This window comes from Heterodontus francisci, chromosome 5 (assembly GCF_036365525.1).
Source record: "Heterodontus francisci isolate sHetFra1 chromosome 5, sHetFra1.hap1, whole genome shotgun sequence".
Classification (NCBI taxonomy): domain Eukaryota; kingdom Metazoa; phylum Chordata; class Chondrichthyes; order Heterodontiformes; family Heterodontidae; genus Heterodontus; species Heterodontus francisci.
In genome coordinates this window covers 169,377,871-169,449,959 of record NC_090375.1, presented here as the reverse complement: position 1 = coordinate 169,449,959, position 72,089 = coordinate 169,377,871, and positions in this window count along the sequence as shown.

Genomic DNA, 72,089 nt, shown 5'->3' with positions numbered 1-72,089 from the left:
GATAGTGATGCTATTAAAAGTGAGCCATTTATGCAATTTAAATTGGATGCAAAAGCACAATAGATTGACATTACACAATAAACCTAAATTGAAGGAGGCTAAGATCTAAGTGACAGGATACTCAGGAGTAGATGCGGAAGTGAATGGAAGGTGTGTTGTCAGTGCCACATGTTGTGTCACCAGATACATGTTATCATTTGCAATAGTACCATAAGGGGGACAATTTTATTTTTTACTGCCCAGATGTAAAACCACTCTAGTGGATTAGCCACCTGTTACAGAAAATGCTGATTAACATTTCCATTGCAATGGTGTCCATGCAATTCTAGGTTTGCATAATTCTGAAAAGCTTTATCGGGTTAAAAAAAAAACTCATTAAAGGTTCAAAATTAAACGTGGTATGGAGTAGTAATCTCGAAATATAAGGATCTGTCTGAATAATTGGGTTATTTGCCTGTGGAACATTAGATTGCGATTGATAAACCAATTACTCAAGTAATTCGTCCATGCAGAAGAGTCTTGTTTGCCCTGTGGGAAAAATTAAAAATGCAGTTTGACCTGTAAGTAAGACTTAGAGGTCATAAAGAGGATGGATGAGTCAGCAGATGGATCAACTCACTTAGCTATTTTTTGATTGAAGGAACAGGAACATTGCAAACTTTCTTTGAACATAGATATTAAAAAGCAACCTTATAATACGCCAACATATTAGAAAATTATAGAAAACATTTCTAATGCAAAACTATTGATGAAATTAAATGCATTTTCAAATTTATCTAAATGAAACTGGATGGAGTCTTTCCTGCTGAGTGTGCATGCAAAAAATTCAGATGTGCGTGGTTACCATGATATTTTTGATCTGTTGATGGGGCAGGACTCTTTCCTCATAGCATAATGTTAGTGCATATTTTCTAATATAGAGCATTTTTCTTTCTCTTTCTCCTTCTTTGCTTCTCCTATGGAAGTATATCTCAATACTAAGTGCATGACATGTGAAAAAAATAATAGTTTTGACACATCAATAGATGACATGGCAATGTGGGGTTTGAAAAATGAACCTGACATCAATCTTTGGAAATTATTTGAAGTGACGAAAAGAGACAATTTGAAATGTAATATAGATAAATGTTAATCTCGAGTCACTGAGCTGGCATTTGTTGATGATATCATCACTAATAAAAGCATTAAGCTTGACAACGTGAAAGCCTCAGCTATCAAGCTGATAGCATGTTCACATTGTAATAAAGACATGTAGGCATGATCTATTATCCAGATAAAATCTCTCAGGAATAGTATCACCACTTAGAAAACTATTCAAAAAGATTACTGAATGGAGTTGGAACCATAAACATAAAAAAAAGAGAAAACTTAAAGGGGATGTTTATGCAGAGCCAGTTTTGAAATTCTATGATTCTGGAAAATCAATAAAAAAATTCAACTGAGAGAGGATTAGGGATCATGCTGTAAAAAAAAAAAATTGATCGGTGGCAATCCATCACTTGGCACCCTTCAAAAGTAAAGATAATGCAATCAGTTTGTACAAGGACATAGATTAGTGTTAAAATGGACCACAAATTTATAATTAGCACAATTATGCATTTTAGTTCTTTGTAAATACAAAAATACTTGCATTTAGGCTACAGAGATATGACCTGATATATATTATATAATGAAGCAAATGCATATGCATTGCTAATGTACTCTCAAGAACAATGAATTGGAATGGGAAAGGCCATGAAGACACAAATGATGATTAAGCCTGATGGTTATTCTAATCAAATCATTGGGCTGAATTTTACACACCACCCTGACGTGTGGGGGTGGGGGGGCAGGAAATGCCTCCAGGAGAGGGCTGCCACGCACCCCGACGCTGTGAGGGCCTGGCCCGATATTGCAGGCGGTGGCAAGGCCTTGAGGCGACCCCTCCGCCGCTTGTCGACGGGACCTCCATTAACATTTGTAAATAAATTTTAAATCACTGCATTAATTACCTTTTATGTTCTCGCCTATTATCGAACCAGCAACTAAAATTAATCAGAACTGAAACAAAAAGGGATGAGATCTCTTGGATTGTCAAAGAAATAGCAATGGAGACATAATGAAGGGTAAAATTAAACTAAGACCAACATTCTGCAGGAAGTGTTTTGAGAATGGATCCCAGGGTTAAGGCCATTTTCATATTGTGGGTGAGTGCCTGTGCCATTTATGGTGCTAATGGGGTACCTTCCTTTTGGGTGGTAGGGATTTTAGTGCACTTTTAAAATTGAAATTTGCCAAGACCTTTAGAAATGCTGAATGCCAGGCATGTAACAGCTGTCTATGGCAACTGCAATGCTAGTGTGTAAATGGAGGAAAATATCTTGCATGTTATGTTGCCCTCATTTGTAAAACATCAGAATGTGCCCAACGCTAAATCAGCTGGTATTTTTGTCAAGTGGAAAGGATTGGTAACTATATGTTATTGCGCCCCACTTCAGATTCTATCCCAACTGGCCAGGTAACATGAGCTTTGCATCTCTGGCCACCCAGAATTTCAGGCCCAGTGCTTCCCCAGACATTCAAAGTATTGGAATTGCAAAGAGCAATTAATAATTGCAAATGGGATAGTGTGTGAAGGGAGTAAGATTGTACCACTGAATCATATGAGTGAATGCTGCAAAAGATTCATGAGAGCTATTTTGACTCAACACAAATTTCAATATTTCCAGAGTTTGCCGTATTTGAAGAATCTTGTATTTGTGTCCCTTTGTTCCCTCAGCAGGGATCTGAAGGTGCAGGAGTGTGGCCACCAGCACGAACATCGCACCGGGACAGAGGGTGGGATCGTAATGGTAATTAATTCATTTATTTGCATTAATTTAAATATTTAAATTGGGCTCCCATTGCTGAGCGGCGGGGGCCTGTCACAAGGCCTTGCTGCCACCAGCAATATCGGGTAGTGCCTTCCCCGTGTCGAGGTCCATGGCGGGCCTCTCCAGGAGGCATTTTCCAGCCCCCCACCTGCCACGACCACCGAGGTTGGTGGGGGGGGCGGGGTGGTAAAATTCAGCCTATCATTGTCAGCTGGTAGTTCAGGGATCAATAGAGAAGAATATTTAAGATTAAAGCCAAGAATTTCCTTGGAGCTGCTCCTGCTCTGCCCTATAACTTCACCTGATGTGCTACCAAATAAAGCAAAAAACCTATACAATATGGAAAAGGATTCTCATTAGGGTATTTTGGAAGCCTCTTAGTTCTTTCAGTACCACCTCCACAGTTTGCATCGTGACTATATAGCTACCTTCACTGTAATTACTTACATGCACAATCCTCAAACTCCTTCCTCCACTTTAATAGCCTCATAGTCCCACATAACTTTACATCTTCCATGCCACTTGGTACATATTCCTCAACTCCAAGTTTTGCCTCACTGGGGTAGAAAATGGAACTCAATGCATTTATTTTATGGCTGGAAAACTAACGCAACAAGGCCTAATCTTGGATACCAACATCCTTTGTCCCAAGGACATCTGAAAGAAATTCGACCCAACTTCAGGTCGGACAATCTTTCAGGTATCTGTGGCAGCTGTTGAAAACAAATCCTTTACATATTTAAAAATGAAGGGGCTAATGCCTGTTTTTAAACTGCTCAGAAATTGGTGTCATATGGAGTTGATCAGTTGCTGAGCTTCACCTTGCATCAATTTGGTCTAGAATCCAGCTGCCAACAAAATGGTGAGTTTTAATGTTTTCTTATTCATATGTGGACTGGAGGAGCACTCTTTATGGCCACAGCCACTCTTGGTTATGAATGGTCCTCATGCCTCATGCTTTGACAATTCCCCCATCCCTACGTTGTCAGTGGAGCAGATTCCCCAAAGTTTGGAACATAGGAGCAGGAGTAGGCCATTCATCCCATCGAGCCTGCCCCGCCATTCAATATGATCATGGCTGATCATCCTCTTCAGTACCTTTTTTCCCACACTATACTCATATCCCCTTATGTCGTTTTGTATTTAGAAATCTGTCAATCTCTGCTTTAAACATACTCAATGATTGAGCTCCCACAGTCCTCGGGTAGAGAATTCCAAAGATTCACAACCCTCTGAGTAAAGAAATTTCTCTTCATCTCAGTCCTAAGTGGCTTCCCCCTTATGTTGAAATTGTGTCCCCTGGTTCTAGACTCCCCAACTGGGAAAAAATCTTAGCTGCATCTACCCTGTCTATCCCTTTATGTATTTTGTAGGTTTCAATGAGATCACCTCTCATTCTTCGAAACTCTAGTTCATACAGAAGGGTGAGCTGTCATCACCTGTTGCACCTCCATGGGAATCTCAACCCAATTATTTAGATAAGCCACGAGGCCAATTTCTGCCCCATTTACTCTATCCTTTGAACAAGCCCTGGAACAAGTGAAAGCTTCATATACCTTGGGCGGATTATCACAGACGATGGGAGAGGTGATTGTGAGATCCAAAGGATAGATAGATAGTCAAGACCAGCTTTGTCAGAATGTAGAATATGTTAACATCAAAGAAACTGAACCTGAATCTTAGGAAAAGGATGCTGAGGTGCTACATTTTGTCATCTATGTTATTTGTCTCAGAGACATAGACAATAAAGAAGAGACTGTTGATAAGCTGAATGCATCCGAGATGTGGACATATCGAAAGATGTTCTGCATATCTTACACTGACAGAGTAATGAAGAGCTGCAAATGGCTGGAGAAAAGAGATTAATGTACAAAATCAAAGAGAAAGATACAATATTTTGGTCACGTCATTAGAGCAGAAGGTAGACAGACAATTATTGGAAGGAAAGATTGATGGAAAACATAGGAGAAGGAAGCAGAGGAGAAAATGGGTGATGCATATAATGGAGTGGATGCAGTTGATCTATGTGGAATGTGTAAGGACAGCACAGGACAGACAGAGGTGGAGATCCATGGCAGTCAACCTTCTGGGAAGTAGATGACATCACGAATGAGCGAACCCTATCCTTTTGAAGGATAGATTGGCACACAATCCAAATCACAGGAAAGGCACAAAAGGGGACTTCCCCAACTTTAAGTAGCTTGACTCCTTGGAGGAGAATGACATGGATCTCATGTGGAGGCACTCGGCTCTAGCTATGGGAAATGGTAAGGTTGGCAACATTTTGCCTGCTCCAGGTTATTGACTTTGCACCTACACTGTCACCTTGGCATCCATCCAAAGCATAACATAGCCTACAACCTTCCACCCACTTCTCCATCTCCTTATTTCCATAGGTTTACTGCTTACCCATTCTCAGCTTCCATCCTTCCTTCCTGCATTTTCAGCATAGCAATAGCCAGCACAGGAGGAAGATGATTAAGATGTTGGTGACAAATGTGATGGTGACACAAGGATGATGAGGACCAAGCCATCCAGGAGTTACAGCAGTGTGACATTTCTGTCACTCAGGACTGTAGTACATGGCAGTACAGGGGTGGTGGAACAAATGTTCTCCTTCTGTGCTGTATGATTCGATGCTTCAGATGCAAGGTATCCAGTTGTTGCCCAACAGCACTACAATGACTAGAACATGAGAGGTGCCCAAGAGCAAGTCCCATTATCCTTCTATATAGCAAAAGGTGCCAAACATTTCTTGTGACCCAGGTCTTCAAATGGCACTGAGGGGAACACTGGAATAGTTAATAAACAGACCATGTAGGCACCCTGAGGAAGCACAACAATAGGAATGAGTAGGAAGATTATGTCCAATTTGCAATGATAGAATTAAAATAATAGAAATAAGGGAGAGTTGAAATATAAAGGTTGACCGTATCATGGCAACATCAGGTGCTTCCATGCAGATCTTAACATTGAGAAAGTGGAGATCCTTCCTGTTGATGGAGCTGAGGAGTTCTGTGGTCATTCTCAAAGAATATAAGGAACATAGATATCATCTTGGACCTTGGGGAAGACAGAAATCCCCCAAAACTGTGGTCATAACTCTCTGCTGCCTTGCTGTATTTCAAAGATTATGAATTGGACTGCTCTCGTATAAAGAATGTCAATGACGTGATGTATGTCTGTACTGCTTCCCCTGGCCAATAATAAAGATTCCCTGCGGCTATCTGAATTCTCCCTGTGCATAGACGTTGAGGGCAGTTGCCACCTCCACAGCCACTGAGAGACCAGTGAGATTCGATGAGTATGGCTTGAGATTTTAATGTAGCAACTCAGAGATGCCCAGTTGTCTATTTGGTGAGGCACCCTCTACTTATGCATAGAAAGAAAGATTCCCATAGGATCTGCCTTTATACTTCTTTATGTGGATGATGGGGTTAATACCTTGTGGGCTGAATCTTCCATAATTAGTGCTGGGTTCTACTTTGCTCAGCTCTGTGCTCCTTCTCCTTCTCTTCCATGATAATGGCATAATCTTACTCCTGAGCAGTTTTAACTGTGGTATGAGGATAGTGCTCTAAAAATCTGTCAGTGGGCTTATTCTATGAGAAGCTGTCAGAAGCAAAGAAAGGTGTTATTAATTAAAAATCAAAAAATAACTTTAAAAATGATTCCCCATGTATAGAAATTATCCAGACTCTTCAGGCTCTCAAAATTCTCATTTTCACCTTGATCGGATGATCCAGGCAGCTGTTGCAGCTCAGATATCTCAGATTAATTTATCCAGAGTGAATTAGCAGGGCAAGCCTAGGGAACTTGCAGCCGTTACACCATTGACTCAACCTGACATATGCAAATAAGGCCCATGGGACTCAGTGAGTAGATTGCAAGAAAGTTTAATAACTGCGAGAAATCTCAAGGGAAATGTTTTAATGGTGGAAATCATGCAGAAACGAGATCCACACAATTTGCTGATGTGTTCGTTGCTATAGTCAATGTTAAAACTCAAATCTTCAACCATACATAAATAAAGCAAATATTAGCAGTCAATAATAACTCACTATAATATTGAATTTATACTAACACGGACATCTACACGGAGCTGTTCTTTAATATTCTGGGACTCCTTGTGCTGAGATTTCAAACAGTGAGTGGATTCCAAGTACTTTCAGCATTATAAAAATAGCCATGTGTTTATAAGTGTAGATATTTGGAAGTTAGAATCAAAAATTAATTTCTGGTTTTGGATCTTCCTTTCTCGCTGGCAAACATTCATACAGGCCATTAAATAGAAACTTGTATCTCTGCAGGAAAGCAGAGGGGCAGAATGTCTACAGAAGCAAAATGCTACGGATGCTGGAAACCTGAAACGGAAAATGCTAGAATTACTCAGCAGGTCAGGAAGTATCTGGAGAGAGAAACAAAGGTCACATTTCAGGTCGATGACCCGTCATCCGAAGTGGAAAAAGTTTGAGATGTAGCAGGATTTAAGCAAATACAGAGACATGGAGAGGGAGGAGGGGAGGATGGAAGGCAGGAGAGATTAAATGACAAAGGAATGATGGTGCAAAAGGAGATGGCCATGGAACAAGTAAAGAAACAAAAGATAGGACTAGCAGAGCTCTTGTCTGGAAAAAGTGGGCAGTGGTTATGTTTTGAAAATGGGAACACAATTTTGAGTCTGAAGGATGTAACGTGCCTAATTGAAAGATGAGGTACTATTCCTCAAGCTGATATTGAGTTTCATTGGAACAGTGTAGAAGGCCGAGGATAAGGAGAGAGAGTTCAGAGTTGGAGTGGGATGGAGAATTAAAATGACAGGCAAGTACTCCACACTCAATTCCATTGCAAAAAAAATTCTCAAATATGACACTTCAAAAACTTGTAATTATTACAAATCCCCCTTTAAAATTACAATTAGTAAGGGATTTAATGTCTGCTAGCCAATTCTCTCAGCATCTCTTTGTATCAGGCCTGTAGGCAAGTTGTCAATCACATTATGGTGATCTATTTTGTTCTATTACTTTTGAAATTGGCTGCCCCTCACTCTGAGAATGAGCCAACAGTTAGTTTTGAAGAAAACAACAGGACATCTTTGCATTTTTCTATATTTGAGGGGAGAGTTACTCTGATCCCTATTCGTAGCAAAGTCAGAAGTGCGCCCCTTATACTTGTCCTTGTGATTTTACTACATTGAGAAAATGGAGCACAATTGTAATACTTAACCATGTAGAAGGCAATGATGATAAAATGAAGTGTATTGGAGCAATTTTCTGAGGCTCTGCTTCTGACATAAAGCCTCAGTGAGCGCAGCGTGGGTTGGAGATAGGGCAGAATCACTACACAGGCAATTCATGCTCAGACCTAGTGAAACTTTTTGTTCTGGGACCAGAACCTCTCAATAATCTACCAACCACCACCACCCACCCCCTTCCATGTAATGGGTCTGTGTTCTGCATTTTATGGTGTTTAGTAGTAGGGATTTTTCACTGTTGGGCCTAAGATTCTGTTCCTTGCATTTCCATATTCAAAGTGGCAGCCTTGGCTCACTGGTAGCACTCTCATTTTGAGTGAGAATGTTGTGGGTTCAAGGCTCACTCCAGGTCTCAAGCATATCTTGGATGCCACTCCAGTGCTGTGCTATCCTTCGGATGAGATGTTAAGCAGAAATCCTTTCTGTCTTATCTGGTGGATGTAAAAGATCCTATAGTACTGTTGAAAAAAGAACAGCAGAGGTGTCCGAGCTAACAGTTATTAAAAAAGACTTGCGTTTATATAGTGCCTTTCATGACCTTGGGACATTCCAAATGGCTTTGCAGCCAAGGAAGTACCTTTTGAAGTGTAGTCACTTTTGTAATGTAGGAAACACTTAACAATCATTAATAAAACACATCATCTGCTCATTTATCTGATTGCAGTTTGTGGGATCTTTGAGTACAAATTAACAGCTGTGTTACCCTGCCTAATCGTGACTAACTTCAAAGCAACTTCATCATGTGGGAAGCACTTTGGGATGTCTGAAGTTGTAACAGATGCTATACAAATGTAAATACTTCCTTTAAATAAGTGTAAAGCCTAGCTTCTACTTCCATGACTACATTGTATGTTTATTGTGCAAAACCAAACTCACAGAATCAATTCATAATTTGCCAGCACTGAAATGTTATTTTATTACATAACTTTGAACAGAATGGGGTCATTTTTTTCTTTGTGTGTTGGTGTTAAATGTGCGATAATAATTCAGCCACCCAAAGTCAATAGAAATGGGAAATCGGGAGAGATGTATAATGGGAGGCTAAATTGATATCGCACATTTTACAAAATCACCCAATGACAAAATTGCCCCCAGTGGATCTGGACCTGAGCTTTTTGTTCAATTACTGTAATTTTGTGAGCACTGTTGGGTTAAGGGAGGTTCAGCATAGATAATACCAAACTAATAAAAACTCTCTCAAAAAGCATGCAAAGCCATCTGTAAAGTGTTATAATTAGTGCCAAATGATGTACAATGTTATATTGGTGCAGGTGAGTACAGTGGCATATTTGATTATTGCTCATTCTGAAATTACTATCTAGTCAAATGACATAATTAGTAGCAACATTAATCATCATGCATTTGCATTCTACAAACTCAAGACCAACTTTAGTCCCAGTTCCACAAATGATGTACAAAGGAACTGAACCACATTGGAATTGGATGTAGTAATCCATCAAGGTCATTCATAATAAGTAATGTAGTATGTAATTAATGCTTATTATCTTAATTTAGCTAATATGGGCATAAAATAGTTCCGTGATTCTTCATGAAACCAGAGTAAGTATTACAAAGTGAATCATTTTTATCCAATCCAGTTCTGTTGTTATTACAATCATAAAAGTAATGCTTAGTTGTATGATAATGAAGGTGCAAAAATTAGTTGCATTGTTTCACAATGAGACACTTAAAAACTAAATTAAAAGAATTTCCCTGGTGACATTGAGCTATGGCATTTTTTTCGTGGAAGACACATAACTTCATATCTCATTCATTCCTAAAGAAATATTATGGTCTTGCATCTAAGTGAAATATTGGACATGGTTTCTGGTAGTCTTCAGAATTACAATTTGTTAATTTCAGGATCACACATTGTTAAATCATACACATAAAGCTGAATTTTATGGGCCCCTCAGTCGGGTTTGGAGGCGAGGGGGGGGGGGGGGTCCCACAGAATTGAGACAGGAGATGGGAGGAATAGGGCCCATCACCTCCCCGTCACAGCACAATTTTGTTAGGGGTGGGATAGGCCAAACACTGCCTTGCAACGCAGAGGCCTCTTAAGGGAGGTCACAATGCGGGCTTGGGAGGGGGGACCCCTCCTTTGTGGGTAGTCTGTGGTTCATGGAGGGCCCCTACTGGGAAAACTCAACCTATGTTAACACCTCGTCCCCTTGCACTAAACCTCCCCCCTGCCCCCCCCCCCCCCCCCCCCATTGCCAAGGCATGCCGGTCTGGGCCTGGCCAACCCCATCTCATTCATCTTGGGTCTGGGCTCCAGTGCTGGGCCTGGGTCCAAGGCCTAGTGCAGTATCTGGTACAGCTCCTGGTGGTACGGCCAATACTATTGAATTACTACTTGTCTGATTGGTGGCAGCGCTTGGAGGTGCACTCCTAGTCCTTAAAGGGACAGGGATCCTGGCGCTGGGCACTTAGTGTGCCTGAGCGCCGTTAGATCGTGCTGGAGGGCGGGGCAGGGGGTGCTCTGAAAGGCTGAGGTGGGGTTCCTTTTACAGCCGGGATCCCTGCCAGCATGACAAAATCCAGCCCATAAATTCTGATATTTGAATTTATGAAATGCACCCTATCTAGAAGTTCTGATTGAATAAAACAGAAAACATCGCAACAAGAACAACTTGCATTTCTATGGCACCTACAATATAGTAGAATGTCCCAAGCTGCTTCACCACAGCATTATCAAACAAAATTTGATACTGAGCTATATGAGGGAGTATTCAGATCAGAATCAAAAAGCTTGGTTTAAGAGCTAGGTTTTAAGGAGTGTCTTAAAAGAGGATTGCGAGAGGGGTGGAAAGGTATAGGGAGGAAATTGTAGAGGTTTTGTCCGAGACATCTGAAAGTCTGGCCACCAATAGGGGAGCAATTCAAACTGGGGATGCATAAGTGACCTGAATTGAAGGAACAATGCGGCAATTTTCAGCGAATACTTTAGACGTTAAAGAGGTAAAAAGGTGGCCAAGGTGAGGTCTTAAGTTGAAATGCCTTATTTATTATTTGTTTAAGGGATGTGGGCATCCCTGGCAAGGCCTGCATTTGTTGCCCATCCTAATTGCCCTGAGAAGGTTGTGGGAAGTTGCCTTTATTGCCTGCAATCCATGTGGTGAAGGTACTGCCAAAGTGCTGTTGGGAAGGGGGTTCCAGGATTCTAATCCAATGACGATGAAGGAACAGTGATATATTTCCAAGATAGGTTGGTGTGTGACTTGGAGGAGAACTTGGGGGCAGAACCTGGCAGCTGCTGACTGTACTGACACTGGCTGCAAGTACGAGTACCACAAATGGAACCCCAGGGAATAAAGAAGGCTCCTATGTTCATGGATGCGCTGGAGGCATTAATGGTGGAGGCTGACAGGAGGAGAAATGTCATATTGCTGCAGAGGGCATGACATAAGGTCTTTAAAGATCACCCTCTGAAGGGAATGACAGGAAGTGGCCAAGGAAATCAAAGCCTGGAGTCTGGCTTCAAGAACCTGGCAGTGCTGGAAGAAGTTCAAATACCTTGCGTGGGTGGTCCAGTCAGTGAATGCATCTTCACATGACATCCCTACCCACGGCGCCAACAGCCTCTCAAGCCGCTCAATGCATCACAACCCTATCGCTCACCCATCAGTAGTCCTGAGCAGTCAGGACTCAGGCCTAATATTCAGATACTCCATTTCACCCTCACACATCTTCCAATGATGCCAGCCTCATCCCCACCTCTCATTGCTTCCACATACCTCCAGCACATCACCCAAACATAGTTCAACACAATCACTGACATTCTGCCCTCTCACTTGCAGGACAGGTTGGAGCATAACTGCAGGGTGCAGAGCAGAACTGGTGGGGGACAAGGAGGCCTGTATCTACTGAGCCCTACAGAGGAGTTGGTTCTGCATATCATGGAGCTGGTTGTGAGAGATCCCATGGCATCCGGCATTGCTGAAAACATTAAGGTTGGTGTAATGCTTCTACCTTATACCCCTTTTCAATTCTCACCTCACCCTCATCCGAGTGCCTGGCATGATGTGCAAGCTGCAGAAGGTTTGACTATGGACCTCTTGCTGCCCACCCCAGCCCCCTTCCCTCACACCCAACCTTCCCCTTCTGATTTTCTGTTTTATGACACCCAAGAACTGCTACCTGCCCAGTCACAACAGCTGCAAGAGGAAGGACAAGAGCAAAACCACAGCACTGATGAAGAAGCGCTGTTCCTTCATCTGACTCTTGAGCTACCAACTCAGATACTGGCACAGTGTGTACCATAGAGGCTAGTATCCAACTGGGATCTGCACACGGTGAGTCACTGGACATCAGTGGGCTGCAGCCAGGCCAGGGAGAAAGGATAATTGATATGCTGCTAGCTTATTGGAGGGTAAGGTCACAGATGAGTTCTGCTACAGGGGACTCAGATGAGGACTTTGATGGGGTGGCCGACAGGAGAACACTGAAGAATATGCACGCCGAGATGCTTGGTGTGGATGCAGGTCTGCCAGACAGCCTTTTGTCACTGTCAAGGAGCATGGAGGCCGCCAGCTCCAACATGGCAGCTGAATACGTGGTCAGCTATGAGTGGATAGCGCAGGCGTTCAGTAAACCTGTGTGGTCCAAGTTTCAAAAGCTTGCATCAAATCAACTGGAATAGCTGTTTGATGTCATGATCTAGCTAAGTGGGATGCTTCTGGTGCGTGCACGACATGCCCGCAATAGTACCCTTCCTAGCATGTAGTGGAGACAGGGTGACTTCGTACTGAATGGACGCACTGAATTGACATTGTATAAAGGAGGAGCCACATATGGCACATATGACAATTAGTTTGAAGTTGGGCCCTAATTTTAAAGGCGGGTGTGGACATGGTGTGCATGAACCACAAAGCACCTGGAGGGTCCAGGGACATGCAGGCCTGCCTGATCTTAATGGCTGGCCTTCATTTATATAAATATACCCAGAGTCCCCTCTGACATCCAGCCAGATTTATTACTGAGCCGATGGGCCAGAGAGGGGAGTTGGCGGCAGGGGGCCATAGTTATGGGACACATGGGAACGGTCCTCAGCAATTAGTGGGGGGAGGTATCTGGAGGTGATTGAACAGGTATTGTAAAGGCAATTGGGAATCAGGGGGCAGTGTTGCAGAGGTAATCGAAGACTGGGGGGTAGGTGTTTTCACTGTGATTAGTGGGAATGCGGGATGGTGGGGAGGCCAGGGCTGGGAAATCTAAGCACTCTTTGACTCTTTGCAAGGCCTGAGGGAGCACTTCTGCTGATCTTGGCCCACAAGGAGTCACATATCTTGGCCTCTTCTGGCTGTTGGGTTACATGTAGTGCTGGACTGTTCCTAACACGACATTAAAATCACATTGCAGCACCGATGATGTCATCAGGCCATGACTTTTGAATGTTAATTAGGCCCCTCCGACTTAGCGGGAGCCTTGTCCGACTTGAAAGTTGTTGAAGTTGAAATGGGGCCTAGCAGGAATGGAGCAATTTCAGTCGGCTTGTGCTAATATTTACCCCTCCCATGTACCTTTCTCAGTGGGAAAGGGAGGGTAAAAGTGAAGCCTGTGTGCCAGTTATTAAAAATACCTGTCAGGAAATGAGAAAGAAACAGAAAAACGTAGAAAAGGGAAAGAAAAACCATGAATATTAGTGTAATATAACATACAAGACACAGATGAGCATGAAGAATTGTATTACTGCATGAGCAGAACTTACATTCTCTTGAAATGTTATCAAGAATGTGGCAAATAAGGCATTCGAGGTGAAACTAGCAGGATTACCAATTAGATTATACATACCACAGTGGACTGGAACATACCACAGTGGACTGGAACTACCAGCACAGAATAATAGCACTGTGGCATTGAAAATCGACTGCGTTCCGGCAAGAGTACAGCTGATTTTCCGTAAAACATTCCCAGCCTTTGGCAGGGGTTTCTGCAGCACCTTGCAAGGGCTGGAACCTCTGCCCTCCCAAAACAATGTCAACGACATCAGGGGCAGCCAGACCAGGTGTGAGCTGATTTCTGCTGGCAGTGCAAAATGAAGAAGGTTCTGGACTCAATTCCTTCTCTCTCTGCAGCATGTTTCTTGTTTTGCGAAAATAAGAAGAACGAGAAATTCAATAATATTCCTGCTGTCCACTTTTTTCTGCCTGTTAGACTCATATAACAGGTTGAAATTTATAATGGAGAAACCACTTCTGACCTTTGACCATTGTAGCCTGTCCTGCAACAAAAATGCATTTAACTTGAAGTAAATGGACAATAAAGAATGAAGTGACTGTACTGCGAAAGCAGTTTGTAAATTGACAGTCATCAGAATTGGGCCAAGTTTCAAATTCAGGAACCGACAGGACTTTTAACTGAATTCTTAAAACAAACTGGGAGCTGAAATGAAATTATTCATACAAAGACACAGGCACAATTAATTGATAACTTTTAACTTTATATCATTTTGTAATGCAGAAATGTGCAGATTACCATTTGAAGTAAGGGAAATGTACTAAGACTGTCAGTTTGTCATGAGTATCTGGATTCATAAAGGCCTAAGATAGTGGGCTATTTGTAAAACTTTTTGAGTGCCCAATTAACCATGAGGTTGTAAGTACTACCCTCTAAGTATGTGTTTTTGTAGTATTGCATTTACTGTACGCTTAATAAACCTATTCAATCTGAGTTCAATATTCAAGAGCCTTATTGAAAAACTACACTAGTTTCCATGCAGGGAATGTAGCCGGACAGGATTCATTCTGATGTGTATGGGTCTCACTGAATAGTTGCACTCTGTGGGCTGAATTTAATCATCTTGCTGCCAGGACCAGCAATGGGAATGGAAATGAGCACCATAGCTGATTATCACCTGGATGGCTGCCCCACTGCGATCATGTGGTGGGCGGCCATTTTACATAATAGAGGCACAGGGCTTCCCAATCATGCAGCTGGGGTGGAAGACAAGATGCCAAATATGCATCAGATGACACCAGCGCTAGTCCCAGCACCATATTTAAAGGCCTGCAAGCCCTGCATTCAGTCATGCCAGCAAGTGTGGCATTTGCTGCCCCAGAACCCCCTCTGTTGCCTGATAGTCAACCTGTACCCAAACTTGCAGCGTCCATGGCAGAAGGAAAACACCGAGTGGACCCACAGTTTAGCAATACCTTCCTTGAGATTCTCCTCCAGGCTGCAAGTGTAAGGTGGGATGTCCTCTTCCCCAGTGCTGGCAAGAAGAGTTCCTCCCACCTGATCAAGCAAGCCTGGATGGAGATCACTGAGGCAGTTAGCAGCCCTGGGGTCACCCCCTTCCCCCCCCACGCCGCCCCCAAACATGAGTACAGTGCCGCAAGATGTTCAATGACCTCCTTCATTCCGCCAAGGTGATTGCTTCATGCATTTTTCCTTTTTAGGGATTGCATGTGGTTACGTGGGAGGACACAGGACATGGGGAGGGAGGCAAGACAAAAGCCCGGCCAAAGGGGGTTAAGCATCACCTCATTCTGACAGATACATGGCAGCATTTCGGCCACAGGGCCCATTCTTTCACAGCTCACCCCCACTAACTACACTGAGAGTGGATGGTAACATGAGCTATATAGGATACCCCGGTTGGGGACAAGGGGTTGCGACTAGTAAAACTGTCATGTTGATTTCTCTTGAAGTATGACTATCCCCCTCTTTCTACTTGCAGGACAGGAGGGCCCACAACAGGAGGGAGCATCACAGACTGGCAGAGGGATGCCAGACATCAGGCTTCTCTCCATGGCTGAGGAGGAGGCACTGGAGCTGGCAGAAACACAGGGCAGCTGCATCATAGTGGATGGTGAGACTGGAGTCTCTGTAGGAGAGTGAGGATTTACTTCAAATAACATACAGTTTGCTTCTGGAGACTCACATCGTACATGCTTGGCACGACAAGATCTGCTACTCCTAACCCACACATGTTTGTGTTCTCTCATGCAGATCACCATCCATAGGAGACACCAGTGGAAGGGGGCCAAAATTCCACCTCCGAGAAGGAGGAGCTCTCAGAGGATGCAGTGTCCCGTGACTCTCCTGCATCCTCCACCAGCGCAGATACTTTCACTTTGGTGGGTTTCTGCTCAGCTGTAGAATCAGGGTGACCAGCTGGTGAGAGCACCGCATATGCACCCGAGCAGCTGGCTGAGGCTGAGACAACCGGGGGAGGACTTCAGTGGCCAGGCCTATGCTGAGCCCCAGGCTGATGACGGGCCTCTGGTGTCAACAGTACAGGGCATGCTCGAGTTGCAGAGAGAGGTAAGGCAATTTCTGGTGGAGCTGCTAAAGGCCGTGCACGGCCATGGGCGGACAATGGAGGAGTCCATCCATGCCATGAGTGCTGCGATGTCTCAGGCATGTGAGTGCATGGCTTCCTCCATCGAGACATTGGCGACCCACAGGGAGAGCCAGATCCCACAGATAGAGCCAGATCCCACAGATGCAAGCAGATCTCCCATGCTACTTGCGTGGTTTGTAGCTGGGTGCCATTCAGGGTACAGAAATGGAAAGGAGGCGACAGACTACAAGCATTTTGGTGAATCTTTATTGGTTTTTCTGAGTGGGTATCAGCTAGGCTGAAAGCAGATGATTATAAATATGTCTCTTGCCTCATTGTCGCTCAATCTGCCTGGATTCCGGTGCAAGAGCTCCAACACACAGGCACGCTTCATCCTTTCCCTCGTCTATGTCCTCTTCGGTGCAGGAGTGACGTTCAGGCATCTCATCTTCATATAAGGCCTCCCCCTCCAGAGTGCTAGATCGTGCAGAGCACAGCAGGCTATCACAATACGCGAGCCCCTCGTTGGGACATATTGCAGGTCTTCACTGGATCGATCGAGGCAGCAGAATCGCATCTTCAGCAGCCCAAAGACCTGCTTGATGGTTGCTCTGGTAGAGCCATGGCAAGTGTTGTACTTCTCCTCTGCTACAGTGTGAGGATTTCTCATAGGTGTCAGTAACCATGTCTTCAATGGGTAGCCCTTGTCCACGAGAATCCATCCCTGAAGACGAGCCGGGGTCTGAAAAGCTGTGGCACCTGGGACTGTTGAAGTCTGTAGACATTGTGGCTGTTTCCCGGGAAGTAGGCACACACCTGCAGGAAATGTTTTTGGTGGTCACAGACCACTGAAAGTTGATTGAATGGAAGCCCTTCCTGTTGATGAATGCGGCTGGCTATTCCGTGGGAGTCTTGATCCCACATGTGTGCAATCAATCACACCTTGCTGCTGGGAAAATCCAGCGACTGCCCTGAATCCAATGGCCCTGTCAGCCTGACTGTTAGGGTTGGTCCAGTTTCGCACATAATCACCAGCCTTCTTAAACAGGTTATTGGTCACCTTCTTGATGCAGCAGTGTGCTGCTGCCTCGGAGACTCCACACATCTACCTTAGATCCTTGGAACAATCCAGTATCGTAAAAGTTAAGTGTCACTGTGATCTTCAGGGCCACTGGCAAAGGGTGACCCCCAGGTCCCATAGGCTACAACTCGTCTTGCAGCAGGGAGCATAAGTTGCTGACAGCTTCGCTGGAGATCCGTCGTCTTTGCTGACAATGCCGACTCGGATATTTGGAGGTAGCTTATCCGAGTCTGGTACACTCTTTGGCGCAGGTGTGTGCTTCTTGGCATGGCCGGCTGCTGTTGGTCTCATCATGGGACTTCATGGACAGGCGCAACTGCCTCCTGGCCCTCCATCTGTTGGAGAAGCTGCATTATGCCATGGGAGTCCAAAAAGACAGGCTGTCTGAGACCCATGCCAGTGGGCCTTCAGATCATTGTTGATGCAGAGTGGACCCTGTCCTGCCAACTGAGCTTTTGACACTACTTCCAGTAGACTCCCTGATGGCCCTCAGTGACCACCCTTGCTGATAGTTGACTCGCTCATGCAGTAGTATCGGCAACCAAACATCTCATACAACAGTTTGGTCACGCAGTACAGCCACCCAAACCCAGGAACCACCACTACCCATCCCCCGCAACCTTCCTTGCAGAGCAATCAAGACCCAGAACCCCTTGTCAGGGATCCTGACATCCGGAACCCAATGTCAGAGACCCCTGTTGTGGGATGACCTTAGAGCCTTAAGGAGTTGTAAGTGAAGATCACTGGAGGAATTTATGTCATATCACAAATGACCAGTTAGTTGTGAGTGGAGCATTCCAGAGCAAGACGTGCTTCTTACTTTGGATAATACTTGTAGTGATGTGAGTCTTACAATAGATCACACACCATTGGATCAAGTAATATTATATGATGTCAACATGTAGATTTTTTTTTTCTGAAGACCACCAAAAACTACATCGGGCAAAGTTGGATTTTTTCTGAAGAACACACCAACAAAGAGTAAACAAAGAACAGCAGGCTGCCTACCTGGAGTGGCTGAAGTGACTGGGCAGCAGTCAGCAGGAGATCCCAAAACACTGAAGTGAGCTAGACTACAGAGAGGTGTTGAAACTTTGAGCACAGAAGGCAATTTGCCAGGAGACTGGAGCTATCACCTATCTGGCAGTGGGTCAAAAAATTTGAAAAGCAACACCAGCTGTGTCTGTATGTCTCTGTGTCAGAGTGTTAGAACAAACTGTCTTCAACTAAAAACAGGTTCAAAACTGAATTGTAACAAATGTATTGCATGAGACTCAGTCCCAGTGGCTGTATTTATGGTAACAAGAATGCACCCTTTGAATCGGAGTCTCCAAATGGCTGTTTCTAAGGCAACGAAAATGCACCTTCCTATAACTCCTGAGGATTGCTGGTTCTGAAAGCAATATTGATCCCTTGCAAGCCTTAAAGGCAAACCGCATATTCACTCAACCCCTCTGGAATATATGTCATCCAAGAACCCACCCTGGTCAATTAGCCTGTTGTGATATCTCTGACCTGTCTGTCATGATCACTCACATTAGCACTATCCAGCCCTTGTTCGACTGCATTCTGTTCCTCAGGACTTCCATCACAAAAGCACATTTGCTGTATAAGGTGCCTTGTTTACTTCTGTTAGTTGCTCAGAGCCCAAAATGTTGTAAGTAATTCTGATTAGTCATGATGAATGAACCTTAATGGTTTGATTGCCATGTTTGATAAGTACAGTCTTGCCATCATGAATTGTTACCTTCCAGGGCCTTTCAATTCCCTATAACCCCCTCTTTTATAGTATACCAAATCTCCTTAATGGCATCCTGTCTCAGATGGCCTTATACAATGCCTCAGTGCTCTCCGAATTTTCTCCGAGATCTCAGCTTTGATAAAAGCCTGTGTCCTTGCATGTAAAGTATTCAAATGTGCCAAAAAAATTGAACTAATTGTAATCCATTCTAGCGCAGGAGGACTATCACACAGAACAGTAGGCAATTTGGGATTTCACCCATAGACTAATTGACAGGGACTATACCACCTGGAGTGAATTCTTCGCATGAACTGTTCATGCCAGGGTGGTTGTCAACTTGCAGTCTGGTTGATCAACTAAAATTTTATGCAGCATTTCATCAATGACTGCATGATTCCTTTCACAGAGTCCATGGCTGGAATTTTATGTTCGGCGGGAAGGCCCGCCCATCAGTTAAAAAGTTGGGGACGAGCCCACCTCTGCCGGGCCTGGGGAGCCACACTGGGATTTTTCACTCCCCAGGCCCTTAACTGGTCTTAGGCAAGAATTCTAGCTCCTTGAGGCAGAAAGTCCCGCCTAATGGAGTTCTCGGCCAATCAGTGGGCCAGCAGCTCTTAGTCCCAGCAGCGTCACTGGGAGCGGTGACCACTGCTGGGACTACACCCAGCCATCAGCGGCAAGAGGAAGGATGGCCCTTGAACTCAGGTACGTTTTTTGGGTCTCGCTGTGGACAATCAGCCGGGTCCCGACGAGGCAAGGAGTGGGGGTGGGGGGGGGGGGGGTCGGTGGTGGGCGGGGGGTGGGGGGGAGATGTTGTGCATTGGGGGCAGTTGGGGCTTCAGAATTGGCCGTCTGTGGGGCACAGGGTCTCCGATCAGGAGGGCCCCGCCCAATCCACAGTATGGCTGCCTGGTCTTGGGTCCTTTGCTGTAAAGGCCTGCTACCCGACCCAAACCCGACGGGAGCCGATGACATGTGTTGGGTTCCGGTCAGGTAGGGTTGCATGTCCAGGTCTGGCATTCGGGCTCAGGTCGGGCCAGGTTGGACACGCGCTATCACAAGTAAGTGGCTCCACTGTTAATTTAATTTTTTGACCAGAAAGGTGGTTTTGTTACAGTTATTTTAAGCCTGTGCAGATCAGCAAGAAAGTGAAAAACAAAAGGTAAGTTAACTGATGGTCAGGTTGGATTGGGTTGGGTACAAGAAAAAATGGAAGGACCCGGGCCGGGTCGGGCTCAGGTCGGGTTTTTTTTTGGCAGACCCAATCAGGCCTTTACTTTGCTGTCCAGTTGCTCAGGGTAAAATACCCGCGTGAGGATGCCCTTAAGTGGCAGTTATTTGGCCCCCCCCACTTCCGACTCAATTTTACGCACTCCCTGTCACCAGCCTGCTCGTTAGGGGGCAATAAAATTCCACCCATTGCTGAAAGGACATTAAGCTGAGGTATTTTTAACCACAATGGTCATATTTTTACATGTGTCTTTGAACTCATTATTGGCCAACTCCCTTCCATTATCAGTCAGAAACATCACTGGTGTCCCAAGTTCCTCCCCATTTCTCCATGATTTTGTCCATAATAACTCCTCTGTCCTTTTTTTTATTCGTTTGGGAAATGTGGGCCTTGCTGGTTAGACCAGCATTTATTGCCCATCCCTAATTGCCCTTGGTGAGCTGCCTTCTTGAACAGCTGCAGTCCTTGGGATGTAGGTACACCTACAGTGCTGTTAGGAAGGGAGTTCCAGGATTCTGACCCAGCGACAGTGATATAGTTCCAAGTCAGGATGGTGTGTCGCTTGGAGGGGAACTTGCAGGTGGTGGTATTCCCATGCATCTGTTGCCCTTGTCCTTCTACGTGGTAGAGGTCATGGGTTTGGAAGGTGCTGTTGAAGGAACTGTGGTGAGTTGCTGCAGTGCATCTTGTAGATGGTACACACTGCTGCCACTGTGCGTCGGTGGTGAAGGGAGTGAATGTTGAAGGTGGTGGACGGTGTACTAATCAAGCGGCTGCTTTGTCTTGAATGGTGTCGAACTTCTTGAGTGCTTTTGGAGCTGTACTCATCCAGGCAAGTGGAGAGTATTCCATCACACTCCTGACTTGTACCTTGTAGATAGTGGACAGGCATTGGGGAGACAGGAGGTGAGTTATTCGCCGCAGAATTCCCAGCCTCTGACCTGCTCTTGTAGCCACAGCATTTATGTGGTTGTTCCAGTTCAGTTTCTGGTCAATGGTAACCCCCAGGATGTTGATAGTGGGGGATTCAGCAATGGTAATGCCATTGAACATCAAGGGGAGATGGTTAGATTCTCGCTTGTTTGAGATGGTCATTGCTTGGCACTTGCTATGCATTATTGTAGAAAGACTAAATCTGGTCAGCAGGTCTATAAAACGTAGAATGAAAAATATTTCTGTCTTTGTCCCACACCTTTAGATCCATGGCAACTACTTCATTAAAGTCATAAGCCAGTGGAAGGCTTACAATAGGACGTGACAGCTTTTTACATATTTCAACAATTCTCACTAATCTCTTCGGTTAGTCTTGTATATTCTTCAATCAACCACACCTGCATCTTTTAGCAGAATTCTTAACCTGTGACAAGTTGGGTGAGTAAATTGTCAATGCAACATTAAAGCAATTTATTTTTTCTCACTGTGCTTCTTATCACCTAATACTATTTATACTTGTCGAACACTCTGACATGAAACATCAGGTTTTGTTAAGGGAATACAATAACATCTTGACTGGGTAAACTGCAGATTAACAGACTTTCCAAAAATAATTGCCTTATCATGCTCCATATCAAGTTTCATTTGTGCCTTTTATATTGGAGGTTTACACAAAAGCACAGGCATCTCACTAGAGGTTACATCAGTATTTATAAAATGACTTACTCTAGCTGGAATTACAACTCTCTTCAGTCACCTCAATGTGTTGTCATCACCAAGCCTAAAGCAAGTCATACTTTTACATTCCTTAACCTTGTGTCAATCCTCACTAGTTAGTGAATCAAGATAACTTTTTAACTAATCTGTCCCATATACTGCTGATATTTGGAGGAGACATGTGACCTCACACCAATTCTGCCCAGAGATGTCAGGGGTCTTGGTTACCATAAAAACAAGGAACCCAGATCAAAGTCCTTTTTGAAAGCAGGGTGCAAGGTTGTAACACCTAAAGACCAATGGGTTTCATTCTCCCAGACTTAGAGATCATAAACAGGGAGCCAGGGACTCGAACATGCAAATTTGAGTTGCAATTGTTAATAACTGGAAACAAAGGATGGCCCAGGTGATTTTGCTATGGTTAGACTAATGGGACTGGATTTTAAAGCCCCTCCGCAGTTGGGAATGTTGGTGGGGGGCAATGAAGATTGGTGCAGTGGAGGCCCGCCACCGATCCCGACAGCGACAGGCCCCATGTCGATCTCAGCATTGGCAGCGAGGCCTTGTGACAGCCGCCCCACCGCTCGGCAATGGGATCCCCATTTAAATATGTAAACTAATTTGCATACTTGAATTAATGAAGTTCCTGTCACCTCCTTAAACTGATCTTCATTTGGGCGGCCGACAATGCCGCGCCTTCGAATCCCTGTTCGGGGAAACGTGGTGCAACCCCTGTGGGGAGTGGGGAGGAGGATTTGTTCTCTGTGTGGGAGGGGGGGCACTGGGGTTAAAAAGCTGTGGATTACACGGGGGTGTTGTTGGGAAGGGGCGAAGAGCAAAGGTGTCAAACTTTGCGGGGTGTGGGGGGGGAAGGTCAAATTCTTAATAAACAAATTTTGGAGGGGAATAGAGCAGAAGTATTTTGAAATGCCATTGGGCAGGTGAGGTGGGAGAATGAATTTAATGGTAATTTAATTCTTTATTTTGTTCATTGAACTGACCTGGCCCTTTAATTTTAAAATCTCCATTAAGTGTTAAAGCCCTTTAAAAATGGTACCAGCACCTACGTGTTGGCACCAGACGCTGTGGCCTGTGACGGCTCACCCACCCCCTCCACGTGATTGTGAGGGGTGGGCACTGCGACCATGCAAATAAGCCACTGCATTGGAAATCACGGTGGCTCCGTGACGTGGCGCCCGCGTGGGCAGGGTGCATTTTTTTTACATCCACTGCTTACTTTGGCGGCAGACTCTTAAAATGTAGCCCATGGTGTCTGAGAATTGTAAAAGCCAAATGACTATTGGCTTTTGATCTGAATAAATTAATTTGGCGTTCCTAGGTCTGGTGGCTGAAAGGAAGAAAGGCAACGCAACCAGCAGAGCAGTACAACTAAAAGAGAGAGAGAGAGAGAGAGAGAGAGAGAAAGCTGCTCTCAGATCACCCTTATCACAAAAGGCTGCTAAGATTTGAACTGGTTCAAAATTTGAGGTTTGCAGAGGAGAAAAGACCAACAAGGTCACCAGAGATTGCCTTTTTAACGCAAGTCCAGTCGAATGTGCTCGGGAAAAATGAGCAAAGCGGACATTTGCTTTGAGAAGGACACTGGGAGATCCAACAATTGGGAGGAGTTTGGGACTTTCAACTGCAAGAATACCTTTTAGATGAGAACACTGTGTAATGCATAAATGTGGTGTGGGGTTTCGAGTGTGTTAATAAGTTAATGGGAAATACCTTTCTCTGTAATTTAGTGTATTAGCTACCTACTAAATGCTGTTTAATTAATGTTGATTTTGAGTTTAGTTGTTATAGTGGAAGTCTTAAAGCATGAAATCTTGTTTAGTTCTTTAATCAGTTTGGGGAGTTCATATCTACTGTTTTAAAGTTAATGGTCGTAACACTGTACCTACTGTTTCTGTCCCTTGTTAGTGCAAGGGAAGGACAGACCTTTTGAGGGAAGCCTGAAGAAATTAGTGTTAGGAATTGGATATGTGATTAGGTCTTGGAAATGACCAGGCCCACTAAACGTGGCAGCTCTGAGGCCTGAACACACAAAGCACACTTTGGCCTTGCGGTGGCTGTTGAGCCTCTGAGCAAAGGATGGGAGGAATATTGACATCCTTATCTCTATTGGACTGCAGCTATTTTCATATAGATGTCAGTTGGATGGCAGGACTGGGCTTGGCTGTGATGCCTTTCACCTTTGTTAATACTCACTGGCTGGGCTCAGATCTGAAGAATGTCCATTTAAATCTGGAAGATAGCCAGAGCTACGATGAATCAGTACTTGTAGGAGGAGAGGAGGGAACTGAATCCACATTCAGCAAAGACTGGGCTAGCCTGTGCAAACATATTTGTCTGAGCTCTATTTTATACTGCTTCAAAAAGGAATTAAAGATTTACATCTCTAGCTAGCAAATGTCAACATTTTAGAATCTAGTAGACAAGAGAGTGCAGTGCTTAAAATATACATACAAACATACGAATTAGGAGCAGAAGAACATTATTTTAAAATGTTATAAACTCTAGAAAGATGTAATTGGCAACTTAAAGAATATCAATACTCTATATTTTAAATAAAAGCAAGAAATCTTGGAAATACTCAGCAGGTCTGGCAGCATCTCTTTCGTGCTGCCAGACCTACTGAGTATTTCCCGCATTTCTTGTTTTTATTTCAGATTTCCAGCGTCTGCAGTATTTTGTTTTATCTCTATATTTTAAGTGTTTTTGAGCATGCAAGAGATGTAATTTGCTCAGAGGTAACATTATGAATACCACCAAATGAGTATAATTTAATCGGAGAACATGTTTTTAGTCTTTTTATAACACTAAATTTAACGAAGCATAAATAAAGGTGGCAGAAATAAGGGGCAGAATTTTTGAATCATGAATCACCTCGGAGGTGGGAGGTCGGAGGGCTGGAAAATTAGTGTTAGAGAGTGGTGTGCTGGTTTGCCAGCATGATCCCATCCCTGGCCCAATTTGGTGGAGGTGAGTTTGGGGCAGGGTGGGGGTGGGGTGCAGTTGGGGTGATGGCTTCCTGCCCGCAAATGGATAGCCTATTAAAGCAATTAAAGGGCCTATTAAGGCCAATGCTCTGAGGCCAACTGCAACTTCTGAGGCGGTTCAGGAGCTCTGAAGTTCTGACGCAGACCGAGGGGGGCAAGCGCAATCGCATCATTTAAACTGCCCCCCTCAACCTCAGCAGCAAACATACCAAGATGGCTACAGCTGCGGTCACAGGCTGCCCTATTGAAGGGGAGCCCCTTCACAATGGCAGTCCCATGGCTGTGGCCACTTATTGTTTTGACAATTTAAAAAAAGTTTTCGGAGGGTGTCTCCATCTTGAGGTGCCCTATTTTTCACCTACCTGTATTGGCAGCTCCCACCTCTGATGGTGGGTCTGCCGATGTGTCAGTGCAGGAGGGCCTTCTATTGGCCCTCCAGCCTTGGGAGCCCGCCCACCATTCTTAATTGTATAGGACTCCAGGAGGTGGCCACTTAACTGGTTGCTTCCTCAAGAATGGCCCTCTGAGTCCCAACACCGGCATGTGTGGGTTCCCGATCCGTTTTCCTCCCGATGGTGGGATTGGGATCCACAAATTAAAATTCAGCCCAAGAAGTCATTTTGACTACAGGGCTGAATTGCCTGAGTGATCGTCACCTCTTTACATGCGTGTGTGTGTATATATAACTTTGTCACCTGCCTTGGTTGCAGTGTACTTGTGCCCAGTGTCTCAACACCTGCAGATCCCATCTTTGTGCTATCATCTACTTTACATGCAGTGTTAGTATCTGAGCTGGTGGCTGTGAGTGTGAAATTGGGTGACAGTGTGCCTTCATCATTGCTATCTTCCTGCAATTCTTCGGTATCTGAAATGAAAAAGGGACAAGGGTTAGCTTGAGTGCAAGATGTCATAGAAAAAACCCATGTGACCAGCAGGTTTCCCTATATCAACTCTACATGCAAGGAAATGTCAGCATTCAATTAATGCTTGAATAATATCAAGACATAGAAATCTCATTATGCATGGCTATTCACGAGGAAGCTGTCACAATACCATTAGTAAATGAGAGTTTATAGTAGTTGCATTTTATTGTGAAGGGAAAAGAAAACGCTTGGGCTGAGGATGGGAGAATGACTTTTAGGAGATCATCACTGACATCTGCATGCATGGCTGGTGATCCTACTAAGAAACCGTCTAACAGCAGGGAAGAGCTTTGCACTAGACCTCAGGGCAGTTTTTGGCTGTTCCATATCCACCTCTCCACGTAAAAGAGAACCTGTCAATCATCTTTGACATGGTACATGAGTGCCCAAAAAAGGACATCAGTCAAGTACTATACTTGAAATAGTACCACCCAGAGCATTTAGGGAGGTTATGCTGGAACTATATAAAACATTAATTGTGCCACAACTTGGGTACTTTGTGCAGTTCTGGTCAGCCCATTACAGAAAGAATGTAATTGCACTAGAGAGGGTACAGAGGAGATTTACGAGGACGTTGCCAGGACTGAAAAATTGCAGTTGTGAGGAAAGATTGGATAGGCTGGGGTTGTTCTCCTTGGAACAGAGGAGGGTGAGGGGATATTTGATTCTGAGATGTACAAAAGTGTGATGGGCCTGAATAGAGTGGATGTGAAGGGTCTATTTACCTTAGCAGAGAGGTCAGTGACTAGGGCGCATAGAATTAAAGTGATTGGTAAAAGGATTAGAGGGAAGATGAGGAAAAATGTTGTCATCCAGAGGGTGGTGGGGGTCTGGAATTCACTGTCTATTAGAGTTGTAGAGGCAGAAAACCTCATCTCATTTAAAAGGTACCTGAATGTGCACCTGATGTGCCGTAGCCTGCAGGGCTACGGACCAAATGCTGGAAAGTGGGATCAGGCTGGATGGCTCTCTTTTTCTCTTTTTCTTTCAGCCGGCACAGACACGATGGGCCAAGTGGCCTCTTTCTGTGCCATAAACTTTCTATGATTGTAAGTGGAGTTCCCATGTTAGGTTTATGTCAGCCTTAATGGACCGTACAAGAAATATATGCAACAGAAAGGACCACATTTAACATCACTTTCTCCCTCATACCTGCAAAATGTTTCTTAATTTACAGCTAGGTACAAAGGATCTGCTAACTACATCAACTCAGCTGGGAACCTTCCTCAATTTGGATTGCTTTTACTGGAAGGTGGTATTCAGCCCCTAATAGAACACCCTTCTTTCATAGCTCTCCTGCAGTAGGATCTCCAGCTCTACAATATCAAAGGCAACTGTGTTGATCATATGTCTCTGCTGTGAAATTGTGATCAATTAGTCCATTTGTCTGTCTGTGCTGAAAGTTGTCCTTTAATGGCGAGCTGCAGCACTTGAAGAGTTGTTCCGTCACTGGATGGTCTGTATACTAGTTGCAGATCCTCCTTTCTAGATCCAATTTTCCTCTATCTGTATCCAATCCAAGTTTGAGAGAAGTAGTCCCATTTGAAAATTTGGCCAGGACATCCCTTCGTATGATAGATACAGATGCATATTGAGTCAGCTAAATCTCATTTTTTCCATTGTCAGAAAATCAATCCTTATATATAATAGTTGAATGCAATTGAGCATTTATTTAATGTTTTAATGCTGTAGTATTTAGTATACATGATATAAGCATTGTATTTAATTTGTGGGCACGCAATGTCTTCTAGGTATTAGATATGATTTAATGGATCCTCCAGCTAAATTCAGTTTACTTCTGTATTTCAACCTCTCTACTTACTATTGGATTTGTAACTCAGCGTTCATTCTCCAACTCCTGCAGTATTTGAATAAATCGACAGACTTTCGAATTTCACAACACTCTGCATAAAAAATGGAAGTGTATAAATACCATAAATTACATTAAGATGCCTTTCTTTTCCTTGTAGACTATTTTTGTTTCTTCTTCAGATGATAGGTTAATGATTCAAGTTAACTAATCTCCTGAATAATAGATTCATAATTTATCATAATATGATGCACATCACCATAAAGGATGAGGCATTTCTCTGGGCAAAAACAATAAATTAGCAACCTTATCAATCTTTTACATTGTCGAAGGGTCTCCAGAAACATAACAACATATGGTTGTGCTGCAGACCAGCTCTAGGGACCTCATCAGCTGTTGTTCAGCAGTGGTTTCAATGCACTGCTGGAGTAGCATAGAATAATCAAACAAGAATATCAAAAAAAAAATTGCAATTACTAGCTAGGAATTTTGGCAATTAAATGTGAATACATTATCCGGAGAAAATGGGAAAAGTAATTGAGAGTTCTGCTCAGTTTCAATATTGTAGGCAACACATCTCCACTCTGTACACCATATGCAGGCACAGATGGGGGGCTTATGCCTGCACCATCACGAGTAGACTTTTATCTCCCTTCCCACACTTAGCTGTAAGGAGGGAAATGCTCCTGGCTAATTGAGATTTGTCACAATGTTCTCTATTATTGGTCACAGAGTAAATAAATAAACTGGCAGAGTTGCAGTTTTTTCTTAAAGGCCTTTATTGCTTTCAAATTAAACAATTTGTGCTGGATCTCCCTTTGGTCAGTTAAGGGTGGGATAGAACCCCCACCTGACCATTTGACTCCTCCAGTAACCACCTAAAAATTACTAAGAAGGATCGCATTGGCAATAAAATTAGCAATGAGGCTTTAGTGCTCGCCGTTGTTAAAGAGTAAATTAGACAGCAAACTCTGGTGATGACATGCGCATTTAAATGCAGAAATCAGAATGTTGCTGTCCGTGATACAGTGGTACCTCGCCAAGAAACTTGCCATCGAAATCTATGAATGCCATGAAGTAATAGATACCCACTAAATTCGCCAGAAAAAGGTAGTGCTTGTCTATTCCATTGTAAGTCAATTTTTAATGGTGTTATATGTCTTAATTAATTGCCAAAAGACTCTGGAACAGAAAGTTAACTTTTACAAGAGTGAAGTCTCATTCCTTCAGGGTTTAATTATTGTTGGAGATTGAATTGTTATCATCTTTTCCTTTTTTGTCTCCTTTATGTCTCTGTCTTAGCCCCATCTTTCTATCTCTCTCTTTATTTTGCTTTCTATATATGATTTGGCATAGAATTAACTATTCTAATTTACAATTCCTGGTTTAGACTCTGCACACTACATTAAGAATTCTTCAATCTGCTCATTTAAGGTGATATACAGGACAGGATTTTTGCCATCAGATGGGGGCAAGAACAGAGGCAGGTGGGTGTGAAAATTCGTGCCACTGGCCGGCGTGCTGGTTTGCTGCCTCCATCCCATCCCCCAGGCAACACATCAGGTAGCTAATTAAGCAGAGTAAATGGTTTATTAAGGCATATTGTCATAGGATGACTGTGCGCCCCTCGAGGAATTAGGGACTAGGCCATCTTCCTGTTGGCAGCCTCCTGGCAGCAGACTGGACAGCCAGCACTCCAGGCAGTCTTTGAGGCCATCTGCACTAAAGGCCTGCTACCCGACCCGAACCTGACCCAACGACGTGTCAGCTTTGGGTCAGGGCAGGTTCAGGTCGGACACACACAGTACTACCTTTTGCTCTGCTGGGAGGAAAAGGGACGTTGAGTAAGTAAGCATCAAAATTTGAAAAACCTGCCTGAGCTGGGGGTTCGAGATGTGGGGAGGGGAGAGGAGGAGAGGTGGTGGCGTAGTGGTATTGTCACTGGACAAGTAACCCAGAGACCCAGGGTATTGCTCTGGGGACATGGGTACAAATTCCACCACAGCAGGAAGGTGGAATTTGAATTCAATTAATAAATCTGGAATTAAAAAGCTAGTCTAATGATGGCCATGAAAACATTGTCAATTGTTGTAAAAACCCATCTGGTTCATTAATACCCTTTAGGGAAGGAAATCTGCTGTCCTTACCTGGTGACTCCAGACCAATGCAATGTGGTTGACTCTTACATGCCCTCTGAAGTGGCCTAGCAAGCCACTCAATTGTATCTAACCACTACGAAGTCAATAAAAAGGAATGAAAGTGGACGGACCACCCGGCATCGACCTAGGCACCGGAAACACCAACGGCAAACCCAGCCCTGTCAACCCTGCATAGTCCTCCTTACTAACATCTGGGGGCTTGTGCCAAAGTTGGGAGAGCTGTCCCACAGAGTAGTCAAGCAACAGCCTGACATAGTCATACTCAAGGAATCATACCTTACAGACAATGTCCCAGACTCTGCCATCACCATCCCCGGGTATCTCCTGTCCCAAAGGCAGGACAGACCCACCAGAGGTGGCGGCACAGTGGTATAGTGTAGGGAAGGAGTTGCTCTGGGAGTCCTCAACATCGACTCTGGACTCCATGAAGTCTCATGGCATCAGGTCAAACAAGGACAAGGAAACCTCCTGCTGATTACCACCTACCGCCCTCCCTCAGCTGATGAGTCAGTACTCCTCCATGTTGAACAGCACTTGGAGGAAGCACTGAGGGTGGCAAGGGCACAGAATGTACTCTGGATGGGGGACTTCAATGTCTATCGCCAAGAGTGGCTTGGTAGCACCACCACTGACCGAGCTGGCCGAATCCTAAAGGACATATCTGCTAGACTGGATATGCGGCAGGTGGTGAGGGAACCAATAAGAGGGGTAAACCTTGTCCTCACTGATTTGCCTGCCGTAGATGCATCTGTCCATGACAGTATTGGTAGGAGTGACCACCGCACAGTCGTTGTGGAGACGAAGTCCCGCCTTCACATTGAGGATACCCTCCTTCGTGTTGTGTGGCACTACCACCGTGCTAAAGGGGATAGATTTCGAACAGATCTAGCAATGCAAAACTGGGCATCCATGAGGCGCTGTGGGCCATCAGCAGCAGCAGAATTGTACTCGACCACAATCTGTAACCTCATGTCCCGGCATATCCCCACTCTACCATTACCATCAAGCCAGGAGACCAACCCTGGTTCAATGAAGAGTTCAGGAGAGCATGCCAGGAGCAGGACCAGGCATACCTCAAAATGAGGTGTCAGCCTGGTGAAGCTACAACACAGGACTATTTGTGTGCCAAACTGTGTAAGCAGCATGCGATAGACAGATTAAGCGATCCCATAACCAACGGATCAGATCTAGACTCTGCAGTCCTGTCACTTCCAGTCATCAATGGTGGTGGACAATTAAACAACTAACTGCAGGAGGTGGCTCCACAAATATCCCCATCCTCAAATTTGGGGGAGCCCAGCACATCAGTGCGAAAGATATGGCTGAAGCATTTGTAACAATTTTCAGCCAGAAGTGCCGAGTTGATGATCCATCTTGACCTCCTCCTGAAGTCCCCAGCATCACAGATGCCAGACTTCAGCCAATTCGATTCACCCTGGGTGATATCAAGAAATGACTGAAGGCACTGGATACTCCAAAGGCTTTGGGCCCTGACAATATTCCAGCATTACAGAAGACCTGTGCTCCAGAACTTGCCGCATCCCTAGCCAAGCTGTTCCACTACAGCTACAACACTGGCATCTACCCTGCAATGTGGAAAATTGCCCAGGTATGTCCTGTACACAAATAGCAGGACAAGTCCAACCAGGGCAATTATCGCCCCATCAGCCAACTCTCAATTATCAGTAAAGTGATGGAAGGTGTCATCAACAGTGCCATCAAGTGGCACTTGCTTAGCAATAACCTGCTCAGTGACGCTCAGTTTGGGTTCCGCCAGGGCCACTCAGCTCCAGACCTCATTACAGCCTTGGTTCAAACACAGACAAAAGAGCTGAACTCAAGAGGTGAGGTGAGGGTGACTGTCCTTGATATCAAGGCAGCATTTGATTGAGTATGGCATCAAGGAGCCCTAGCAAAACTGAAGTCAATGGGAATCAGGGGGAAAATCCTCTGCTGGTTGGAGTCACGCCACACAAGTGCCAAGCAATGACTATCTCCAACAAGAGAGAATCTAACCATCTCCCCTTGACCTTCAATGGCATTACCATCACTGAATCCCCCCTATCAACATCCTAGGGGTTACCATTGACCAGAAACTGTGAATACTGTGGCTACAAGAGCAGGTCAGAGGCTAGGAATCCTGCAGCGAGTAACTCACCTCCTGATTCCCCAAACTCTGTCCACCATCTACAAGGCACAAGTCAGGAGTGTGTTAGAATACTCTCCACTTGCCTGGATGGGTGCAGCTCCAACAACACTCAAGAAGCTCGACACCATCCAGGACAAAGCAGCCTGCTTGATTGGCACCCCATCTATAAACATTCACCACCAACGCACAGTGGCAGCAGTGTGGACCATCTACAAGATGAACTGCAGCAATGCACCAAGGCTCCTCAGACAGCACCTTCCAAACCCATGACCTCTACCAATTAGAAGGACAAGGGCAGCAAGTGCATCACCTGCAAGTTCCCCTCCAAATCACACACCATCCTGACTTGGAACTATATTGCCATTCCTTCACTGTCGCTGGGTCAAAATCCTGGAACTCCCTTCCTAACAACACTGTGGGTATACTTACCCCAAGTGGACTGCAGCAGTTCAAGAAGGCAGCTCACCACCACCTTCTCAATGGCAAGTAGGGATGGGCAATAAATGCTGGCCTGGCCAGCGATGTTCACATCCCATGAATGAATTTTTAAAAATGTCAAGGAGGGAAATGTGCATCTGCTCTCCACAGACTCTGACTCTGCGCAGTGAGCGAGTGAGCGTCTGTTTGACATCATCACGCTCATGCTGCCGTTTCCTTCCATTCCATCCATCCAAAAGTGGTAAATAGACGAGTGCACTATGATTGGGTTGGGCTCGGGTTGGGCGCGGGTTGGGTTGGGTCGGGCACGGGAATAAATGGAAGGACTTGGGCCAGGTTGCGCTCGGGTCCAATGTGGTTCTGTCAGGTTCAGTTCGGGTTTTTTTTTTATCCAGAACTGAGCAGTCCTTTAATCCGCACCCTCTTGGCTTGAGCTGCAGCCACAGGCTGCCTTGTGGAGGGGTTGTCCCTGCACAATGGTAGCCCGGCTACTGTGGCCATTTTTAAAATTAAAAATGTTAAAATGTGTGAAGAGGGTGCCTAAAAATGGAGGCGCCTTCCCTCTCTCTCTCTCTTTTACCTGAATTACAATCTTCATTTCCTTTCGAGTTAGAGGGATTTCTATTGACCCTCCAGCTTCCAGATCCTGACAACCATCCTTAACTGGATGGCAATCCTGCCCTTTGGGCCAATTCAAGGCAAATCACTGCCGGGTGACTGTTCCCCACATAGTGCTGGATTTTAAGAGCCCGCCACCAATCTCAAAAAATGACAATGCACGCACACGGGCTGCAAGCCTTAGAGCCACTGTGATCTCCCGCAGGGTGGCTCATTTAAATAGCCAGAGTGGCCCGCACCCTCCCGCCAATTACATGGAGGGGGTGGGCTGTCTGACGCCGGCAATGGAATCAGCTGCCTTTACGCAGGCGCTGGCACCATTTTTAAAGGGCAGCCAGTCCTGCCGGCATATTTAAATTTTTAAAGATACACCCCTTCATAATATATCAAATAAAATTCTAACACCCCTTTCCCAACCCCCAATAACAATTACATTAACTATTTGCCCTTCCCCCCAAAAAACACACCTTTTTAATCTGACCATCCACCCCGCCCCGAGACTGCACAAAGTTTAAAGTTCACCCCTTCCCACCATCCCCTACACTCATTGGGCTGCATTTTCACAATCATGCTGCCGTAATTGGCAGCGGGCGAAAACAATGGCGGCCTGCCCATGTGGGCTGCATTTGCGGAACTGCCGCAATCCTAAGCGTGGCTGCTCAATTAAATAGCCGGGATGGGCTGCCCTCCACGATCAAGTAGAGGGGATGGGCTGTCCGTCCCTGGCAATGGCATCAGTTTCCTGTGCATAGGCGCTGACGCCATTTTTAAATGGGCTTTGAGCCCTACCGTTCAATTTAAATATTTAAAGCTAAAATGAACGAAAAAATTAAATACATTTATTTTGCCCCTCTCCCATCCTGTAATAACAATTAAATTAATTATTTTCACTGTCCCCCCACAAAACACTTAGCTTGCCCACCTGACATGTCCCCTCCCCAAAGTGCATAAATTTTAACCTAACACCCTTCCCACCATCCCCTGTACCAATGATGTTACTTTAACCCTGTTCCCCTCTCCCCACACTGAGAAGTTTACCTCCTCCCCCCCTCCCCTCAAGGGTTCTGCCTCATTTTCCTGGACGGCAAGCAGCAGGAAGATGGCAGTGGGACAGAAGGCGGTGGCATAAGTATGATTACTGCATTCATTTCCATTGATTCAAATATGTGAATGTGGGTTCCGTCACTGAGTGGTGGGAGGGCGGCCACGAGGCCTCGATGCCACCGGCAATATTGGGCCAGGCTCCCCGGTGACGGGGTGCATGGGAACCCTCTCCCTCCACAAACTCCAACATCGGGGGGTCTGTAAAATCTAGCCCATTACGTTTATTTGACCTCATTCCCCCCACACTGGAAATCTTAACTCTTCCCCCCCCACTCCCAACCAGTGTCACAATAGCTTTCCCCAGACAGGGAATTGAAGGCACTGGAGTGTTGGCCGCCACACTGAGGATCGTGGCGGGCCTGGAAGATTGCGGGTATACTCATTTAAGTTTAATCATATCATTGATTTAAATATTGAAATTGCGGTCCCGTTGCCCAGCAGCGGAGTGGGTGGGGGGCCGCCACAGAGCCTCGCTGCCGCCAGGAGGATCGGACCAGGGCCTCCCGGCATCAGGCTCTGTGGCGGGCCTCTGCTGGAACGATCACCTCCCACCCCGAGTGCCAAGGAGCCCAACATCGTGAGCTTGGTAAAATCCAGCCCATCGTGTGGGGTTGTGACCCCCATTTGCTCCTGATATTGGGGTCAAGACCCAAAACACTGATTGACAGTTGCTTATCCTGTTCAGACAGGACTTAGGTTCTCCCATAGAGGGTGCCATGATGAAATGGATTTCTAATCATCACAGGTTCTAGTGCAAAAGCCGAAAGAAAATCTGTGGGCAAGTTTAAGTGTAATGAATAACTGGTACCATTTGTTCAACACTGAGAGCAAATTCTGGGCTGTTATGTGTGCAGGCAAGATGGCATTGATAAAACTGCTAGTACTTGGTTTACCACCGCTGGGCAGAGGGAAATTGAGTTCTGCTACAGCCATTAAAACACTACGGCTGATTAAAGGGCCACATGTTATTTTCTGCACAGAGCTGCTGGAATTCCAAAGAAATTCCAGTGTAGAAACCAACCAGCCGATGGGAGTTGTCTGAAATGCAGAAGACAAGGCCAACACCACAAATAAAATAATTTTAAAAATGGAACAGTGTCCTTTACTTTTGTACATTTTGAAATGGTGTACACGACATATATTTCCATCATCTTGTTAAAACTTAACATTTGCATTGTCATTGATCCTTACTGTTACAAACAACTTTTTTGGATTGCTGTTCTTATTCTTGACTGTTTCAATTCTATGGAACTAATTACACTAATTCCTATAGGCATGAAGGCCTAAGGACTGCAGTATATCCAATGTGGATGGTGAATGCTAAGTTGGGAGTCTATGCACAAGTTATGCCCTTGGCTCATTTGGCTTGAGTTCCAGTTCAGTGAGGCACTAGCTCCATATGTTATTTGGGATTAGTGCCGTGGGAGGCAGCAATAAAAATAAAATAAAATTTGGGCACCACTGTCCTTTGGCTCTTGGAATTTCTAATTCCACCCACCATCCCCAATGGGCCTGGCAGCCCCATATGAGTACTGGAAATCTTACCACCTACATTCAATCTCTCTGCTCTCTGCTTCTGTTTTCTAGGTACCAAATAATTTATTATGTACATCATTATTGAGGTGATTGATTTGAGGCTGTTAGTCCATGTAAATATTTCTCAAGGTTGAGTTATGGATCTGTTAACAGCTGTCTCTCTCACATGACTGCTTCTGACTCCAACCATAATTTGACCGTAAGTCAGTGACTCCTCCAGTCCACCAAAATCACAAATACCTGCATGTTTCTTCAATTTCATAACATCCATTAACTAATGGCCCCATCTTCTTCAATTATTGAATTGAACACATAACTCTCATGTATAATATTCTTCTTTTGCTTAAGATGATTCTCAAAATATCTATAGAATTTTCTACATTTTTCTCTTAACCGACTATATCCCAAGTAAACATATTACACAGATCAAGAGCCTCATGACTGATTACAATAAGGGATTGTAAGATCCGTATATTTTCTTTCCTGTCGCACCTGTTGCTAGCTCACAATTCACCCACTTTTGCTTAAATTTCTTTCAGTCCTGTGCAGGGATTCAAGTTAGGAATTCTAGTTGCTCAGGCTGTAGTATTTTCAATGGCATCTGTTTTGACACCGACTTCTAGTCTTTGTTTAGCCTCTATCAGCAGATTTTAACACATCAGACACCATGGGGCTGGATTTTCTTTATGGAGGGAGGTAACAGGAGCTGGGTGGGAAACTGATTTAGATTGCAATTTTCAAGTGGGAAAGCCTTAATTGGTATGGAGACATGATTCCTGTCGTCTTAGAGCCAGTGGGATTGAAAATGGCAGTGGGACAGATCAAGTGTGGAGCTCCTGTAGACTTCCATGCAGCCATTCCTGAGGCCGTTGGTTTTCCTGAGGGAGAGATCTGCCAGAAGGAAGTGAGATGTCATAGGGGAGCTGAAGGCCTGGCACTAGGGACAGAGCAGAACCTCGCTTCATCGACACCGACCTTGATCTAATGCTGGAAGCCATGAGGGAGAGGAGGGAGGTCCTCTTTCCGGAGTGTGGCTCTGCAGTCCTGCCGCATCCAGTCATGAATGGTGGTGGAAAATTAAACAACTAACAGGAGGAAGAGGCTCCACAAATATCCCTATCTTCAATGACAGGGGAGCCCAGCACATCAGTGCAAAAGACAAGGCTGAAGCATTTGCATCCATCTTCAGCCAGAAGTGCCAAGTAGATGATTCATCTCGGCCTGCTCCTGAGGTCCCCAGCATCACTGATGTCAATTTTCAGCCAATCCAATTCACTCCACATGTTATCAAGAAACGACTGAAGGCACTGGATACTGCAAAGGCTATGGTCCCTGACAACATTCCGGCAATAGTACTGAAGACTTGCGCTCCAGAACTAGTCGTGTTCCTAGCCAAGCTGTTCCAGTAAAGCTACAACACTGGCATCTACCCGCCCAGGTATGTCCTGTCCACAAAAAGCAGGACAAATCCAACTCAGCCAATTACCGCCCTATCAATCTACTGTCAATCAGGAGCAAAGTGATGGAAGGGGTCATCGACAGTGATATCAAGTGACACTTGCTCAGCAATAACCTGCTCGCTGAAGCTCAGTTTGGGTTCCACCAGGGCTACTCGGCTCCTGACCTCATTACAGCCTTGGTTCAAACATGGACAAAAGAGCTGAACTCCAGAGGTGAGGTGAGAGTGACTGCCCTTGACATCAAGGCAGCATTTGACTGAGTATGGCATCAAGGAATCCCAGCAAAACTGGAGTCAATGGGAATCAGGAGAAAACTCTCTATTGATTGGAGTCATACCTAGCACAAAGGAATATGGTTGTGGTTGTTGGAGGTCAATCATCTCAGCTCCAGGACATCACTGCAGGAGTTCCTCAGGGTAGTATCCTAGGCACAACCATCTTCAGCTGCTTCATCAATGACCTTTTTTTTTTTTTTTTTAAATTAGATTAGATTAGAGATACAGCACTGAAACAGGCCCTTCGGCCCACCGAGTCTGTGCCGAACATCAACCACCCATTTATACTAATCCTACACTAATCCCATATTCCTACCAAACATCCCCACCTATTCCTATATTTCCCTACCACCTACCTATACTAGTGACAATTTATAATGGCCAATTTACCTATCAACCTGCAAGTCTTTTGGCTTGTGGGAGGAAACCGGAGCACCCGGAGAAAACCCACGCAGACACAGGGAGAACTTGCAAACTCCACACAGGCAGTACCCGGAATCGAACCCGGGTCCCTGGAGCTGTGAGGCTGCGGTGCTAACCACTGCGCCACTGTGCCACCTTTCCTCCATTATAAGGTCAGAAGTGGGGATGTTCACTGATGATTGCACAATGTTCAGCACCATTTGCGACTCCTCAGATATTGAAGCAGCCCGCATCCAAATGCAGCAAGATCTGGACAATATCCAGGCTTGGACTGACAAGTGGCAGGTGACATTCACGCCACACAAGTGCCAAGCAATGACCATCTCCAACAAGAGAGAGTCTAACCATCTCCACTTGATGTTCAATGGCATTACCATTGCTGAATTTCCCATTATCAACATCCTGGGGGTTACCATTGACCAGAAACTGAACTGGAGTAGCTACATAAATACTGTGGCTACAAGAGCAGGTCAGAGGCTGGGAATTCTGCGGTGAATAACTCACCTCCTGTCTCGCCAATGCCTGTCCACCATCTACAAGGCACAAGTCAGGATTGTGATGGAATACTCTCCACATGCCTGGATGGGTGCAGCTCCAACAGCACTCAAGAAGCTCCACACCATCCAGGACAAAGCAGCCTGCTTGATTGTCACCACAGCCACAAACATTCACTCCCTCCACCACCGACACACTGTGGCAGCAGTGTGTACCTTGGAGCAGGAGATAAGGAGGATGCACTGCAGCAACTCACCAAGGTTCCTTCAACAACCCCTTCCAAACCTATGACGTCTACCACCGAGAAGGACAAGGGCAGTTGATGCATGGGAACACCACCATCTGCAAGTTCCCCTCCAAGCCACACACCATCCTAACTTGGAAGTATATTGCCATTTCTTCACTCTCGCTGGGTCAATATCCTGGAATTCCCTTCCTAACAGCACTGTTGGTGTACCTACACTCCAAGGACTGCAGCAGTTCAAGAAGGCAGTTCACCACCACCTTCCCAAGGGCACTTAGGGATGGGCAATAAATGCTGCCTGGCCTGTGATGCCCTTATCACATGAATGAATACAGAAGGAGGAGGACTCCACCTCATCATGCAGCAGGGGTACCTCTCTGTTCAATGTTATCCCCCTCTTTACCTCTCTTCCTCCTCGTCTCTTATCTCCTGCTCCAAGATGAGCTGTGTCTTTCCAGGACCCCACTGTCCTCAAGGTCCACACCTCTGTGGACAGCCAAGTTATGGAGACCGCAGCAGACCACCACAATGACAGAGACAGTTGCAGGAGGGTATTGGAGGGCATCGCCTGTTGGATCCAGGCACCAGAATCGCATCTTCACAAATCCGATAGCCTGATCAATAGTTGGCCTGTTGAGCAGGTGGGATTTTCTCTTTCACATCTATGCCTCTGTCTGGGCTCCTGTAGACGGGAGTGTAGCCATCTCTTCAAGGATTTCCCTTTTTCCCTTGGAGCCATCCACGCACTTTGGGCGATTGAGTGAAGCATCGAGTCAGCTTGGAATTGTGGAGGAAGAAAGAGTCATGGCAGCTGCCAGGAAAATGAGCACGCATGGAGGAAGCTCTTGTTGTGGTTGCAGACCAGTTGGACGTTGAGGGAGTGGAAGCCGTTCCCATTGATGGATCTCACTGACCTCACTGGGTGCCTTAATGGCTACTTGGGCATAATCGATGATGTCCTGCGCCAGGGGAAATCCAGCAATGGAGGTGAAACTCAATGCTCTCTGTGCCTGCGCAGGTCCATCTGTGTCAAAATGAATGTAGTCTCCTGGTCTCCTGAAAATGACATCTGTGACCTGCCTGATGGCCTAATGAACTCTCGACTATGAGGTAACACCTGGGTCCACTGCAGATCCCTGGAACGACCCAGTTGCGTAGAAGTTCAGGGTGACCAGGACCTTGACGGCTGCAGGAAGTGGATTACCATGAGGCCTCAGGTCATTACAGATCAGAGCACACAGAACCGAGACCATTTGCCTGGATAGGTGCAGCCTGCTCTGGCAATAGTACTGTCATTTGCAGGCAGCTGACTCTTGAGCTGTGCAGCCAATGTCTTGGGGAGTGCCTTCTTCCCCTTGCAGCCCCCTGCTGTGCTCCTCTGGCACCCTGCTGTCCAGGAGGTTGCATCTGCTCCAAGGGAGAAAGGGAAATCCTGGCTGCTCTGTCCAATGTCAGACCACCTGGTTTCCATCTGAACTCATTCAGCTGGACTTTGTGTATTCACAAGGCCTTCCCCTACCACCCCAGGTGTCCAAGTGCTGTCAGCAGCCTCCCGGTTTTCTGCCACTGACCAATGAGAAATTCAACTCTTCCAGCTGCAGCAATAGCCACACTGAGGCACATCTGAAACAGCTGAGCTTTATTTGCTGCCTTTGCTTTATTACAATCAGTCATTCCCATAGCCCTCATGGTCCTCGACACTGTTCTTGTCTTCACAACCCTGTTGTATTCCTCCATGGTGTTTTCCCTGTTCTCAGCATTTAAAAACTGCTCACTGATACTGACAAGCCAGTTAATGAGCTCTTTAATGAGCTCAACAGGCAATTAAATGGAAACGTCTCCCCTACCCATTACCTTGCTGCCTGCATCCCTTTAAAAATGGTGTCACGTTTTGGAGTTGGCAGGTCCCAGTGCTGAACTCAATGAATGCAATCTTCAAATCATGCTCGCCTATATACCTGCACTCAGCGGGCTTTGAAAATCCGGCCCATATAATGATGTTTCATATTCATAGCATATTCAATGACTTCCTTTTCAATTGATAGACTTGTGCTTCAAGAAAAAAAAGCCTTATCACCTGTCTCAGGAAACTAACATGTTATGACCGACTGAACAAGAGGTTAAAAGGGCTGTTTTCCTGACTCATCCACCCAGGGACTGAGCATTCACCAGATGCAAGGGCTAGGAAAAGGGGTGAGAACTTAAATCATCAAGTTTCCACCTCTTGAACGCAAAACTGGAACTTCCTTCGCTTTCCTGGAGGAGAGCTGGTGAAACAGACCATTCAGTGAGACACAGGATGTGTGCTTCTGGCCGCCTGTCTCATTTCCCAGTGGAAACATATGCTGGTCATTGGGAAAAGGCTGGCACGTGACTAAAGGGGCTGAGAGGGTCCTGGGAGCTGACCAAAAAAATTACGGGTGAGTGCAATATCAAATCTTTTCATCCCTCTGAGGAGTTTAAGGTACATTCAGGACCTTCTCACTGGTGACCTCCATTGATAGCCAAAAGGTCCTGATCTCTGAGGCTACAGAGGCAGGTGTAGGCCTAAGATTTTCCAGTCCCTATCACCAGTGCTAATCTCTGCTAGGAGAAGGGCCTGCAACTAGGCAGCCCAGATATGGCCCAGAGCAGGAAATCCAGGCTGGACATTATCTGCACAGTTTGGATGCACTGATCCCCGTAGCATCCAGACAGGAAAATTGTTTCCACTGTTGCCAGGTGTATGTCTACTAAAATACAAGTCTTTCTCTCTTTTTGAAGATCTAATGATGCCAGTAATTGTCACAGAAGTGTCACAGGGATGATGATGAATACATTGACTTACTTGTAAACAGGGAAACTCAGTAATAGACAAATATTACCTCAAGAAGTATAACATAAGATTCTCAGTATAAAATCAGACTTCAAGCCAAAGGTATCAATTAAAATTGTACCAAAAGGATACAGACTGGGATTGAAGATGAAGGATATTGGCTGAAATCATTGGGGGATAATAAAGAGGTCCAATTCCATAATGTCCTTCACAGCTCCCTGGTGATATATATCAATATAATTTCTCTTCAATCTCAGTCAGTAATATTAACAATCAACATTTCTGTACTCTTGATTATCCGTAAGAATTATCGTGGGAATTTTTACATTAACCAGCTGAAATGCAATTGAGTGTGCTTTAATTGATTTTTTACAGACTCTGCTTTTAGATCTATCAAGATATTTAGTTAGCTGGATACCCAACACCAGTAAAATGTGTTATCCACGTGGTTCAAATAGTTAGTTCTGAGTTAGATAATCTGTGGACATCAGGGAGTACATCTTGACTATGTGTTGTCGTGTAAAACGGGTGATAGCAAATCAGCAGCCCATTTTACATCTGTCCAGATTTTTATTTGCATTGAAGTCAATTGGGAAAGATATAAAATGGGCTGCCAACTCATTATTGTACATTTTACCCTATCATGTAAAGTCTAAATTAACCCCCAAAGATTTGGTTCTGGGAGATTAACAGGAGTTGACGTACTGAGTATTTCAAGAGTATTTGTCTAAATGGAAAAAGATGGATTTTGTCTGTGCAACTTAGAACAGGAACTTAAAATAAAGAAGTTAATGTTTTCAATGAAATATCCACTAGTTCTTACAAATATGATGCTTAAAAAGCAGTGTATAATAATATATATTATATTCAATGACTATCCATGACTCAGTGTCTTTATTTTGGGTCTTGGTTACTATATATGACAGCGCATCTACTCTGGGATCAAACCAAGTTTATACACAAATCCAGGTCATTATCTATACATTAAAATAAAGAGGTTATTTAACAACAGAAACTAAAAAAAAAATAGAAGCAATGAAAAGGTGGTGAGAAGCTTTAAAATAGCTGACAAAGACTTCAAAAGCTAACATCCTCAAAAACCTCTGAATGTAGACCTCATAACACATAAAACTGCAAGATCCTCTTCATAAGTTCAATCTCTTTATTTGTTGCTTCTTTTTAGTATGTTCGAGCTTATTGTAATTCTGTCTTTCTTAAACTGCATACAAAAATCATCACACTGCAGTCATTAAGATATTTGAAGTGCACAAAAATATGGAAGTAGAAGTTGGGCTCTGTAGCGCGCATTTGTAGGTGCTACGTGGCTCTCTAAAGCTCACAAATGGCGTCTGAAATGCACGCACATGCTTGTGATCAGAAGTGCATCGAATGTCATCTAGGTAAAGGGTTTGCATGTCCACACCTAATAACATCAGCAGCATGGAGAGAAAACAGATTATGATATTAATCACCAGGCAACGTTGATTTGATGCAATGCTGCCATTTTTGAATGCCATGCTCCAGCCTACACCTCTTCACAGATGAACACAACATTAAACAGCTTGAAGGACCACCCCTCCCCACCATACGAGTGCTATTTAAAGGAATCAAGGTTAATGGTTAGATTATGTCTTCTGCCTGTTGGTGCAGTTTATGCCTTTTTGGAGCTTTCCTATTCTTGCCTAAAGTTTCAATAGTGAACAGAGAGTGCTAAAATATTTTTTTGTTCACTTGAAGGCTTGTGCTGAAGCAAGTTGCTTCCAGACATGGGTGGCTGGCCTGGTCGGCCTTCCTTTTAGAATTGAGCATGACTGGGAGAATGAAAAGAGGCCATGCAGAGGACAGGCTGGAGGAGGGGGAGAAGCATTCCCAGCAGGATGCCAGATTGTAAGATGGTTGTTAGGGAGCAATTCTCTTCCCTCAGCTTCAGCATGGATCAATGTTTGAGACATATCCACTTCACTGAGGAGGTCATGACTGAAATCTGCTAACTGCTGCAGCTACAGCTGCAACCTCAAAGCTGATCACAGACTGCATTGCCTGTGGCTTTCAAGGCAGGCTGCTGCTGAAGGCATCAGTACAATCTCACAGTTTGCAGTGCACTGTTGCATAAAGGAAATCACTAAAGCGCTTGAAACACAGGAAAACAGTCTCATCTCAGTCATTCTTGCCAGAGAGGAGCAGGTGGAGTAAGTACAAGGGTTTACATGGATTACAGGCTTCCCCAGGTTCAAGATGCCATTCACTGTATGCACATTGCCTTGTACGCTTCATGCGCATTCTGCCATTTTCATCAATCGGAAGGAATTCTATTCCCTCAGTGTATAATGGAATGGTAACGCACCATGCAGGCAAATGCCCGCTATCCTAGCAGCAGTCATGCTGCATTCATTCTGTGGCAGTCCTCTGTGCCAGCTGTATTTGGCTGACCCCAGCAAGTCAAAGGATGGTTACTGGGAGCGAGAAGCAGAGTTAACGTTTTAGGTCTGTGACCTTTCATCAGAACTGGCAAAGGTTAGAAAAGAATTAGGTTTTAAGCAAGTGCAGGTGTGGGGGTTGGGTGCAGTTTGGTGGGGAAAATAACAAAAGGGGAAGGTTTGATAGGGCAGGAGAGATTAAATATCGAAGCTGTCATGGGACAAAGGCAAAGTGTTTGTTAATGCTTGTGGTGAAAGACAAAGCATTAGTCCATAAAATCATAGAAAGTTTAAGGCACAGAAAGAGGCCACTTAGCCCATCGTGTCTGTGCCAGCTGAAAAATGACCTACCCATTCTGATCCCACCTTCCAGCATTTTATCTGTAGGCCTGCAGATTACTGCACTTGAGGTGAATATCCAGACTACTTGTGAATGAGTTGAGGGTTTCTGCCTCTTCTACCTCTTCAGGCAATCCCACCACAGTTAAGAGTCACATGTTGGCCAAACCAAGTAAGAGCAGCAAGTTTTCTTCCCTAAAAAGCTTTAGTGAACCAAATGGGTTTTTATGATAATCAATGATAGTTTCATGGCACCATTATTGAGACTAGCTTTCAATTCCAGATTTTCATTAATTAATAGGCTTCAACTCCCATCAGCTGCCATGAGTAGGATTTGAACCCATGTCCCCAGGGCATTAGCTTCACAGATTAATGATATTATCACTACGCCACCATCTCATACAGGCCTTAATATGTCAACCATATGTGATGTAGGTCTTCAGAAATGAACTGAATGTCACAAGAAAACAATCCTCACTCTCTTGCGCAGAGACTCCAGTCTCTCCATCAGATATTGAGCCGTTGCCCTGGGCCCTGTCAATTTTAATGCCTGCTGCTCTGCTGTGGAGAAAGGATAAAATCTGGGATGCCTCCATCAGTCCAGGCTGTCTCCCTGCTGTTATGGGCCCTCTTGTTCTGTAATTAGAAAGAGGGACATAGTCATACTTCGTAGAGGGATCTACATGACAGTTCTGCTAGTGTCAGCCCCTATGTTTATCTCATCCAATACTCCACACTCCTCCTCCTTAACTACAATATCTGTATCGTGCCCCTCTTTTGTGAAGTCAGGCACAAAGTATTCATTAAGAACCATACCAACATCTTCCACCCCTACACATATGTTACCTTTTTGGTCTTTTATGGGCCCTACTCTCTCCTTAGTTATCCTCCTACTCTTAATGTATTGATAAAACATCTTTGGGTTTACCTTGATTTTGGCTTGGCAATCTTCTTTCATGCCCTCTCTTTGCTTTGCTAATTTCCTCTTTGATTTCACCGCTCCACTTTCTATACTCCTCTTGGCTTTCTGTAGTATTGAGTTCTCAGTGTAGAACCACAAGCTTTCCTTTTCTGCCATATCATACCCTATAAGCTCCTTGACATCCATGGGGCTTTAGATTTGGCTGTCTCACCCTTTCTTTTTGAGGGAATATGTTTACTCTGAACCCTTTGAATCTCCCCTTTGAATGCCTCCCACTGCTCTGACACTGATCTACCTTCAAGGAGCTGTTTCCAGTCCACTTTCACTAAATCACTCCTCGGTTTAGTAAAATTGGCCTTTCCCCAATTTAGAACTCTAACTCCTGTTCTATCTCTGTCCTTTTCCATAATTATGTTAAAACTGACTGAATTATGATCACTACCAACAAAATGCTCTCCCACTGCTACTCCTTCCACTTGCCCGTCTTCATTTCCTAAAACTAAGTATAAAACTGTGCCCTCTCTTTTTGGACTTGCTATATACTGGGCAAAAAAGTTCTCCTGAATGCACCTCAAGAATTCTGCTCCCTCAATTCCTTTCACACTAAAACTATCCCTGTTAATATTGGGGTAATTAAAATCCCCTACTATTACTGCCCTGTGTTCTTGCACTTCTCAGGGATTTGCCTACATATCTGCTCTTCTATCTCCCTCTGACTGTCTGTTGCCAGGACTGGAAAATTGCAGCTATGAGGAATGATTGGATCAGCTGGGGTTGCTCTCCTTGAAACAGAAGAGGCTAAGGGAAGATTGAGATTGAGATATACAAAATTGTGAGGGGCCTGGATAGAGAGGATGTGAAGGGCCTATTTACCTTATCAGAGAGGTCAGTGACTAGTGGGCATAGTTTTAAAGTGATTAGTGGAAGGATTAGAGGGGAGATGAGGAAATCATTTTTACTCAGAGGGTGACAGCGGTCTGGAACTCACTGCCCAAAAGAGCAGTAGAAGCAGAAAAACTCATCTCATTTAAAAGGTGCCTGGATGTGCACCTGAAGTGCCATAACCTGCAGGGCTATGGACCAAATGCTGGAAAGTGGGATTAGGCTGGGTGGCTCCCTTTGCATCAATTGACACAGACATGATGGGCCAAATGGCTTCTTTCTATGCTGTAAACTTTCTCTGATTCCATCCTGCCGCTTGCTATCCCTAAAAAAGGACAGAGTTATGGAGCAGTCACCTAGGCAGAATGAAGGCAGTCATTGACCCTCTTCCTGCACTGTACCCATGTCTGGGGGGGTGACCCCTGGCTGCTGACCTCCTCTGTGATCTTTATCCAGGCTTGCTTGGTTAGGTGGGTGGACCTCTTCTTGGCATCACTTGGGAAGAGAACCTCCCCCCCTTTCTCTTGCAGCCCGGAGGAGAATCGGGAGGGATGCATTGTTAAACCATGGGGCCACCCTATGTCTTGGCTTGGCTGTCCTGTGGGGTTTGCCTCTGGGGCTTGGGGGTTCCAGAGTCACTGCAACACAGGTCTCAGTTGTGAAGAACTAGCAGCAAGTGAGTGCAAGGAAGCAATGTAAGCAGGGCTTTAAATATGGTGCCAGCACCTCCTCCAGAGTCATCTGACCCATATTCGGCATCTCGCATCCCGCCCCCACTGTGTGATTTTGCGGGCCCCATGCCTCCATTATGTAAAGTGTCCGACCGCTGTGTGATCACAGTGAGCTGGCTGCCCATGTGACTAGCGGGAACGGCATCCACTTCTGGGTCCACCGCGGGACCCGCAATGGGCTCACAAAATTCAGCTCTAAGTGTGCATTCTCATCAGTGTTCCCCTGTATGCTGCTGCGTTAAAGTTCTCATCTGACTCCCCTGTAGCAGAACCAGCCTGCAACCTTGCACTCTGGGTAGCTGGCACATGGACTATCCTTTTCTCCAGCCTGGCTGTAGCCTACATGTGCTCGGCAACTCATCACATGCAGATTTCAACTCTACACTAGCCTCTCAGATATGGCAATGCCAGTTCTGACCTGATGGTTGTAAGTGTCAGGTCAAGTGACGGGCGTCTTCATTAGTACTGTGGTGTTGCTCTCTCTTCCTCCTTGTGGCTGGACAGGCTAATTCTTGGGTGTCTGAAAGCAGAAAGTCAATAAGGGGAAGGTTGGAGTGAGGAAAGGAGGGTGTTGGAATGGGAAGCAAGAGGTCCATAGTCACACCATCAGCAACTTGCACATCATGTCACATAACAGGATGAGAGCGAGTGGGGATTTGATAAAAGGTGTAAGGCAGTAATATACCATCATCCTCAAAGTTCTCCTCTGTACGGCTCAGGAGATGCAGGCATCCTTGACCCTCACTGATTCTGCTCTGGTCCCTTCAATTACGGGTGCCATTGTCCTGCAAGACAGAGGGCAGAACGTCAGTTATTGTGTGGCACTGTGTTTGAATGATGCTCTTGCTGTAAGCTCAATAGCTGGAGGTAGGCGGAGGCAGTGAGAGGTGGGTGTGAGGCTGGCATCATTGAAACGTATGTGAGGATGAGATGGAGTATCTGGATGTCATGTGTGAATCCTGAGTGCCAGGAAGTGCTGCTAGGTGAGTGAGGGGGTTGCTAGACTGGCCACCTGCTGCCATTCCTATTGGAGGGTGTTTTTTGAGGGGCTCATGGCCTCCCTGCAGAAACATGTCCTCTCTCATCCAATCCACTTGCAGCATTAAGGCCTCCAGCACCAGATCCTCTTTCTCCTGGTGTTCCAATTCTCTTCTTCAGAATTGCAGTAATAGCATTCAGCTGCAGCCTTCTGATTCAGTGCAGCTCCCTTTAAGAAGGATAGATTGCCTTTAAGGGGAGCAGGCTGGCTGCACCACATGCAATCAGCGCACATTGCTCAGTGGACTGTAAAAGCTCCTACAGGTACGTAAAAAGGAAATGTTTCGCTGAGACAAATGTGGGTCCATTGCAGGCAGAGTCAGGAGAATTTATAATGGGAAATAGAGAAATGGCAGAGAAGCTAAATGTTCACTTTGTGTCTGTCTTCACTGAGGAAGATACAAGATATCTCCCAGAATTAGAAATCCAAGGGATTCAGGGGAATGAGGAATTGAAGTTAATTAGTATTAATAAGAAGGTTGTATTGGAGAAATTAATGGGGCTGAAGTTTGATAAGTCCCCAGGACCTGGTATTCTACTTCCCAGAGTGTTGAAAGAGGTAGCTATGGAGATAGTGGATGCATTGGTGATCATCTTCCAAAATTTTATAGATTCTGGAGCAGTTCCTACAGATTGGAAGGTAGCAAATGCCACCCCACTATTTATAAAGGGAGGGAGAGAGAAAACAGGGAATTACAGAGCTGTTAGCCTTACATCAGTTGTTGGGAAAATGCTAGAATTTATTCTCAAGGATGTGATAAATGGACACTTGGATAATAATCATCTGATTGGACATAGTCAACATGGATTTATGAATGGGAAATCATGTTTGATGAACCTGTTGGAGTTTTTTGAGGATGTTACCAACAGAATTGATAAAGAGGAGTCGGTGGACATGGTATACTTAGATTTTCAGAAGGCCTTTGATAAGGTCCCCCACAGGAGGTTGGTTAGCAAAATTAAAGCACAAAGGATAGGAGGTAATATATTGGCATGGATTAAAGATAGGTTAACAGGCAGAAAGCAGAGAGTAAGAATAAATGGGTCATTCTCGTGTTGGCAGATTGTGACTAGTGGGGTACTGCAGGGATCAGTGCTTCGTCCCCAGCTGTTCACAATATACATCAATGATTTGGATGTGGGAACCAAATGTAATATTTCCAACACAAACACAAGAAATGCTGGAATCACTCAGCAGGTCTGGCAGCATCTGTGGAAAGAGAAGCAGAGTTAACGTTTCGGGTCAGTGACCCTTCTTCGGAACTGACAAATATTAGAAAAGTCACAGATTATAAGCAAGTGAGGTGGGGGTGGGGCAAGAGATAACAAAGGAGAAGGTGCAGATTGGACCAGGCCACATAGCTGACCAAAAGGTCGCGGAGCAAAGGCAAACAATATGTTAATGGTGTGTTGAAAGACAAAGCATTAGTACAGATTAGGTGTAAATACACTGAATATTGAACAGCAGCAAGTGCAAACCTGAAAAAAAACCTGAAAAAAACAGTGGGTAAGCAAACTGAACAAACTAAGATGAATTGAAATAAATGCAAAAAAAGATTGTAAAAAATGTAAAAAAGAATGTAAAAAAAAGGAAGAAAAAATAACTAAAAATGAAAGTAAAATGGGGGGCTGTCATGCTCTGAAATTATTGAACTCAATGTTCAGTCCGGCAGGCTGTAGTGTGCCTAATCGGTAGATGAGATGCTGTTCCTCGAGCTTGCGTTGATATTCACTGGAACACTGCAGCAATCCCAGGACAGAGATGTGAGCATGAGAGCAGGGGGGAGTGTTGAAATGGCAAGCAACCGGAAGCTCAGGGTCCTGCTTGCGGACTGAGCAGAGATGTTCTGCAAAGCGGTCACCCAGTCTGCGTTTGGTCTCCCCAATGTAGAGGAGACCACACTGTGAACAGCGAATACAGTATACGACATTGAAAGAAGTACAAGTAAATCGCTGCTTCACCTGAAAGGAGTGTTTGGGGCCTGGGATAGTGAGGAGAGAGGAGGTAAATGGGCAGGTATTACACCTCCTGCGATTGCAGGGGAAGGGGCCCTGGGACGGGGACGAGGTGGTGGGGGTAATGGAGGAGTGGACCAGGGTGTCGCGGAGGGAACGATCCCTTCGGAATGCTGACAGGGGAAGGGAGGGGAAGATGCGACTGGTAGTGGCATCACGCTGGAGGTGGTGAAAATATTTCCAATGACACAAAACTCGGTGGGAATGTGTGTTGTGAGGAAGATGCAAAGTGGCTTCAAGGGGATTTGGACAGACTTAGTGAGTGGGTAAGAATGTGGCAGATGGAACATAATGTGGAAAAATCTGAGGTTATCCACTTTGGTAGGAGGAATAGATGTGCAGAGTATTTCTTAAATGGTAAGAGATTAGAAAGTATAGATGTACAAAGGAACCAGGGTGACCTTGTCAATAAGTGACTGAAAGCTAACATGCAGTTGCAGCAAGCAATTAGGAAGACTCATGGTATGTTAGGCTTTATTGCAAGAGGATTTGAGTGCAGGAATAGTGAAGTCTTACTTCAATTGTATAGAACCATGGTTAGACTGCACTGGAGTACATGTGCAGTTTTGGTCCCCTTACCTTAAGAAGGATATTATTGCTAGAGAGGGAGTGCGATAAAGGTTCATCAGACTTGTTCCCGGGATGGCGGGACTGTCCTATGAAGAAAGATTGGGGAAACTGGGCCTGTATTCTCTAGAGTTTCGAAGAATGAGAGGTGATCACATTGAAACCTACAAAATACTTAAAGGGATAGACAGGGTAGATGCAGCTAAGATGTTTCATCTGGTTTGGGAGTCTAGACCAGGGGACACAATTTCAAAATAAAGGGGAAGCCACTTAGGACAGAGATGAGGAAAAATTATTTACTCGGAGGGTTGTGAAACCTTGGAATTCTCTACCCCAGAGGGCTGTGGAAGCTCAGTTATTGAGTATGTTTAAAGCAGAGATTTACAGATTTCTAAATACAAATGGCATAAGGAAATATGAGGATAGTGTAGGAAAATGGCATTGAAGTGAATGATCAGCCAAGTTCAAATTGAATGGCGGGGCAGGCTCGATGGGCTGAATGGCCTACTCCTGCTCCTATGTTCCTGTGTTCCTAGCCACCTGCTGAGTGCGCAGGCAGCCGGCAGTTTGGGGTCTGCTCTGACCAATGTTATGATCAGGTAAATGACAAAACAGCACCCAAATATAGGTGTAAACCAATTTCTCGCCCTTTATGTTTTCACGTGGACCTGACTCTCTTGATTTTGTGATTTTCAATATTCTTATTGATTATTAAAAAGAACTTTTAATTATATAGTGCCTTTCACAAATTTAAGTCATTCCAAAGCAGGTTACAGCCAAAAAAGTACTTTTGAAGTGTAGTCACTGTTGTAATATAGGAAATGCAGCAGCCAATTCACACACAACAAAGCCCCACAAAGAGTAATGTGATAATGATCATCTGCTTTAGTGCCATTGTTGATGATAAATATTGGCCAGGACACCAGGGAGAATTCCCCTGTTTTTCTTTGAATAATGCCATGAGATCTTTTACAGCCACATGAGAATATAGACGGAGATTCAGTTTAACGTCTCATCCAAAAGATAGCATTTCTGACAGCTATTAATGATATTCTTTATAATGTTATCTTACATTACAACAGTGACTAGACTGCAAAGTACTTCATGGATTGTAAACTACTCTGGAACATCCTGGACTCATAAAAGCCACTAAATAAATGCAGGTACTTTCCCATGGATGTTGGCCACTCTAACATGGATGGTGCAGGCTCTCTCTCCAGTAATTGTATAACCGTAAAAAGGATCACAACTACGAGTGTACAAACAAACTGAAAACGGCTTTCCAAGTTATAGAAAATAAATTGGTGCTACAATTCATCCACAAACAATCCAACATTGACAGCACACATGACATTACCACACTATAGTAAAATCCTAAATAGAGAAATCTCATGCCTTTTATTAAAAAATAAATAAATCACATCTGGGTCAATCACCCAAGTAAGGTTGAGTAACATATGTGGACATCATCTTAATGGTTCATGATATTGGTTCATGTTGCAATTTTTGATTGGTTGCTTTGGAGGATTTTTATTATAGATAGTGCTGGGCATAGTGTCTGTTTGCTTTTTAATTGGTTGTATTTTATTACGTGTGAAATCTGTAGGATCGGAATTCCTCCACCCCCCCCCCAACTGGACTTTAAAACTGGACTTTGTGGTGATGGGGAAGGAACCCCAACCCTCGTGGACACTAGTACTGTGAATACAAGCCAAACCTCAACACAAAGCACACTGAAGCAGGCTGCATTCCGATGAGTCACTTTTCAAACATCCCAACATCACAACAGAACTGATACTGTTAAATGACTGAAATTTGGGATATTATCATAACAGTGACACAGGATAACTGCCATCATGTTAAGTGATTGGGGAGGCATTGTTGCAACTAACTGGCCCCAGAGCACAGCATTCACTCCTGTCAAGTCAGGACAGAAATCTCTTTCATAGATATTAGCTTTGGAGCCTGGGTTACCTCACCTTGGTGGAGTTCATTGTGCTTGGTCAGGGAAATCATATCAGCACTGAATGGATCTGTCTGGACCAGGCAGGTAACAGAGGAAAAGAATTAAAAGGTGCTTAGTGCTGACCATCCAGCAGGATGACTTCAGGAGATGTGATGATGATATTTTGATAAGGAGCATCATAAAAGGGAGAAGATCGAAGGGTTTGGAGCTGCAGTTATGTGACGAAGGACAGCTTGGCTGGTGGTGAGAAGAGCCCTCCCCGTCAGATCCTTCCTGCACCCCCGAAGTCTTGCCCCCTCCGCACAATGCCCCCGTGGTGGCTGTGGTGGGGAAGAGACGGTTGCCCACCTCCTCCTGGAATGTGTCTTTGCAAAGCAGGTGTGGAAAGAGATGCAGTGGTTTTTGTCGAAGTTCATCCCAAGCAGCTCTGTAACACAGGAGTCTGTGCTCTACGGGCTGTTCCCAGGGACACACACTGAGACAAACATCAACTGCTGCTGGAGGACTATCAACTCGGTGAAAGATGCCCTTTGGTCGGCCCGAAACATGCTAGTCTTCCAGCGCAAAGAGTTGTCCACGACCGAATGTTGCAGACTGGCACATTCCAAGGTCCAGGGATGCACTAAAGCTTGGGGCAGCCGCAGCAAAGGCTCAATGGGGAAAGACCACAGTGTAAGGTCCCCCCACCAAGCTGAGCTGAGGGGCTGGATCCATGGGAAACCCCTCAAACTGTATCAGGAAAATTTTCATTTGCTGGAAAATGTAAAAATGTAATTGGCATGACAAATGTGAAATGGAAGGGTTGTGAGGCAACTCATGATTGTAATGAAGCAAACGGACCTCCTTTGCACTGTTTGTATTTTTTGACTTGGTGCTGTTTGAAACTGGTAATGTAATTTTTACAGATTTTTATGAATAAAGTATACTTTGGAAATAAAAAAAAATCTCAGGTCCAGGCCTACAATCAACATTGGTAATGACCAGCCGTGTGGGTGATTGTCAGTCTTTTCAGTCAAATCTTCAAGGGGTTTGTTCTGTGGGTGCTGCAGTCGAGAAGGAATGGTCAACCTGGCTCGTGGACCTACAATTCTCACCGGAAGGACCAACTGCATGGAGGGATTTTAAGTGATCAGCCAAATCCAAGGAGTATTTGGGGCTAAGAGTTTTAAAACAATTTTAAGTATAGCAACCAAATCCTGGGAGGGTCTGGGTTTCGAATTGAGTGAATTTGGGGTTTTGCCTGTGGTTTTTCAAGTCGTGGTGACTTGTGTTTGGGTGAGCGCCAAGGTTAAATCGTGGAGGGATTTAAATCGGACTAACCAATCAGGATGTCGTGTGGTGTCCTTTAGATTAGTTAGAGATCTTTGTAACAGGGTTTTAGGAGGGGTGTTTTTTTTTAAAATAAAGAAATTTGTAGTTCAGCCCAACCCTGTGACTGTGCAATTTGTCCTTTATAAAATCCTAAAGTCAAGAACCATCAGAAAGGGGGGAAACGGGAGGGGGAATCTCTTACAAATCCTTGCAAATCAACATCTTACCAATTATCACTTTGTACACTTTTCCATAGCTCAAGAATCCACACTGTGAATATTCTGCAGATGCAAACCTTTTAATGATATATATATAGATACTACAGGGAAAAACAGTTGAGACACAGAGTTCAGTACACAATAAATTTAAATATGTTGTGATTTCTTTTTTTGGCATACAAAGCCTGAAAATTGTGATGCTTGTGTCATATGGAGGTAGCACTGTGATTTGTACTCCGAGCTGCATGACCAATGTCAACTCCTTCAGGCTTTTTGCCTTAGTCAAAATGCTTATTAAGCAGCTAATGAACAGCATACATGTTTGAGAAAAAATTGCATTATTAAAGATTTATAAATCCATAGAGAGGTTATTTAAAATAAGACTTTAGCTGTAAATAGTTTTTTTCTCAACAAATTAGGAGACCATTAATTTATTCCAACTTCCTGTTGCTCGAAGTGAAGCCAAAGCAAATCTCAATGACCACTAGAACTCCAATCACAAACTTCAAAGAGGAAAAGTCAGTAAAAAATATAGAAAATATGGCTTTATGTATTGCAGAAAAAAATACATGTGTATTTTACAGCTGTAACATGACCCCTGATGTTAATGTTTGTGGTAATGTATGAATGCCTTATAGTAGTCTTTATGATCGTCCTCTGTCAGTGGCCCTGAACTCACACAGGGATCATAAAGAAGAACTTGCATTTATATTGCAGCCTTCATGACCTCAGAATGTCCCAAAGTGCTTTACTGCCAATGAAGTACTTTTAAAATGTAGTCACTGTTGTAGCTGTAGAAAATACAGTCGCAAATTGCACATAGCAAGGGTGCACAAGCAGCAATGAGATAATTACCAGATAATTTGTTTTAGTCACGTTGATTGAGAGGTAAATATTGACCAGGTTACTAGGGAGAACTTCTCTGCTCTTCTTCGATAAAGGGAAGATGGGGTCTTAGTTTAATGTCTGCTCTGAAAGATGGCACCTTCAAAAGTTCACTCAAGTTTCAACCTAGATTACATGCTGAAATCCTTGAAGTGTGATTTGAGCCACAACCTCCTGACTCAGAAGCAAAAGTGCTACCACTGAGCCTAGGCTGCCAGTGGTACCAACCAGCAGTTACCCCAGAAGAAATGTGGGGCTGGATTTTCAATCACCCATAGGGACGAGGTTGGGCATGCTCTGAAAATAGTGCACTTGGGTGATGTGTCAGTCTTCTGACACTTCCAGGGAGGAGTTGGTGGTGGGGGAGGGGGGTGGGGGGGGGTTGGTGGCAGTGGTGGGGGAAGCTGACAACCCAGGTGCCTCCAATTAACTTGCTGTTTAGCGCATTGATCAGTTTGTTAAGAGGCTGGAGATGGACAGAATCAAATTTTCAAAGGTAATAATGGGAAGAGCGAACACTCTGGGACACATTAGTGCACAACTGTTGGGAGCACAGCAGGGAGCCATTATTGATTGTGGCTGCTGATGAAAAATCTTGTATAAAGAAGGATAGTCTAACTGAGGTGCTCATGCAGTGGAACAAAGCTGCCATCGCTTGATCAGAGCAGCTGACGTGCTTGACAAGTGAGCATTTGAGCACTTGTGTGGACCATGAGGCTGCTGGCCCTCTGCTCTCCTTCCTGCTCCATTCCTCCAGACAATGGAAAGCCAAGTAATGGCTGTCATTTGCCTTTTTAAAGCACCCTCTCCAGAACTAGTTCCCGCCTCCTCCCCCTGCCCGCTGCCCCTAGTTGGGTGCCATTCTCGCCTCCAGGCCAATTTATGCCTTTCCCTTTAAAAATCACATTGCATCACTGGCACTGACGCGATGCAGGGTCAGGACCTGGAAATGATCTGACGGTCGGGTTCCCGACCTCAGATTGAAAATCCATCCTGTGATGTCAGAAGAAGGCACCTCATTAACAGAGGGGCTTCTATGCACTTGTGCAGCTAGGGGTGCATCTCAGGTGCCCACCAAGCCATGCAGGCTGAAAACTCTAATGCTTAAGGCACCAGAAAAACAAAATTACATTTACTTTGGGGTTCCAGATTGCTTCCCTGGCCTGGACCACTCCTGGAAGGAGACACTTGCAGCCTATGAGTGGACAGTACAATTAATTTCACTAGGCATGCCAGCCTTCACACTTAGCTGAGTCCCACTGAGGCTGGGAAAGAGGGGGCTCCCAGTATAGGGAGTCCCCTAATCCCCAATATCAAACCCTCTCACCAGTTCTGTCCATGACAAGCTCCTAGCCCCATCACACTATCAGCAAAAGCCGACACATGGTCTTGCTACATAGCCATGTCCTGGAATATTTGCCAGGATTTCTGCTGCACTTCCATCTGAATTGTAGCAGGAGTGCACTGAAAGGTGCATGTACTTTCAGGATTATACTATTTAAAGTAAATTGGTTTGTATGTTAATATCACAGGCAACAGTTTCAAAGTTATGAGGGATAATTTTCCCAGGTGCTGCGCCTAGTGGGTCTAGTGGGCCAGAAGGCCCTGAGGCTAGTGGCCAGGAGCATATCTGCTGGTATCATAGGCTGTTTCCACCTAACCCCTTCTGTACCGGTTCCCACACTGCCAGGGACCAGTCTTAGGCTGGCAGGGTGCATGGTCCATGTTATTGGCCTGGGACAAAAAAATTTGAGTAATCTTAGGCACACTCTGGAGACAAGGAAGAAGAGGAAAATTGGCCATTTAAGGTTTATACGGACATTTTTATAGATTGCTTGCACACATTATAAGTCAAGTTTTGGAGTGAGAGTTTGGATGGAATCTACCACAATGGGTGTGTGCGTAGAGAATTGCGTTTGAAGCTTGTCTGAACTATGGCACATTCGATTTTCTTAATCACCAGGAAATCAGGAATATCACAAAGCACATGTGCAGAAGTTCATCACTCCCGCTGAGGGAGGCTCTGAACCAGGAGCTCCATCTATCGGCCTGCAAACAGTTTCAATCGAGGTTTATATTTATTATTCAATTTCATTCATCTTACTGAATTTCACAGACCCCAGCAGACTGGAAAGGTGTGTTTTCAATGCTGCTTTTTCATTGGTTGCAAAATTCTTAAACCATTTGTAACTTATCTTTGGAAAAGTGCATTTTCACAAATTGAAATATTAGTCTATAAATCGACTGTCACCTCACATCAATGCAAAGTGGTTTCTGGCATGCATCAACACGAAAGTGGCAGTCTAATGTGGTAGTCATATTCTAATCTCACATCTCAGTGCACTAAAGCAAGTGGTGTGAGACACCCACGAGATGGTCATTTCACATCAGTCTGAGTACAGTTTTCAAAATGCCTGGATGGTCCATTTCACACTGCCAGGATTCGGGTCTATATCTGTACAATGCATTGCACAAACCACTGTTATACTGCTAACTATCTACCCCTTCTCCAGATTGCAATAAGGTCAGCTGCAAAGGAGCTCTGTTACATAGCCCCACTCTTGAGGAGATAATTTCCAGGACCACAAGTACACTTATAGCATGACAAAATAAAAAGGTTTAACACTGGTCTGTGTCTTTATACAAGGATATTTTCTGGATATACTGAAACTAGAAACTTATGACTTTGTGTGGATGTGCAGCTGAACTTACTGTTACCTGGTAGGATGGGTTCTAGCCGACTGACTGTATGACACAAAAACAAGAAATGCTGGAATCACTCAGCAGGTCTGGCAGCATCTGTGGAAAGAGAAGCAGAGTGACTGTATGACATATTCCTTTCTGAGAATGATGGCTGCAGTATAGTTGCGGTAGCTGGCCTGTTGTGGCTGGTTCAGTAGAAGTGCCAAAAAAAACTACCTTTACTTCCTCCAATCCTCGAACACTCGTGGCTACCTTTACCCTGGAATTCGATATAAAGAAGAACATAACCCCAAATCTATCAGTTGCAGAGGTATAATTCCTGACATATGCCAATTTTTCTTTGCCAGTGTGAATTGATTTTCAATCAGATTTGAATATCTTCATCCTATGTCAGTCTTTTAAACTAGAAAGCCTGCAGATGAAGTGTCATCTTCCATTTTATTTAGTCATTCAGATGTGAGCTCTTTCTAATATTTCTACTGCCACGAGTCTGGTCCTTGATGTTTCGCTGGAATTGTTTGCCTTGTCAGACTGATACTTTGGCCCTGCCTCCTTTTAAGGGCCTCAGCACCAGTTCTGGTCCTTTGCTGTGCCACTTGCTTTATCAATCTGATATCAACCACAGTTAGTGGTACACACTATCGTAGATGCATATATATATTGATTCAAAGTCCATAATCCAGATAATTTAATAACAGAACTGCAACAATATAGAAATGTGCCTCATGTACTTGTGGTTAGCAATCTCTCTCTCTCTCTCTCCAGTTTGCCTTTCCCTGTCTCAAAATTAAATGTGCCAGAAGTAATTACTTCACAGGGGAAAGAGATCTTTCAATACACTGGGAAAGGGAGTTATCCCAATGATTTTTTTTTTATTTAAAAAAAATAGAAATTGTTATTACATATGAGCTATTTTTAAATACATAAGCACTTTTCTGGACCAAAGGAAAAATTTTTGATTTTTTTCTTGAAAGTTTGTCAGTAAGCAAGCATTAAATATTAACGAGTTCTGAATGATACTTGGAATTTTAAGCTTTTTTTCATTTGTATTACATCCAATACTTAATAAGGTCCAGAATGCTTCCCTGAGCAATTCCTGTGGGGATGTTCTGGGGCTTCAGTGATTGGTCTGCAACAAACACAACCATCCTGTTTCAGTTTTGCTTGGGCTCCAGGATTTCATGCTCAGTTGAATGTTGCTTTAATGTTAAGGGCCAGTTATTCTCATCTCTTGGACTTCTTTGGCCTCGTTATCTCGAGAGACAATGGATACGCGCCTGGAGGTGGTCAGTGGTTTGTGAAGCAGCGCCTGGAGTGGCTATAAAGGCCAATTCTAGAGTGACAGGCTCTTCCACAGGTGCTGCAGAGAAATTTGTTTGTCGGGGCTGTTGCACAGTTGGCTCTCCCCTTGCGCCTCTGTCTTTTTTCCTGCCAACTACTAAGTCTCTTCGACTCGCCACATTTTAGCCCCGTCTTTATGGCTGCCCGCCAGCTCTGGCGAACGCTGGCAACTGACTCCCACGACTTGTGATCAATGTCACAGGATTTCATGTCGCGTTTGCAGACGTCTTTATAGCGGAGACATGGACGGCCGGTGGGTCTGATACCAGTGGCGAGCCCGCTGTACAATGTGTCTTTGGGGATCCTGCCATCTTCCATGCGGCTCACATGGCCAAGCCATCTCAAGCGCCGCTGACTCAGTAGTGTGTACAAGCTGGGGATGTTGGCCGCCTCGAGGACTTCTGTGTTGGAGATACGGTCCTGCCACCTGATGCCAAGTATTCTCCGGAGGCAGCAAAGATGGAATGAATTGAGACGTCGCTCTTGGTTGACATACGCTGTCCAGGCCTCGCTGCCATAGAGCAAGGTACTGAGGACACAAGCCTGATACACTCGGACTTTTGTGTTCCGTGTCAGTGCGCCATTTTCCCACACTCTCTTGGCCAGTCTGGACATAGCAGTGGAAGCCTTTCCCATGCGCTTGTTGATTTCTGCATCTAGAGACAGGTTACTGGTGATATTTGAGCCTAGGTAGGTGAACTTTTGAACCACTTCCAGAGCGTGGTCACCAATATTGATGGATGGAGCATTTCTGACGTCCTGCCCCATGATGTTCGTTTTCTTGAGGCTGATGGTTAGGCCAAATTCATTGCAGCCAGCCGCAAACCTGTGGATGAGACTCTGCAGGCACTCTTCAGTGTGAGATGTTAAAGCAGCATCGTCAGCAAAGAGGAGTTCCCTGATGAGGACTTTCCGTACTTTGGACTTCGCTCTTAGACGGGCAAGGTTGAACAACATGCCCCCTGATCTTGTGTGGAGGAAAATTCCTTCTTCAGAGGACTTGAACGCATGTGAAAGCAGCAGGGAGAAGAAAATCCCAAAAAGTGTGGGTGCGAGAACACAGCCCTGTTTCACGCCACTCAGGATAGGAAAGGGCTCTGATGAGGAGCCACCATGTTGAATTGTGCCTTTCATATTGTCATGGAATGAGGTGATGATACTTTGTAGCTTTGGTGGGCATCCAATCTTTTCTAGTAGTCTGAAGAGACCATGTCTGCTGACGAGGTCATAGGCTTTGGTGAGATCAATGAAAGCAATGTAGAGGGGCATCTGTTGTTCACGGCACTTCTCCTGTATCTGACGAAGGAACTCTCATCTCTTTGACACTTGGCACATATATCCCCAACTGCATTCAAGGCTGGTGATGAGCTCTAGAGCTGAGTGATGCTGGCTCAATTGAACTGAGGATTGGCAAGCAGTTTATTGATGGGTAGCTTTGTTTGATAGCATTATTGATGTCTCCTTCTCTCACTTTTCTGATGATTGGGAGGAGATTGATGGGTGATAATTGGCCAGATTTAATTTGTCTTACTTTTTATGCGTGGGTCTTAACAGACAATCTTCCTCATTGTCAGTAGATGTCAGTGTCATAGCTGCACTGAAATAGCTTGGTTAGTGGAAGAGCTAGCTCTGATGCATGGGTCTTCCTCATTTACAATAACAACCAGTACTTATATAGCACTTTTAATGTAATAAAGCATCCCAAGGCAGTCTCAGTGAGAACAGAGGTGGCACTCTTGTCTTGGTCATTTCCAAGGGTTCCATCTTTGGTGGTAGATCCTGTGGTGAGGGTATGGCCTTTGTTGCCTTCCTGCTCCCCTTTCTTTTCCCGTGCCCTCATTCTGCTCAGGGTTCCACCATTCCCCTCATCACCACTGGGCCCAAAATCTGACGGTCATGCCTTTTCTGCTAGCTCAGCCTTCCTTTTGGACTGGTAGTCATCTATTTGTTCTTGGCAACATTACTCTCTGCTCTTCTGCCCCTGCATTGCGAGGGAGGTGATGACCTCGTTCAATGCCTGAGCACTCTGTCCCTGCACAGTGCCAAGTCACCTCCTTACCAAATGCCAAGTCTCCTTTTGCCCTGCCGACCCTATTATGGGGCTGAGTGATCCCACAGGGCAGCCATGACTGGTTTCCCACTCTGTACCTGATTCCTTTCAGCAAATCTGCAACAGACACCTCCAGAAACCCATGCGCCCTCTTCAAAATTCCACCCTCTCCATCCAACAAGCTCTTAATGAGCTTTTTAAATACTTTAATTGGCATCAAAGCGGAGGAGAGCGGGATCCCTCTCCCGCCATCTACCCTAACATTATCAGTGCCTGAAACTGACACGTCGGCTGGCGGCAGTACTTACGGACCCCCCGACCAAAACCCTCCTCTGTTCCCGACCTTAGGGAGACCTGAAATTTCAGCCCATGGAAACTGATCCTATGTTTTCAGATGATGTTGCCAAGGGGCAGCAGGCAGATAAGAAATAGGAGAGGGCCAGGATAGATCCTTAGGGCACACTAGAGGTAACAGTGTGGGTGCAGGTTGGGTGATCAGAAGGATACTGGGAATAAGATCAAGGGAGTAGGAGGTGGATCTCACGGACAATTTGAGCTCAAAGGCGGCATGAGGGGAGATAGGAGAGATGTTACAGAATGATGTGATTTCAGGGCTAGGGCAGGGTGGAGCTTTAAAGGAAGTTTGACCCAGTGGGCTAGTGGAAGGGAAGGAAAAAACACAGCAAAGGCAGCTGATTGGATGGTCTTGATCTTAGTTACAAAGAAGTCCATGAGCTCCTCGCTCTTATTGTTGGAAGTGAGAGCAGAGAAGACAGAAGAGAGGGGCTTAAGAAGACAGTTAGCAGTAGAAAAATGAAGCTGAGGGTTACCTTTGCATTCTAGGATGATCCTAGAACAATGAGCAGTTTTAACAGATGAGAGCAGGACCTGATAGTGCTTAATGTGAAACATAAACGTGGGATGTTAGCAGACACCACAGTCATTGCTATATCCAAATGCATTCTATCGACTCTTAGGGCTTTGTTTTTAACTGAGGGTATGCTTGGGGTGGGCAAGGGTGCATGGCAGGGCATCACTTAAATATTCCGGTGTTGTCTCCTGCTAGAAACAGGTGGAGGTGACACAAAGGCCAATGGGCATGAGCAGTAATTGAGTTGGAAGCCCAAGAACACCAGGGATGTACAGGGAAGGCCCTGGCATGAATTTCGTACTGGGGAAAGCATTTTGATTTACCTTGGCCTTTTCTGACCACTCCGTGAACTGCTGACATGGATCAGTTGTCGTGGTTGGCCCCTTTGAGGCCTTCTAAATCAGGAAGTTAAAATGATGTTGCAGCACTGATGGTGTCGGGGGGCTGTGACTTTCAATGTAAAGTAGGCCTCCACCTGCCTGGGGTGCTTAGCCCTCTCACCTGTTCTCAGGTAAGTTACAATGGGAGGTGAATGGGAATGCATCGAGAACTTTCTATAACACCGAAGCCATCCTAACATCCCACCCCATTCCTGCCTGATGGGGTGGGGAGAATGGGTAAAATCTACCTCGTAATGCCATGTGGAATAACATGAATTCGGTGGGCCGAAGGGCCTATTTCAGTGCTGTATCTCTAAAAAAAAAAATTGGCTGCACACCAGTATCCATGGGCAGAGACTGTCCATTTTGGCATTTTTGGGTGATAGTGGTCGTAAATTCTTCATCCTTACATCTTGCACACACATTCCGGGCTCCACTATGATACAGCAAGGTGCTACACATGAAACCTTATCCGCTTATTCGTTACTTGATTGTTTACGACCATTCTTGACTGGATGCGATAAGGCTATAGAGCTTTGCTCTGATTCCTTTGTTATGGGACTGCTTAAGCTGTGTGTATGACATGCTTCTTTTGCTGTTCAGCATTTAGGTAGCCTTATATTGTAGTTTAACTAGGTGGTGCCTCATTCTAGGCTGCACCTGTAGCTGCTCCTGGCACAATCTTCTACACTCCCAGTAAATCTGGGTTGTTGTCCCAGATTGATGTTGACAGATAAATATGTCCTGAAAATATCGATGTAACAGGCTGCGCCTAATGATCCACTTGCCAGCCTGAAAGTAGATGCCTCTGCAGTCTTATCCTAATCGTGTACCAAGTGCCTTTAATTATTGTAATACCTTATTACTTGTCTCAGAATACAACAATACTGTATCTCGCAGCTCAGTCCGCGGTGGTACTGGACCTCACAAATTGTAGTGCTGGAGACATTGAAAAATTCTAGGGAATGGGAGGATGCCTGCAAATTTCCAGATTTGTGGCCTTCTGTAGACAGGCTGTGTGTTGGTGGTGATAAAGATGCTGGTATGCAAAGACTCCATTGCCCTATATGAGACTATATGGACAGTCTTGTTTAACTGAATTACTCCAGCATGAGCTCCCCATGTCCCACAGAGAATCTTCCCTTCTCTTGTCAATAAATCCGCCTAAGGTGAGCATTATTAGTGAAAAGGCTCATCTCCGAAAAACATTCCAGCAGAAGCAGCCGCTCTTCCAGTAATGAGTAAAACAATAAGACTGCTCTGCTGGTTCTCATACCAAGAGTGCTTGGGCCTGACCCTCACCTGCAGCTTCTAACAATCTGATTCTGGAAGTCATATTGCAGACGTTGATGAAAAGTGAAGGTGGGAGATGTTTGCCAGTCATGTGGACTCCAGTCGTGTGGACCAGAAATGCAATATCCACCTGAGCATCACTAGCCACCAGCTCACTTCCTACAACTACAGCGGGAACAAGTGTGAGTAGATGGGAACAGACCATGATCTTGAATGAGGTGTTGTTACTTAGAGAGCCAAAAGAAATTGTGAACCAAAAACAGAAAATGCTGGAAACACTCAGGTCAGGCAGCATCTGTGGAGAGAGAAACAGAGTTAACATTTCAGGTCTGTGACCTTTCATTGTGAGGTGGGCTAGATCAGCTCACGGTGCCCCACTGGTACAGTATTACTGCAACGTAAGTTATGTGTAACAGTATCATTGTAGTCTGTAGCATGTGATGCATTTTTTTTAAATTAAGGAAACTAAGGGAAAGTCTTAGGCTTATAATGCTTGCTAATAATGAAAGATATGGATGGATCAATCAAAAGGTAATGGCTAGATAACATTTTTTCTTTTATTCTTTCATGGGATGTGGGCATCACTGGCCAGGCCAGCATTTATTGCCCATCCCTAATTGCCCTTGAGATGTTGGTGGTGAGCTGCCTTCTTGAACTGCTGCAGTCCATGTAGGGTAGGTACACCAACAATGCTGTTAGGAAGGGAGTTCCAGGATTTTGACTGAGTGACAGTGAAGGAGCGGCAATATAGTTCCAAGTCAGGATGGTGTGTGGCTTGGAGGGAAACTTGCAGGTGGTGGTGTTCCCATGCATCTGCTGCCTTTGTCCTTCTAGGTGATAGAGGTCATGGGTTTGGAAGATGCTGTCGAAGGAGTCTTGGTGAGTTGCTGCAGTGCATCTTATAGATAGCACACAGCGCTACCACTGTGCTGCTGCTGGGTCAAAATCCTGTAACTCCCTCCCTAACAGCACTGTGGGTATGCCCACACCACATGGACTGCAGCGGTTCAAGAAGGCAGCTCACCACCACCTTCTCAAGGGCAATTAGGGAGGGGCAATAAATGCTGGCCAAGCCAGCGACACTGACATCCCATGAAAGAATAAAGGAAAAAATGTTATCTAACCATTACCTTGTGATTGATCCAACAGTCTCTTTCATTATTTGCAGAAAGCAGTATAGGCCGAAGACTTTCTCTTAGCTTCCTGTATGAAAAACAATTGCATCACATGCTACAGACTACAATGATACTGTTACACATAATTTATGTTGCAGTAATACTATAGGGAGTGAATGTTTAAGGTGGTGGATGGGGTGCCAGTCAAGCGGGCTGCTTTGTCCTGGATGGTGTCGAGCTTCTTGAGTGTTGTTGGAGCTACACCCATCCAGGCAAATGGAGAGTATTCCATCATGCTCCTGACCTTGTGCCTTGTAGATGGTGGACAAGCATTGGAGTGACAGGTGGTGAGTTACTTGCCCCAGACTCCCTAGCCTCTGACCTGCTTTTGTAGCCACAATATTTATGTTGCTGGTCCAGTTCAGTTTCTGGTCAATGGTAGCCCCTAGGATGTTGATAGTGGGGGATTCAGCGATGGTAATGCCATTGAATGTCAAGGGGAGATGGTTAGATTCTCTCTTGTTGGAGATGATCATTGCCTGGCACTTGTGTGACACAAATGTTACTTGCCACTTATCAACGTAAGCCTGGATATTGTCGCGGTCTTGCTGCATCTTGACACAGGCTGCTTCAGTATCTGATGAGTCGCGTATGGTGCTGAACATTGAGCAATCATCAGCGAACATCCCCACTTCTGACCTTATGATGGAGGGAAGGTCATTGATGAAGCAACTGAGGATGGTTGGGCCTTGGACACTACTCTGAGGAACTCTTGCAGTGATGTCCTGGGATTGAGATAATTGACCTCCAGCAGTCACAACCATCCTCCTTTGTGCTAGGTATGACTCCAACCAACGGAGAGTTTTCTCCTGAATCCCAGTTTTGCTAGGATTCCTTGATGCCATACTCGATCAAAAGCTGCCTTAATGTCAAGGGCAGTCACTCTCACCTCACCTCTAGAATTCAGCTCTTTTGTCCATGTTTGAACCAAGGCTGTAATGAGTCATATCGTCATAGAATCATAGAGTTATATAGCACAGAAACAGGCCCTTCGGCCCATCATGTCTGTGCAGGCCATCAAGCACCTAACTATTCTAGTCCCTTTTTCCAGCACTTAGCCCATACCTTGTATGCTCTGACGTTTCAAGTGCTCATCTAAATACTTCTTAAATGTTGTGAGGGTTCCTGCCTCTACCACCACTTCAGGCAGTGTATTCCAGATTCCAACCACCCTCTGGGTGAAAAAATGTTTCCAAAAACCCCCTCTAAACCTCCTGCCCTAAATCTACGTCCCCTGGTTATTGACCCCTCCGTTAAGTGAAAAAAAGTCTCTTCCTATCAATGCCCCTCATAATTTTGTAGACCACAATCATGTCCCCCCTCATCCTTCTCCGTTCTAAGGAAAACAACCCTAGCCTTTTCAGTCTCTCTTCATAGCTGAAATGCTCCAGCCCAGGCAACATCCTGGTGAATCTCCTTTGCACCGTCTCCAGTGCAATCACATCCTTCCTATAGTGTGGTGCCCAGAACTGTACACAGTACTCCAGCTGTGACCTAACTAGTGTTTTATACAGCTCCATCATAACCTCCCTGCTCTTATCTTCTACGCCTCGGCTAATAAAGGCAAGTATCCCATGTGCCGTCCTAACCACCTTATCTACTTGTGCTCCTGAGGTCAGGAGCCGGGTGACCCTGGCAGAACCCAAACTGAGCGTCAGTGAGCAGCTTATTGCTGAGCAATTGCTGCTTGATCGTGCTGTCGACGACCCCTTCAATCACTTTGCTGATGATAGAGAGTAGACTGATAGGGCGGTAACTAGCTGGGTTGGATTTGTCCTGCTTTTTGTGGACAAGACTTACCTGAGGAATTTGCCACATTGCAGGGTAGATGTTGTAGCTGTACTGGAAGAGCTTGGCTAGGGGTGCGGCTAATTCTGGAGCACAAGTCTTCAGTATTATTGCTGGAATGTTGTCAGGGCCTTTTCATTATCTAGTGCTTTCAGCCATTTCTTGATATCACGTGGAGTGAATCGGATTGGCTGAAGACAGGCATCTGTGATGCTGCGGACCTCAGGAGGAGGACGAGATGGATCATCCACTCGCCACTTTTGGATGAAGATGGATGCAAATGCAAATGCCTCAAATGCAGCTTTGAAGAAACTAGGTCCTGTAATGACAGTGTGCTATAATAATGTATGAATGCTTAGCACATTCAATTGTAAGTTCTCTCTCTCTTACATGAGTGGAGGTGTTAACCCATTTATTTTAAATGGGCTCCTGCATTGGCTATGAGGAATGACTTGCTGCCAAGCTCATTATGCATTTGCATACTAGAGTCTCACATAATCTCAAGACCTTGTAGATTTTAGAGGGAAGGGAAGACTTGGGGGAGGTAAGGAGTTCCACAGTTGCAAGGATCTGGGAAGGAAAGAGTCAGAGCAACAGGTGGTGCAATGAATCCTGAATCAATTTATGAGGATAGAGTTGGAAAAAAAAGTGGGTAGAGCCGGATATTCCGAATTCAGGAGGCAAATTCAGAGTATCAATAACTACAGGAGCATCAATAAAAGAAAGAGTATGGCAAGAAAGGTTGCAGTAGTAAGGGAAAGTTTGGGGGCAAAAGGTGAAAGAAAGATTTGTCAACAGCTATATTCTTGTATCCAGTAGCATTTCACTATACAGTGCTCTCCCCGCCCCCAATAAATGATGCTATGACATGATTTATACCTTTACAGATCCTTGAATCAACTCACATCTCCAAAAAAAAGTCAAAATTCTTTGCTTCGGAACCAGCTCATTCTATTAAGAAGATGGTGGCAAGCTATAGATTTTATCCTGTAGCAGTTTTGCTAGCTGCTAAAAATGATCCACTTAGAAAGACAGTGATTACACACCCATGCTGAAATGGAGAGAGGAAAAATCTCAAGTGCAGTACCAGACAACTGCTTGCCTAGCAGAGCAAACCCTGCCCTACAAATCATGAGTCTGTATAAAACTTTAATTGGTCTCAAAGGCTTTTTTTGCACATCATAGGGACAGAGTGATAATATTTTGATGAAAATTTCCTTTGCCACACAGTATTTAGACTTTCCATTGAGACTATAATAGCCTGTATTGTAGTAGTATCCCTTGGGTCAAACGCTGTTTAGATATCAGTCTATCCCAGAATGAAAAACAGATGCCTGGAACAGCATAATGTGAGTTGAATTTTAAACAAACTCAAGTTTGTACAGCTTGAACACTGATGCATACAAATTCATGTCTTACTAGCCAGTCTCCCATTGTGTTGCACGCTCAAGACCAATTTGAATGTTTCAGCATAGGCTGGATTGGAGGGTGAGGGGTGGAGGTTACTGTAAAAGGGAAAATGTAGTGAAATGGGGGTAAATGGTTATGGCGAATTGTAGCCAATAGGAGGTTGTGGGGGGCAGGGATTGGCAGCTAGTGGATGGATTGGAATAGAAATGCAGCTGACAAGAGGATGAAAGGGGTTGAAATTTTGCTCAAGGGTGGCTGAAGTCTTGTTCACTTGGGCAGGCGATGTGTGGGGAGGAGATGGTCAGCATCTTGCTCAATAGGGGGAAAGGTCAGTGGGGCATCACTAATCTGCTCAGTGGGTACAATGTAATTTCAGACTGATATCTTGCTGGTTGGCTGAAGATGAGGCTTGCAAGCTGAAAATTTGCTTAATGAAGGAAGGAGGATTTTGAGGGCCAACATGGTCCTTAGCTGGGTGTACATGTTGAGGCCACAATCTTGCTTCAATAGCAGGTAGGGTTGGGGTTAACAGTTGAAATGTACTAATTGGGAAAATGGGTCGAGAACTGAAATCGTGTTAAGTGGAGGAGGAGAGTGAAAATATTGCTCATGAGGAGATGGAGGGATAAGTCTTTCAGTGGGAAGGGGAGTTAACCAAACAGACTGACCACTGTGCAAGCTGCACCTTCATTATGCAACCAGTAGGTAATATTAGGCTCAACACCATTGTAATTAATTGTTCATGTGATGCTATGCTTACAGTACCCACTATAGGTGCAATCCCATCTTTAGAATAGTCACTGTTGTTAGTGTACTAAATATATCTTAATATCTTGATCACGCTCAAGCCAGGCTACTGGCAACAATGTTGGACACTATGGACAGCTGAGTTTGGGTTGAAATTGTTCTCAAATCACAATTCCTTTTCTGATGGTGATGGTGGTGGTCGTTATAATGGTGATGGCAGTGGCAATGGTGACGGTGACCATGGTGATGGTGTTGATGGTGGTTGATGGTGATATTTATTTTGGTGAGGGGACTTGACTGATTAAATATACCAACAAGAAGAATTGAGGAGTCATGCTAATCACATTCACAGAGATATCCCAGGGCTGCAATGTCCCACCCACGATTTGGGTTGCCACTTTTTGCTAAGAATGAAAGAAGGAACAGCAGCAAGGCAAGGAATGGGGTCGGATTTTGGGTGGAATTCAGATGTTTTCTTTGCTAATGATAAAATATCACTAACACCCTGAATCATTCCCTCCACAAACTAAGACTTAACAATAAGGATAATAAATAAACTACTTTTGAAAAGAATGGATCTTGGTGTCCTGCTTCATTTTCAAAGTTTTTGCACAGTTCATTGACAAATGAGAATGTCAAGTCCAAAAATGTCACATTTTATTTAAAACAGATGGCGTTGGTGTGGCTGTTTAAATTGGTCAAGTTCGGGATGGAAAAAGAAAATAAAAAGAATTATATAAAAAGCAGGATTAAATATATATCTTCTTTTACTGACCCTTCCCTATTGTAGTATGGCAATCTATAACATATAAAGAATGTCTTAAACTTCCTCATGGAACAAGTCCTCCATTACACATTTCTCACTAGACTAATCTCACAAAGGCTGTCTAATGGAATCCACAGAAACAGGGTCTTTGCTATCTGCATAGTGGTTTTTGCTTGTTAATGATCGGCAACAATTTTTATACTTTTTACTGAATTAAATTTAATAATTCAGTAATTTGAAATTTCCCTGCAGGTGTGTCAGCTCTTCTATTTAATGCTTATGAAAATTACTGAGAATCACACACTGAAGCTTCTAAAATGTCATTATATATCTTATCGCATGGCTCAAACTCATGTCTGCGTCTGGAGTCTCAGCACCTGTTAACTATTTACTGTTCAAAATTTTAAATGAACAGATTATAGTTTTTGAAAGCAGGTATCAAATATAAATTCTTCAACTTGTTCTTTTTTAAAAACTTTCCAAAATGAATTGGAAAAGACCTTTGTCCCCATAAAGTTGGCTAATAAGCTTATCACAATCTTCATTGCAACAGACAGCTGTCCAACAGCCCTGCTCAGGAGAGTTCTGTCTAAGGCTACATCGGGGAAGGGATGCATTCTGCATACTGATTAGTCACTGTGATTATGTGGCTCAGTATTATAAATTTGCTGAATGGCATGATCCAGGACACATGCAAACTTCACTCTATGTATTTTGATGTGGAAATGTGCGTCATAGGTTAAGTGGGCTGGATATAGAGAGAGGTCAGTTGGTGTTATAGGGATTAACTGTCACAAAACTTCATTCAGTACCAACAAATATAACATATCCCAATATAAAGTTGCAACGCTGCAGGCACTATTTTGTACTGCTATAATTGGTTGTTCTGAGCCAGATTCATTCAGCCAGGTTGCATTCAGTCTAACACAAATATTTAACATGCAACTACCTATGAAGTAGTATGAGAAAGCCATATTCCTCAGGTTACATTTTTACACCTGGCATATATCCATATGTCAACTACCCTGCTAGTAAATGACAAACAACAAATGCATTTCAGTATTTGTTTAGTTCCTGCATTGCTGCTAGTATTCCCTGTGTTACATCAGTAAACCATACCCATTATATCTGGTACAGGACTGAATGCTGTGCCGGTATAAATGCTGGGAAATTGCCTGGACACCTAAGCAATCTAATTGAGGCCTAATTTAAAAATAATTTACTACCAAAGATCAGATGAGCTACTGAATGGACAGAAATATAACACAATGAATCTTTTTTTGATCGATCATGTTCATCTTGTACCCTATACTGTCTTATAGACAGGGTGGCCTGGAGTGACAAGATAGATCACCCTCTCACTACTATATCTTACTGCACCACTTCTACTTTAGCAGACATCAAACAGAGGGCTAGAGTATTGTGCTGCTCTATCATTTGTCCACAGATCCAGTTTCCTGCCTCCACATTTGCTATGTCAGCCATTGGGTTCTGTAAGGCATGTTTGCTTTCCAAACAACCTTTGCAAAGGCGGATATATATATATAAAACATATTAGCAGCTTTTGTAAAGGTTACTGACATTTTGATCACATATGTGGTCAAGATGAAGTCAGTGGATGAGTCTCAGTTGCTGTGGGTGCACTTATCGGAGAACAGCCCAATCCAGCTCACACATGTACAGCCACTCATATCACATTATGTGGTATTAACCTTTTATTGCCCACATCCTTTTCAATGTACTCATTACCATTTGTAAGCAGCTCTTTACCTAGCATCCTAAGCGGATTAAGCAAAGGAAGGGCCGGTTGGTGCTATTATTAAACAGAGCAGAAAATCAGTTTGTGTAACCTGCAAAATGCTGCCAATAAAAACGTAGTGTAACCTACAAAATGCTGCCAATGAAAATAACAATTTGTATTTATAAAGTGCCATTAATGTGGTGAAACATCCCAATGTTCTTCACAGTAGCATTATAAAACAAAATTTGATAATGAGCTACATAAGGGGATCAGGGAAGATGGCTAAAACCTTGGTCAAAGAGGTAGGTTTTAATGAGTATTTTTAAGGAAAGAGAGGAAGAGAGGGAAAGAAGTTCAGGGAGGGAATTCCAGAGCTTAAGGCCTTGGCAGCTGAAGGCATGGCTGCCAACGGTGGAATGATTAAAATCGGGTGTGCTCAAGAGGTCAGAATTGGAAGAGTGCAGAGATCTCAGTTGTGGGACTGGAGGAGATTACTGAGATAGGGAGGGTAATGACCATGGAGGGATTTTGAAAAGAAGAATGAAAATTTTAAAATTAAGGTGTTGTTTAACCGGAGGCCAATGTTGGTCAGCATGCACAGGAGTGATGGGGAACAGGACCTGGTCAACAGAGTTTTGGATGACCTCATGCTTATGGAGGGTAGAACATGGGAGGCTAGCCAGGAGTGCATTGGAATAGTCAAGTCTAGAGATAAACAAAGGCCCTGATGAGGGTTCCACCAGCAGGTGAGCAGGCGCAGTTGGACAATGTTATGGAGGTGGAAATGGGCAGTCTTAGCGATGTCATGGATACGTGGAAATTTCTGCTCATCCATAACTAGATGTTGAACCAGCAGTCTGAGAATTTAGAGACAATAGAGCGGTTGAGATAAGTAGCAGTGAGGTAGAGTTGGGTGTCGACACTGTCGAAACTGGCACAGTGTCTTTGGAAGATGTCGCCAGGAGCAGTATGTAGATGG